The sequence below is a fragment of the Elaeis guineensis genome, chromosome 13, assembly GCF_000442705.2.
Source record: "Elaeis guineensis isolate ETL-2024a chromosome 13, EG11, whole genome shotgun sequence".
NCBI classification, from domain to species: Eukaryota; Viridiplantae; Streptophyta; class Magnoliopsida; order Arecales; family Arecaceae; genus Elaeis; species Elaeis guineensis.
Window position 1 is genome coordinate 19064123 of NC_026005.2, and position 60948 is coordinate 19125070.

Below are 60948 nucleotides of genomic sequence, written 5' to 3' on the forward strand. Positions count from 1 at the left end.
TTTATCCATATAAAAGTTAGATGATTTAGAGATACAAATAAGAGGCAATTTAAAAAAAAATTCAGAAAAGATTCAATATTCTTCACTTAATTTTTATATTGGTTAAGTACTAATACTCTGATGACAAATCTCACTCTCACTTTACTGAACATCGATGGCTTTTTTGAAAATTACCTGATGAAATTTAAAATTTTAAGCTAAACAGTTTTAGTCCTAAATCTTTTCTTTACCTGAAGATGAGTAAAGTTCAAATTGGAGGATGTGATCAATACACTAATATGATATAAAAAGTATTAAAATATTTAATATTTAATTTTTATTATTTAGTATTTGATACTTTTATACTCTTTATTAGAAATAATTAATTATGAAGACTTAATCATAAACCAATCAGTAATGATCTTTCAACATATGTAGATGAAGCTCGAGTCTAAATTTAAGCCTGTTGGCAGAAACTCAATGAATAAAAGAGAAAAAAAAAAAAAAAAAAAAAAAAAAGAAAGGCATGTGGCTGGGCTTTATAAAAGATAGGCACGTGCGTGCGTGACTTCATGGGACCCATTAAGAACAAAATGAAAAAATAAAAAAAGAAAGGAGGCATGACTCAGTATGTGGTGCGGACCCAGCAAAAGAATAAAAGTGGCCTGGTGCGTAGCTCACAGCAGGAATAGATCAGAGGGTGCCAAACGTGTGCATGGTTCAAACGTGCTAAGCCTGGGTGCGTGGGATCCAAGACAGGCACGGGAGCGTGTACGTGAGATGGGCTTGCCTAAGATGCAAATAGAGAGGTGGACACAAAAACAATGCGACAGAGGCACTGTAACCAATGCAAAAAAGAGGAAACCATGAGAGACTTAAAAGACTAAATATGTTTAGGACTTGGGGGAGCCATGAGAGCTATAAAAAGGGATACAGAGAGAAGAAAAAAAAATTATCCAAGAGAGAGGGAGCGGCATAGAGAGAGGACATAGCACATGCTTTGGATTTTAGTTTGACTTCTAAGAAAGAGGAACTTAGAAGAGAGCTTTGCTTCCTGTACCATCTCCATGCCTACACCATCTCAAAAATCAGAATCAAAGAGCAAGAAGAAGAGGAAGCCCAGCATGCTCTGAAGAGTTTGAAGGAAGGAAAAGAAAGTCATCAACCATCTTCTCAATGAGGCTGCACCAATCTACTTTAAATCTTTGTCACAATTTTCTTTGCTTTATTTACTTATTTTTTTAAATTTTTTATAATTAAATTCTGATTTTAATTAATATAAAAGTTATTTTCATACTCTTTAAATTACTGTTCTTTACTTTTATCACAAGTAGAAGCTAAGATCTAAATAGTAGATTTTAGTACCAAATTTTTTTTCATACTTTTAATTTTTATTTTTTTATTTTAATTACTTCCTCATATCTTGTTTTCTTTTAAAAAATCAAAGTTTTCAAATTAGCACTGTCTTCTATATGGAATTGAACCGACTCATTGCTTTCTAAGTATTTATAATTTTTTTAAAAAATTAAATTTAAATTGATAATCACGATGTCCTACGACAACATCACGCAATATCAAAGCACATATTGAGTCGCCAATCATTTTATTCATCAAACTTCTACATGATCTATCAGTAGAATCCTGTCGATTAAATATCCGACAAATGGATCAATCCAACTCAGTTCATGACCGACCTGGACTTGGTGAATTTCTTCTTCCACATTGATACTTGGATTGTCAATGTGTTCAATTGAAGATTCGTTCCAACCCCTGACATCCAGATGTTGCAAGCCGGGATAAAGAATTAGCTCAGAAATTCTCAGAGTGAGGGATGTGAAAAATCTCAAAATAGTCAAAGCTTGATTATAGAGATTGGAGCTTATGAAGATATCTTGCTAGAGTTGGGTCTTATGCCTCATATTCTTCTCGAATTTGTCCAACCACCAACGACGAGTTGGTGAAGATCTTCAATCACTTCACACTAAGATCTTTTGCCATTTTTAGGCCGGCTATCAAGACTTCATATTCGGCTTGATTGTTTGAGGCCTTGAAACCAACCGAAAGGCATATTCAGTGACCACTCCATCCATATTAGTCAAAATAAGACCTACTTCGTAATCTTGTGCATTAGATACTCCATCCACATGCAAGATCCATGCCGGTTTCGAAGTTTTTTCTTTGAATTGCTTCCAAATTTCTTTGTCGCTTGACATTGTGCATTCGACGATAAAGTCGGCCAATACCTAAGCTTTCATCATAGATCGAGGAAGATAAGAAAGATCGAACTCACTAAGTTCAATCGTATATTTTGTCATTCTTTCTGAAGTATCTGACCATCGTAGTAAGGTTTTTAAGGAAAGATCATTTAAGACTTTCACCAAATAGGCTTGAAAATATGGGCGTAGCCACCGTACGGTGATAATGATCATGTAGATGACTTTCTCAATTCGAGAATATCTTATCTCTGCATCATGTAGGATCTAACTTATATAATAGACGAATTTTTATACTCCATTATCTTCTCAGACAAAGACCGAGCTTACGGCTTCAGAGGATGTGGCCAAATACATGAGCAACTCATCACCTGTGTTTGGCTTCGTCAAGATAGGAGGACGGCCCAAGTACAACTTTAAATCTTCAAAGACCTTCTGGCACTCATCTGTCCAGCTGAAGTTCTTCATTTTGCTGAGTATTTTGAAGAACAGAAGGCATCATTCTACCGACTTGAAAATAAATCGACTGAGATATGCAATTCATCTAGTTAGCTTTTGAATGTCCTGCTTTGAAGTTGGAGGTTTCATGTCAAGATCACCTTAATCTTCTCAGAATTAGCCTCTATGCCCCACCTTGCCACCATGAACCTTAGAAACTTTTCTGAAGTTACCCTGAATGCATATTTAGTTGAGTTTAACTTCATTTGGTGCTTCCTCAGGGTGTCGAAGGCTTCCACTAAGTCATCGATATGTTAAGATCTTACTAGAGTCAGGTCTTATGCCTCATATTCTCCTCAGATTTGTCCAACCACCAATGGTGAGTCAGTGAAGACCTTCAGTCGCTTCACACCGAGGTCCTTTGTCATTTTTAGGCCAACTATCAGGACTTCATATTCGATTTGATTGTTTGAGGTGTTGAAACCAAATCAAAGAGCATATTCAGTGACCACTCCATCCACATTAGTCAGAATAAGACCTACTCTACAATCTTGTGCATTAGATACTCCATCCACATGTAAGATCCATACCGATTTTGAAGTTTCTTCTTTGGATTGCTTCCAGATTTCTTTATCACTTGACACTGTGCATTCAACGACAAAGTTGGCCAATACCTAAACTTTCATCATAGACTAAGGAAGATAAGAAAGATCGAACTCACTAAGCTTAATCGTCCATTTTGTCATTCTTTTCGAAGTATCTGACCGTCGTAGTAAGATTTTTAAGAGAAGATCGGTTAAGACTTTCACTGAATGGGCATGAAAATATGGGCGTAGCCACCGTACGGTGATAATGATTGTGTAGATGACTTTCTCAATCCGAGAATATCTTACCTTTGCATCATGTAGGAGGATGTGGCCAAGTACATGAGCAACTCATCACCTGTGTATGGCTTTGTCAAGATAGGAGGATGGCCCAAGTACAACTTCAGATCTTCAAAGGCCTTCTGGCACTCATCTGTCCAATTGAAGTTCTTTATTTGACTGAGTATTTTGAAGAATGGAAGGCATCGTTCTGCCGACTTGAAAATAAATTGACTGAGACATGCAATTCATCTGATTAGCTTTTGAATCTCTTGCTTTGAAGTTAGAGGTTCCATGTCAAGATCACCTTAATCTTCTCAGAATTAGCCTCTATGCCCCGTCTTGTCACCATGAACCCGAGAAACTTTTCTGAAGTTATCCCGAATGCATACTTAGTCAATTTTAACTTCATTTGGTGTTTCCTCAAGGCGTCGAAGGCTTCGACTAAGTTGTCAATATGTTGAAAGACTTCACCACTTTTCATGAATATGTCGTTCACATATACCTCCATATTATGACCGATTTGATCTTTGAAGACCTTATTAACTAATCATTGGTATGTCGCTTCGATATTTTGAGACCAAAGAGCATAACTTTGTAGCAATATAAGTCCTTCTCGACAATAAAAATCATCTTCTCCTCATCTTCGAGTGCGATCTAGATTTGATTGTAATCAAAAAATGCATCCATAAAGCTCAAGAGTTGGTGGCTTGATATAGCATCTACTAGTTGGTCGATTCGTGATAGTAAAAAACTGTCCTTTGAACATATTTTGTTTAAGTCGGTGTAGTCGACAGATATTTTCCATTATCATTGATTTTTTTGACCATCACTATATTTGCTAGCCAATCTAAATAGTTTGTTTCTCGGATAAAATTGGCAGCTAACAATTTGTCAACTTTCTCATCAATAGCCTTTTATCTTTCAAGAGCAAAATTTTTCTTCTTCTGACGTATTGGTCTATATTTGGAATCAATATTTAACTTATGAACAATCACAACAGAAGGTATACCTAGCATATCCAAAGCTGACCATGTAAAAATGTTAGTTTTTTTCTATAAGAATGTTATGAGCTTCTCCCGAAGATCTTGACGCAACAGGGATCCAACTTGGATAGTCCTTGTCAGGTCTTCTTCCTTCAAGGATATTGAGATAAGCTACTCGGCAAGTTCTCCTTGGCTTTCTTCTTCTCACTGGTCCAAGCCGTCTGTTGGGTATAAAATAACCCCAGTTGAAGTTCGTAAGAGGCCAACCCTCCCAGGACTCTTCTGGCTTCCAACCTTGTGCGGCGTCTTTCTGAACTCCCCTGATCGTCCGAGCTTCCACAGTACCATCCGGACTCCTCCAGCAGTCGATCTTCCACAGTATCCTCCAGATTCCTCCAATGGACGAACTCCTATCGTACCCTTTGAATTTCTCCAATAATGAGCTCCTTCAGTCATCATCGGACTGCTCCAAATGCTCTCTGGGCTTCACTATCAGTCAATTTTCTACAGTGATCGACTACTCTCCAAATCTCTTCCAGACTTCCTGTTGTCACGATCGACTTTACTCCATGCTTCTTCCGGACTTCGTCAATATCCAGACTTCTCCAGCAGCAGGACTTCTACAGTAACCAGACTCCATCCAAGTTTCTACAATGGTCGACCGTCTTTCGAATTTCATCCGAGCTTCTATAGTAAGCGAATTTCGTCCGAACTTCTATTGCAAGCGGACTTCAGTCGAGCTTCTACAATAAGCGATCTCCATCTGGACTTCCACGGCAACCGATCTCCATCCGAGCTTCTACAGTAAGCGGCCTCCTTCCGGACTTCTGCAAGAACCAGACTCCGTCCGAACTTCTACAGCGGATGGATTTCAGATGAACTTCTACAATGGATGGGCTCCAACAGCCGTATTTTCACAGTGACTGACTGTCTCTGATGTCTTCCGTACCTCTCCAGCCATTAACCTTCAACAGTGCCAACCGGACTTCAACAGTGCCAACCAAACCCCTCCAACAAACAAATTCTCTCCAGACCCCTCCAGCGGTCGACCTTCCACAGTATCCTCCAGACTCCTCCAGCGGACAAACTTTCACAACGCCTTCCGAACTCTTCTATCGATCAACCTTCTATAGCACCTTTCGAATTTCACTATCGGTCGACCTTCTGTCGGATTCCTCATGTAACCGGACCGCTCCAGCGGACAGTCTTCAGATAAGCTTCTACATCAGACAAATTTCAGATTGACTTCTCTAGCAATCAAACTCCAGTCGAATTTCTCCAACAGAAAGTTTCCGTCCGGGCTTCTACAGTAGATGACTTCCGTCTGCAGCATCAACGCCTAAGGCACCCGATAATAGTTAACTTGTCAGCAACCTCGAAAACATTTGAGCTTCTTTTAGATTGCTGAGACAGAGAGCTATTCTCCAGCCATTAACCTTCAACAGTGCCAACCGGACTTCAACAGTGCCAACCAAACCCCTCCAACGAACAAATTCTCTCCAGACCCCTCCAGCGGTCGACCTTCCACAGTATCCTCCAGACTCCTCCAGCGGACGAACTTCCACAACGCCTTCCGAACTCTTCTATCGGTCAACCTTCTATAGCACCTTCCGAATTTCACTATCAGTCGACCTTCTGTCGGATTCCTCATGTAACCGGACCTCTCCAGCGGACAGTCTTCAGACAAGCTTCTACATCAAACAAATTTCAGATGGACTTCTCTAGCAATCAAACTCTAGTCGAATTTCTCCAACAGAAAGTTTCCGTCCGGGCTTCTACAATAGATGACTTCCGTCTGCAGCATCAACGCTTAAGGCACCCAACAATAGTTAACCTGTCAGCAATCTCAAAAATATTTGAGCTTCTCTTAGATTGCTGAGACAGAGAGCTATTCCGCTCCACCAGACGTCCCAACCGAGCTTCAGCCATCCGGTCCAAACTCTCCGACAAGTCACGACAACGGACACCATTCCACTCTCTGTAACAAACTCCACGTGGCCCCACCACTCTCTGACAAGTCGTGACAATGGACACCACTACTCTCTGTAACAAACTCCACGTGGCCCCGAATGGCCCACTACCAGGCAGTTACAGACGTCGCTGTCAATCGGTTACGCTCTCCCATCTATAAAAGAGACCCCCCAGATACGTTCTCCTCTAAGCTCTAAGCACTATCTCTAAACTCTGCAAAAATCTCATTCGAGTGCTCCATTTCTGTTGAAGCAGAGTACTGACTTGAGCGTCGGAAGATCTTGTCGGAGCACCCCTAACTCTGGTTTAGACTTTCCTTACAGGTCCCAGTGGCAGCCGTTATCCCCTCGACTCCAGCTTCTCCGGCATCGGTGGAATTCTGTACCAACAGAATTGATGCTAGAGGAAGGGCTTTGTGTCTTCGCAAGACCCTTGTTCTTAAAAGAGTACTCAACGAAACTATCTCCGATCATCTTCTTCGACATCTTCTTCTTCTTCTCCAGCCAGATCCCAACCTAATGCCTCCCCGAAAGGCATCCACCAGGCGATCTACGACCTCCATGGCCAGATCTCAGCAAGATCTGCCAGCTCTGACCTCGTCTCCAGTTTTTCAGGCTCCTCCTCCGACAATGGCAGTCGGCATGGAGCAGTTCGACCTGCTAGTTCAGCAGGTCAGGGGCCTCACCGAAGTTATGCAGACCATGCAGCAGCAGCAGCTGCTGCTGCAGGCATTTGTGCGACTGGAAAGAGCATCGTCAGAGTTTCAGAATCCGACGATCGGATGGCCCACTTGGGCCAGTCGCCATGTATCCTTCGAAAAGGGGAAGCAGAGGGCGGAGAGCCCTCTGTCTGATCACGATTCCACCCCCGGAGGATCCCTACCTCCGTTCTGTCAGAAGATCCTCGAGATTCGTGATCGAGAGGATCTTCTGGATCAAAAGTTTCAAGAGATGAACCGGCAGATCGAAGAGCTCCGTCATGCTCTCCCTGCTTACGGTGAGGATATCTGAACTGACCCTCTTTTTTCTCAAAGGATTATGAAGGAATCGATCCCGTCGACCTTCAAGCTCCCCCAATTTGAGAGCTACGATGGGACCTCAGATCCGGTTGACTACCTGGAGGTCTTTCGGACAATGATGCTGCTCCATGGTGCGCCAGACGCCATCCTGTGCCAAGCTTTTCCATCTACCTTGAAGGGAGCAGCAAGAAATTGGTACTCGACATTGAAGTCGGGTACTATCTTCTCCTTTGATCAAATGAGCCAATAGTTTGCGGCTCATTTTGTCAGCAGCTGACATCTCCGGAGAGGTTCGGAGTTCCTCATCAACATCAAACAAAAGAAAGGAGAATCCATCCGAACTTATGTCAACCATTTTAACGCCGCCGCATTGGAGGTCCGAAACTTAGACCAATCAGTTACAAAATGACCGTCCTGAAAAGCGATCTTCAAAAGAATGACCTTCTATTTTTTCTAGAAAAGAAGTATCCTAGAGACTTCGCTGATTTACTGGCTCGGGCCGAAGGATATACCCGAGTAGAGGAAGCCTTCAAGTTGAAGGACGAGGAGGCCGCGAAGGAGCGGCAAGCGGGCGACTCCAGCAAGCCCGCGGTCGAAAAAGGGCCGAGTGAAGCTCGACCACGTTCTCGAACCCCCCCCCTCCCGAGCTTGTAGGTAGAGAAGTCCGGACCGCAGAGTTTGACGGAGCCCTCCTCCAGAAAGATTTCACAGCTACGCCCCTGTCAATGCTCTAAAAACTCAAGTGCTGATGGAGATCAGGGAGCAGCTGCCAAGGCCGAAAAGGATGCGTACACACCCCGAAAAGTACAACCCTAACAAGTTCTGCCTCTATCATCGTGACCACGACATGGAGGAGTGTATTCAGCTCCGAGATGAGATCGAGGAGCTCATCAAACGAGGTCGGCTCAACAGATTCATCTGACGTCGGCCTGAAGGTAGGAAAGATCGACCGAGGGCCCTACCACAACCAGAGCCGCCAAGAAAAGAAAAACAGCCTGAAGATCGGCCTCCAATCGGGATCATCAACACCATCTCTGGAGGACCCCGACGAAGAGCAGCCAGTGGATCGGCCGGACCGTCCAAGCGACAAAGGACTGAAGAATCTATAATCTTTACTGAAGAAGATGCCCAGAAGATTCAATTCCTCCATAATGATGCGATTGTAGTTTCTTTAAATATTGCTGACTATGATGTACGCCATATTCTTGTTGATAATGGAAGCTCGATCGATATTTTATTTTACGATGCATTCTCAAAAATATCTATTCCGAATGATCGATTAGGACCGATAAACTCCCCATTGGTAGGGTTCACTGGCAATGCTGTGCCAGTGGAAGGAGTAATAACTTTGACCGTAGTTGCAGGTCGGTGCCCGAAATAATCTAGAGCGCAAGTGGATTTTCTGGTAGTAAGGGCGCCGTCTGCCTACAATGCAATACTCGACCGACCTGGCCTCAACGCCCTCCGAGCTGTGGTATCGACCTACTATTTGAAATTGAAATTTCCTACAAGCCAAGGGGTCGGAGAGGTCAGAGGAGATCAAGTCCTGGCAAGACACTGCTATAACATAGCCTTACAAAGAAATGGTCAATCTGACCCCTGTCTAGTTGATGGATTAGACACCCGCGATGACCTTGCTGAAGAACGGGGTGAGCCAATTGAAGATCTTGTCTCAATTCCTTTGAACGATGGGAATGAAGAGCACATGGTGAAGATCGGCTCCAACCTGGGAGAAGAGGTACGAATACAGCTCATCAATTTTCTACAAAAGAATGCGGATATTTTCGCTTGGGTTCTGACAGACATGCCGGAGATTGATGTGGAAGTCATGGAACACCGTCTAGCTGTTGATCCCAAACATCGATCGATGAAGGAAAAAATCTGAGGTCATGCACCAAAAAGGCAGAAGGCAATAGCTGAGAAAGTTGATAAACTCCTGAAAGCCGAGTTCATCAGAAAAGTCAACTATCCGAACTGGGTCTCCAATATGGTTCTCGTCAAGAAGGTGAACAGCAAGTGGAGGATGTGTATAGACTTCAAAAAGCTGAACAAAGCCTGCCCGAAGGATAGTTACCCTCTGCCCATAATTGATCAATTAGTGGATGCAACCTCGGGCCACGAGCTTCTCACTTTCATGGATGTATTCTCCGACTACAATCAAATCAGGATGGCACCAGAAGATGAAGAAAAGATTGCTTTTATCACTAACCGTGGTCTTTACTGTTACAGGATCATGCCTTTTGGCCTCAAAAATACAGGGGCAACCTATCAATGACTGGTGAACAAGATCTTCAAAGAGCAGATCGACCGCAACATGAAGATCTACATGGACGACATGCTTGTAAAAAGTAAATCCTCAATGAACCACGTCACCGACCTTGAGGAGACCTTCAGTGCCCTCCGAAAATACAAGATGAAGCTGAACCCAATCAAGTGCGCTTTTGGAGTAACCTCAGAAAAATTCTTGGACTTTATGGTATCGGGGCACGGGATCGAAGCAAATCTGAAAAAGATTCATGCCATCCAGAAAATGACTGCCCCGAAGTCAATAAAAGAAGTTCAGCACCTTACTGGGAGAGTAGCAGCTCTGAATCACTTCGTCTCAAGGTCGGCCGAACGGTGCCTACCTTTCTTTCAGACTCTCAAGCAGCCGAAGAACTTCTGTTGGACCACTGAATGTCAGCAAGCGTTCAAAGAATTGAAGAACTACCTTGGCTCACCTCCGCTATTGGCAAAGCCCGAACCTGAAAAGGAGTTGTTCCTGTACCTAGTGGTCTCCCCTGTGGCTCTCGCAGCAGTTCTGGTTAAGGAAGAAGCAAAAATTCAACGACCGATCTACTACATAAGTCGAGTATTGAGAGACACCGAAATCAGGTATACTAAGTTAGAGAAACTAACTTACGCCCTATTGATTGCAGTCCGAAGGCTCCAACCTTAATTTCAAGGGCACACCATAACACTGCTCACCGACCAGCCGATTAAGGCAGTTCTGCATCGAGCGGATGCTTCCAGAAGAATAGCGAAATGGGCAGTCGAGCTCACAAAATTCGATATTAACTATTGACCTCGACCGACGATAAAAGTCCAGATATTAGCAGACTTCATAGTGGAATGCACTATCCCGGAAAAAGCCGAACTTGAACGAGGTGAAGCTAACAACCCAGGGCTCCAGCCGAACTCTCCTAAGGAAAGAACAGATCTCCCTGATGATTTTTGGGCCCTCTATGTGGATGGTTCCTCCAACATATCAGGCGCGGGTGCGGGCCTGATCTTGGTCATTCCGGAAGGAATTATCGCAGAGTACGCACTGCGCTTCAAATTTTCTGTGACAAATAACGGAGCAGAATATGAAGCTCTGATTGCAGGACTGAAAATCGCCAAAGAATTAGAAGTAGATCGGCTCCAAGTCTACAATGACTCCCAGTTGGTGGTGGGACAAGTCAGCAGAAATTATGAAGCTCGGGTGGACAGTATGGCCAAGTATCTCGAAAAGGTAAAAGAGATCATCCCTGCCTTTGGTAGCTTTGACATCAAGCAGATTTCAAGAGCAGAAAATACTAGGGTCGATCTTCTCTCCAAGTTGGCTACACTGGCTCTGGCTGAACTACCCAAGGAAGTCCTCTTCGAAGTTCTGAAATATCCAAGTACGGAAGAACCGCAGCTTGTAATAAAAATCAGCCATAAATCCAGCTGGATTGACCCACTGGTTGCATACCTTAAAGATGGGGTTCTTCCTCATGATGCAAAAGAAGCTCGAAAACTTAGAAACCAGACCTTCCGATATATCCTTTATGAAGGCAAGCTGTACAAGCGGTCGTACTCTTTACCCCTCCTGAAATATCTCCGGCCTTCTGAAGCCGACTTTGCCTTGTGAAAGGTACATGAAGGAGTCTGCGGAAGTCACCTGGGGGTCAGATCTTTATCCCACAAACTGCTCCGACAAGGTTATTACTGGCCTACAATATACCACGACTTCATTGAATATGTCAGAAAGTGTGATCGGTGTCAGAGATATGCGAATATCCAAAGACAGTCCGCCTCCGAACTTACGCCTTTGAGTGCCCCATGGCCGTTTGCACAATGAAGGATGGATATCCTTGGACCTTTTCCCATGATGTCCGGATAGCGGAAGTTCCTCCTGGTGGCAATTGACTACTTCACCAAGTGGATCGAAGCCGAACCTTTGACAAAAATCACAGAAACTAAAGTGCAGGACTTCATCTAGAAGTCGATGTTTGTAGGTTCGGCTTACCCAGAACTCTCATTACTGATAATGGGCGACAATTTGTTGGAGCAAGGTTTGCTAAATTTTGTGAGGACTTAAACATCTCCCATAACTTCAAGTCAATAGCCCATCTGCAAGCAAACGACGAAGCCGAGGTGACTAACAGAAATCTGTTGCAAGGAATCAAGGCGAGACTTAAAAAAGCAAAAGAAACTTGGATAGACGAGCTTTATCATGTGTTATGGGCATACCGAACTATCCAAAGACTGCCCACGGGGGAGACTCCCTTTGCTTTAGCCTTCGAAACAGAAGCCGTTATCTCGATTGAACTCAAGCTTCCATCGGTGCGAGTCGTGGCATTCGACAAGCAGCGCAATTCACAGGATCTCAAGGCCAACCTCGACTTATTAGAAGAAAAGCGAGAGATAGCTCAAGTTCAGATGGCAGCCTATAAGCAGAAAGCAGCCCGCTACTACAACTCTCGGGTCAAGAGCAAAGCCTTCAGAGCAGGAGACTTAGTACTTCGACGAGCCACTGTTTCACAACCTCAGAACCAAGAAAAACTTGCCCCAAACTGGGAAGGCCCGTATGAAGTCAGAGAGGTAGTCCAACCTGGAACATACTATCTAAAAGAGCTCGGAGGAGCGGACCTTCCGTGACCATGGAATTCGAAAAATTTACGAATGTATTACCGATAACTTTGCCTTAAATAAAAATTTCATATTCGCATATCTTTTCTTTTGGCATAAGCTTATAACGATAGGGAGTAGCTCCTTCAGACAATCGAAACTAAGCGTGTCAGGAACAAGAGGAGAACCTCATCCTGACACAAACGAAAGTCCGATTATTAAGAGACCGGATGGGGGGAGAGGCCCTCGCAACGGCCCTTATGCGCCCCCACAGCCATGTTAGGAACAGGAGGAGAACCTCGTCCTAACATGAGCAAAGTCGAAGATCCGGTTATTAAGAGATCGGATGGGAGGAGAGGCCCTCACAACGGCCCTTATGCTCCACCACAGCCATGTTAGGAACAGGAGGAGAACCTCATCCTAACATGAGCAAAGTCGAAGACCCAGTTATTAAGAGATCGGATGGAGAGAGAGGCCCTCACAACGGCCCTTATGCGCCCCCACAGCCATGTTAGGAACAGAAGGAAAACCTCGTTCTAACGTGAGCAAAGTCGAAGGCCTGATTATTTAAAGACCGGATGGGGGGAGAGGCCCTCGCAACGGCCCTTATGCACCTCCACAGCTATGTTAGAAATAGGAAGAGAACCTCATCCTAACATGAGCTAAGTCGAAGACCCGATTATTAAGAGACCGGATGGGGGGAGAGGCCCTCGCAACGGCCCTTATATGCCCCCACAGTCTTGTTAGGAACAGAAAGAAAATCTCGTCCTAACATGAGCTGAAATTGACTGTGTCAGGAACATGAGGAGAACCTCATCCTGACACAAATGAAGACCTGATCGTTTAAAATCGGATGAGAAAAAAAGCCTCCTCAACGGCTCCTCTACACCCCTACAACCCCGTTAGGAGCAGAGGAAAAATCCTTACCTAAACATTAAAAAAAAAGGAGGAGAGAAAAAGGGAAAGCGATGAGCTACGTCAGAGATAAGGAAAAAACAAACTACATCTAAGACACAAGGGATCTCGTCTCAATGAGGAAGAAAACTCTTGTCAAAAATTCTCAGTCTCTAAGGGGGGAAACTTTGGCTGTAAAAATTTTTCTGTACTTCATTCGAAATCCGAACTCGAAAGTAGGGGGACTAATGTTGGGTATAAAATAACCCCAGCCGAAGGTCGTAAGAGGCCAACCCTCCCAGGACTCTTTCGGCTTTCGACCTTATGCGGCATCTTTCTGAACTCCCCCGATCATCCGAGCTTCCACAGTACCATCCGGACTCCTCCAGCAGTCGACCTTCCACAATGTCCTCCAGATTTCTCCAACGGACGAACTCCTATCGTACCCTCTGGACTTCTGCAATAATGAGCTCCTTCAGTCGTCTATCGGACTGCTCCAAATGCACTCTGGGCTTCACTATCAGCCGATTTTCTACAGTGATCGACTACACTCCGAATCTCTTCCAGACTTCCTCCTGTCACGATCGACTTCACTTCGAGCTTCTTCCAAACTTTGTCAATATCTAGGCTTCTCCAGCAGCAGAGCTTCTACAGTAACCAGACTCCATTCAAGTTTCTACAGTGGTCGACCGTCTTCTGAATTTCATCCGAGCTTCTACAGTAAGCGAATTCCGTCCGAACTTCTATTGCAAGTGAACTTCAGCCGAGCTTCTACAATAAGCGATCTCCATCCGGGCTTCCAGGGCAACCGGTCTCCATCCGAGCTTCTACAGTAAGCGGCCTCCTTCTGGACTTCTGCAAGAATCGGACTCCGTCCGAACTTCTACAGCGGATGGATTTCAGATGAACTTCTACAACGGATGGGCTCCAGCAGCCGGATTTCTACAGTGACCGACTGTCTCTGGTGTCTTCCATACCTCTCCAGCCATCGAACTTCAACAGCGCCAACCAAACTTCAACAGTGCCAACCAGACCCCTCCAACAGATAAATTTCCTCCGGACCCCTCCAACAGTCGACCTTCCACAGTGTCCTCCAGACTCCTCCAACGGATGAACTTCCACAACATCTTTCGGACTCTTCTATCGGTCAACCTTCTATAGCGCCTTTCAAATTTTGCTATCGGTCGACCTTCTGTCGGATTTCTCATGCAACCGAACTTCTCCAGCAGACAGTCTTCAGACAAGCTTCTACATCAGATAAATTTCAGACGGACTTCTCTAGCAATCGGACTCCAGTCGAATTTCTCCAACAGAAAATTTTCGTCCGGGCTTCTACAGCAGATGACTTCCGTCTGCAGCATCAACGCCTAAGGCACCCAACAACAGTTAACCCGTCAGCAACCTCGAAAACATCCGAGCTTCTCTTAGATTGCTGAGATAGAGAGCTATTCCGCTCCACCAGACATCCCAATCGAGCTTCAGCCATCCGGCCCGAACTCGTCGGTAAGTCACGACAATGGACATCACTCCACTCTCTGTAACAAACTCCATGTGGCCCCACCACTCTCTGGCAAGTCGCGACAACGGACACCACTACTCTCCATAACAAACTCCATGTGGCCCCGAACGGCCCACTACCAAGTAGTTACGGATGTCACTGTCAATCGGTTACGCTCTCCCATCTATAAAAGAGACCCTCCAGATACGTTCTCCTCTAAGCTCTAAACACTATCTCTAAACTCTGTAAAAATTCCATTCAAGTGCTCCATTTCTGTTGAAGCAGAGTACTGACTTGAGCGTCGGAGGGTCTTGTCGGAGCACCCCCAACTCTGATTTAGACTTTCCTTGCAGGTCCCGACGGCGACCGTGATTCTCTCGACTCCAGCTTCTCCGACATCGACGGAATTCTGCACCAACACCGTCGATAGGAAGAGCTTCTAAGGGCTTCTATTCTTTGATCATCATCAAGTAGCATTATCGGACTAGTTGTTTATCTCCTCATATTTTGTCAATCTCATTTTTTGTCGAAAGTTAAATAAGTAGGTGGTATATCAAAACAACAGCTTCAAATTGTCCCAATATTATGTTGTATACCACGAGAAAATTAAGTCATACAATAAACTACCGTGGTTGCTGTCTGACAATATTAGAAAGTTTTATTTTTCCTTCTACTTTTATTGAGTCACCCATAAATCTGACTAAAGGCATATTAACTAGTTTTAATTGGTTAGTAGATAGTTGCATTCGAAAGAAAGCATCATAAAATAACATATCAGCTAAGTTTTCATTATCAATCAAGTAATATTTTATATTATAATTAGCTATTGTCATGGAGACGACAACAACATCATCATGAGAAGTTTGAACTCCTCGAAGATCTTCATCGAAAAAAATAATTAAGTTATCTCCTCACCGATGCTTCAAGGAGTTCTCTGGGCCTTCTGTCCTCCTAAGCACCATTCCTCTGAAAATCATATTGATCACACCCACCATAGATGGAGCATGAGTTTCTTCCTTGGGTTGTGGCCGAGGTGGTGGGTCAATGGGTAATTGGGTTGGATGGTCACACAAATATCTCCCGAGATAACCCCGATGAATCAGGGCTTCAATCTTATTTTTTAATTGAATGCACTACTTGGTGTCGTGACCATGATCACGATGAAACCAACAATATCTTTTCTTATTGCGAGATGTTGGCAGAGGTGGAGTCTTCATTGATTGAGGTCGTCAGAGGTAGCTTTTCTCTTCGATCTCTATGAGAATCTGTGCACGAGTAGTGAGGGGGGCTGTAAGAGTCACACCTGTATCTGAAGTTCTTCAGATTTGGACTCTATCAGTGAGGTGGGGCCTCTCTATTAGTTTGAAACTTACTAGGTCCTATCGAAGTTCCATTCTTCTTCATCTTCTTCGGACCTTTGCTTTGAATTGGCATCGATCGATAGCACCTTTCTCGATGCAAATGTACTTCTGTGTGCACTCGAGAAGTTTAGCATATGTTCGGAGAAGTGTCTTGTCTAGGGAATATGTGAACCTGAAACTTCATATTCCCCTTTTCATAGCCGAAATGGCTGTCGATTCATTGAGATCTTGGAACTCCAAGTTGGCAGCATGGAAACATGCCACATACTCTCTTAGCGACTCTCCCTCTTATTGCTTGATGGAGAAGAAGCTATCAGAATTTTATGACATTCTTCTACTAATGCTGAAGTAAACTACGAACAACTACTCAAACTGCTCAAAAGAGTGGATACTTCCTAGTTGAAACCCAAAATACCAGGTCCGAGTAATTTTTCAAAGAGTGATCGGGAAGGCCGCACAAAAGAGGGCATCAGAGGTCCTTTGAAGCATCATGAGAACTTTATATCTCTCCAAGTGATCGAGTGGGTTGGTGGAGCCATCATAAGGCTCCATCTGCAACATCTTGAACCGGATCGAAATTGGTTCATCCAAGATTTATCAAAAAAAGAGCGGACGAATATTAATGCGGAGAATGTTAGCAGAACCTTGATTATCCACCTGTAACTATGCAAGTCAGTGGTTGATTTCTCATAGCTTGCGATCGTAGTCATCGAACTACTGTTGCGATTCGTCAGGATGGTGGGCATATCCAGGCATGGAATCTTTCCCAAAAGAACTAGAAGAAGAACACGGACACTTCCCCTTTTTGGATGCTTGTTAAGGAGGAGGCCATCATTCCTCGAAATCGGCATGATGTGAATGTCGGGTGTGTTGAGAGTCAGCATAATGTGAATGCCGAGAAGATCATGGATCGGCATGATGCGAGTGCTGAGTGTGTTGACAATGCGGAGAAGGGGCACGTCGATTGTGTCTTAATAGCACAGCTTGCGGTGCAAGCTCCTTCGGGTGTTGGTGCTGCTATTGCCATTCCGCAGTCTACTAAAGATTGTGGATGGCCTCTGTCAAGATCTTGACCTGCTGCACGAGTGCAGCAAACTGTTGTTGGTCCACCATGACCATTGGTCGCGAAGCACTGGACTCTATGTTAGGTACCAGAGATGTTTCACACCGCGACGAGCATCTGGCAAAGTTGGTTGAAGCATTTTGGGCTCTCATTTTTGTCATAATTCATGTTGAGGAGTTTACTGCCCCTACCTGGCGCGCTAAATTATTGTCACTAAACTCCGAGAAGATAGTTGGCCTTGAACCGAGTAAGTGCGCCTGAATCTTGGAGGAAAAGGAACCTACAAAATAAAGTCCTCTTGTCTTAAATTAGCTAGAGAAAGGGAACAATTGAAAGAACCAAAAGCACGAGAGCAATGAATTATGTCTAGAAAAATCTTATCCAGATCCCTCTTTTACCTTCTTTTATATAGGGTGGGATTGCCGTGATCTTGTAACCTCCGCCTCTTAGAATATGGGAACGTGGGCATTACGGCATTCACATACGTAGTTTTTCATATAACCATCGTCGATAATGTAAGAATTGAGTAATGGGTTATTGGTGGATGGTTATCGCATCCCACGGCCTCATAATTGTGGCCAATTAATACCCACATTGTATAACCATCGTTTGGCCTCTATTTTTTTGAGGTTGAAATAGTCAACTAAATATCGAGGAAGTCCTCGGCTGAAGATCACGTGGAGGTATTGGTTGTACGTCAAACTATTAGTCAGTCATTTCATACTTAGTCGGTCAAAATCTGAATTAAATTGCTAGCTGGTATCAAAATCAATTATCACTTAGTCGATTGTTAGCTTAATCGGCTATCATCTGAGGATTCATCCCAATAATTATTTTTTATTATTGAACCATTGCTTAGGATCTATTTGATTGGGATATATTAGACTACGGGATAATCTGATAATTTTTAAAAATCATGTATCTGAAAAAATGATTACAACAAAAAAATAACTAATAAAAAAATTTATCCAGAAAATAACATAGAAAAAAGATTACAATATTTGATTAGAGACAAATCTATATAAGAATATGACTAAATTTATAAATATATCCTTCAACATAAAAATAATTTTTTAATATTAAAATAATATTATCATCTCCAATTAGTTTTTATATAATGACCATAATCACATAGTCCTTTATATAATATCATGTTCATTTTAATTTTTTTATAAGAGTTCTTTATTGAATGATTTAGAAAGACATCAGAATAAATTCAATGATTACGTATGCAGCTTTATTAAAAATATTTTTATCAAATATAGATTATCACTACTCAAAAATTTACCAATTACCAACCTCCCATGATATTCATTTTACATTCTCCCTCCGAAAAATAAATATAGAACCCATCAATTTTTTTATCATATCTCTCTTCTATTTTTCACACAAAACATGATAATTTGACATGAAATTCATTTGTTCATGCCAAATTATCTCCAACCAAATGAACCTCTAGAAAAATTATCTACGATGCATCAGAAGTGCCGTAAAACTAAATGGAAAGCACAAGTCATGAGAGTCAGATGCTCCTTTTGATCATTTTTGACCATGGTTCGTAGCCACATGCTCTAATCCTCTGAGCTACAGACCCCATCCTGTCTCCACTAGATCGGTTCCCAAAAGTATCCTTAAAAAAAAATCTTTCTTCTCCCCAACTATTTTGGGTTAAGAAGATGTGAAAGCACATTTTTCTCTATGAAAACAGTGCGTTCCAAAGTGTGAAGTGGGAGAGAAGAGATAATTGAAATTTTGAATAAGATGACATTTACAATTTAAATTTTTATCTTTTTCCTATTAACCAAATCTGCATCTAAAAATTAAGGAAAGTTAACATCAATACGCATCATATTTGCCGAGAAAGATTTGCTAAAACTTATAAAAACATTAAATTTAGCCCTTGCATAGGAACGATTGGCAAATAGACATCTATGAACCCAGCCTCAAATAATTGGAGCAATGCTTGGTGGCGTCCTAATGGCAGCATGGTTGGATTTTGCGATTGCTTAAATGAAGGGAGCTGACGATGGTTAACATCAACCGCACGCCTGGTTTTCAGAAGAACAGAACTGAAGCATTAGCTAGGGAGATCTTAGTCTTTTACTGCTTTGTGCTGTCTTCCACCCGATCAAAACAATGTTCGACCATTCCACTTACAATGCGTGATTATTCCGCTTTCCTATGGGGATCATTCCTTCCAGCTTGATCCATACTCTTATGCCCTAGCGCATCACTCCAGAACCCGTGCCTGCAAAACCTGAAATTCTCAGACAGGACTAAACCAGTTCTTTAATGATCAAGTATGGTGCAACAGATGAGATCTCTAGTTTTCATACTTCATTTCAACATAATCGGGCCACGAAAAGATACCAAACACCACCACTCTTTATTCTCTCGTGCCAGCAAACTGCTCAATCTCTTCATCAAATGTAAAACTAGAAGAATATGCATGGAATGGGAATTCTTACTGCCAAAGCACCTTGATTGACTTTCAAAGAGAAACCGATTAGAGTTGGAGGTTGGCAAAGAAATACAAGGATATATCATTTGCTCAGAAGGAGCAAATGACCAGCGAAACTGGCTGTAAGACAGAGAGTAGGGTGACTCAACTACGAGGTTTAGCAGTTTCCAGCTTCATATCGGAAACACAAATAAAGCCTGAAACGAACATGCTGTAGTCAGCGACCATATCCGCCGCACACATCACCAATATCAGGCATTTTAAGCCATCAAGCAAAGTGGAAGCGGGTCGCTCTCAATCCATGGCAATTTATACAGAACATGGAACAAAAAATGACAAACCTACAAATCAACCTCATAGAGGGATTACATTCAGAAAGAAAAGCAAAAACTTGTAATAATTAATTGACAGCCCGGGAGCTACAAAACTGCAGCTGGAACTTTGACACAATTCAAACTCCAGCTACAACACCCCTATTATTGTGCTCACTGAAAGATGGACACTACACTATCTCTAGTTTGCTATTTTCCTATTTTCATTCCCTTTCTATTTGCTGTACATGACAATAACACCACCTGTACTTAAATGGGGCCCTTCTCTTGAACCTGGGTTGCCGCTGCTATTTACAAGCTCAACCAATAGTGTTGTCTGAAGATAGGTCAAGAAGCACTTATGGAGCTGTTGAGACAACTCACTTTCCTCCGCACCCCCCTGCATGTACAGGTTTGTATGCAGCACCTTTGGAACATTGAGATCATTCAGCCATCCATGCTTTCTGCAGTATAGCCCTCAAGTACAGATACAGGTGCTATGGTGGAACAAGAGCAAAGTTGTTGCATTACTTCATTCAATGGGCCCATGCTGCTGCAATCTGAACCTAGAAGGCACACACTATCAACTCAATCAACTTCTTCAAAAAGGTAAATACGACAACCATTGAGCTGAGCAATTAAAGCAGGAAAGGCACTAGGGAGTTTACTACTTAAAAAGAGATCAATTATACTCAATCAACTTCTTAAAAAAGGTAAATACGACAACTATTGAGCTGAGCAATGAAAGCTGGAAAAGCACTAGGGAGTTTACTACTTAAAAAGAGATCAATTATACTCAATCAACTTCTTAAAAATGGTAAATACGACAACTATTGAGCTGAGCAATGAAAGCTGGAAAAGCACTAGGGAGTTTACTACTTAAAAAGAGATCAATTTTAATATGTGAATGGTAAAATTAGACCTATTCACAAGGCTCAGATGCACATTGTCTTCAGAAAATGCCTTACCCAAAGAGCATCTGAAAAAGATTTCAAGCAACAATTCCTAGTTGGCAGTTTGTGCCATGTTTCAAAGGCTATCTGCATTTTATCATACTTAGTGAACAGCAGACAAATGGCCAATCAATTGCCTATATCCATTACCACGAAGAGACGGCTGATTATATTAAGTAGAAGAACCGAGAGAATAGAAATTACCATAAACCCATGTGTTCTATCACTTGTGGCACACTTTTTGACCTCCTTGGAGGTTTGCTGGTCCGAGGAACCCCAAGCATTCGGAGCCTTGTAGCAGCCTTGAGCCATCGGCACAAAAAAAATAACCACTTCAAAATGCTTGACTGTGTATCATATGGCCTCTAGGGTTATTGATGCTTTGGTAAAAACTGACAAAACAAATGGTGCTTCTTCTCCAGGTTGGATTGTAGTGGGCACAATTGTGTATCCCTTCGGATAAGGTTCCAAGACCAATTCACATGATATTTCTCTTGAGTTGACATAATCCGTACCACCAACTGATTCATGTAGGTAAATATTGTATGCAGCTCGACGGCCACGTGTCTTGAGTATTCTCATTCCAATATAAAACATAGATGAATCATGGCTAGATTGATAGTTCCTGAAACCATTGGTCTTTCTGGAAAAACTCACACCCTAATAAAAAAATATGAAGAATAGTGAGATCAAGTTTCCAAGAAAAGTATGGATGCATGATCGATCAAGATCATACATACCTGGGTCAGGGTGATAAATACATGAATCGGGAATGATGCCTCAGGACCTAATGCTCTAAGCCTGAACTGTGGATTTTGATGCCACGAGTCATAATCTTGGCAACCACCAGCACTATAGCCACGCCACTGGCCATGCACAGAATAACGCATCTCTGGTGGGTAGACCCGGCAAACATAAATAGAGCGAAAGTGGATCTGAAAGTCTTGCCATGACATCCAGAATATCCCATCCTTTGACTGTTGAACAACAAAATTGTCAGAGAACATGCAATAGAAACTTCTTGAGATAAATTCATAGTATTTTGAGCAAAAACAAAACATAAATATCTGCAATATCATTCCATTTTTAGCACACATTAAATGAATGTTTTATAATATAAGAATGAAGGTATAAGCTACAGACAAGATACAACACATCAATAATAAAACTCCATCTCTACAAAGCAAAAATTAGTAGAATAAGAACCTGAGGAACATGTTTGAGCTTGTGCTTCATCCTGTCTGTCCATTCAGGTGATGAGTCAGACCAAGGGCCATTCCACTCAACCTCGTTGGCCCATGGATTTCGAATCTGAACAAGCTTGTGGCCATCTACTTCTCTTACCTGAATCATCAATTGAACAGGAAGGGAAAATTTCAACATGGAACAATTTAGCTTTCTGAAAATAACTGGGGGACATGTATAACAATCAACATCACAATGTACCTGCAATATTGAGTAAGCATGGCCTTGAACAATTCCACTAGATGAAATGTGTACATCCGAGCCTGATGGACTCCCAGCACCAAGCAGAAAGCCTTCTCGCTTGAAATGCAATAACTGGGACCATAACCTTCCGCTTGCCAGATCGATCTGTGCTTGAGCACTTCTCATGTCGATCTCTTCACCAGCACCCCCTGTGAGATCCACAAGTGCATCTTGCACAAGCCCACCTTCTAATGCCTCATATGAACCATGAAGCTTGGCATAAGCCTTCTCCAAGATAGAGACCCAGAGTTCATTATGTTTCTTACTAGTAGCGAATGCTGGTTTTCCAGGTGACTCGCAAGGAATCCAATCATCAACCACCACAGGGACCCATTCACCCTGCAAGAACTAAGTGAGACTTCCGACCAGCATATCTATCGCATGGATGCATCATGCAAAAAGATAGCATACTTAGTCCAAATAACATAAATATGATCTATTCATTTTGGATGCAATCATGGAGCTTTTAGATATATGCAAATTATTCACAAGTAACAATCATATTAGAAGCACTGCCTAATGTTAATGCATACATAAATAAAGCAACAATGGAAGAGGTTGAAGCTCTAGAAGAACTACATAGACACATAATTAAATAGGACTGGATGTCCCCTTTCCCCCTAGTTATCCTAGGAGTACTAGGAAGGGCACGGAGAAAAAAGATGCATGCAGTTCGCAAATATAGGTGTCAAGGCTTACGAAAAGCAAATTACTGGTCTATCCCACTTGATCTGCAGCTATTCATACAACCGAATAGAAACATTTGTGCAAACAAGTGCCACAAAAAAGGTAATTTTAATTAAAAGACATCAAGTACCAAAATCTAACATGCTTGAACATGTAGGCTAGCAGATCAATTGTCTGTCCCTTAATGCTATAAAAATGCATTTCTAAGATGCATAGAACATACCATTCTATAGACCATGATTTGCTGAGTATGATGGATAGTTAAAAAATAATAACTTTCAGGTGTGCAAGTTACAAGAATAGACAAGAAACCTGTTGAGGATTGTCAGCCAATCTCCTCCCCATCAGATTTTTTATTTAAAAAATGTGTACATGCATATAAGTAAGCAAAAACAAGAGGTACCTGATTATAGCCTACCATCTTTTAAAATAAAATGAAGAATTCGAGGGAAAAAGTAGTTGAGCTAAGCCAATCTTATAAGCCATAACAACTAAAAGTATTGCAAATAATTTTCTTCAGGAGGTTCGCATGGTGGAATATGCATTTACATGTTGGTTCCTTACAACCCAGCATTTAACTTGCTACAAGGTTGATGCCCATATATTCAAACAGTGCAATCCACAAACCACCATGATAGCCCCATGTGCAGGGCCTGCAGTCAATAGGCATCTCAATATGCCCCAAAAACCAGGAAATAAGGGCAGAAAATGGTAAGTAAATGATTCCATGTGCAGGTGCAGGCGCAGGTTTAGATAATTTAGGAAATCATAAATCATACATTCCAGCAACAAAAGAGGTGATGATTAGCAGAGAAGCCAAAAACACCTCAAAAAGGGAAGGAACAAAGGCTTCCTAAAGACTTGAGGGGCCCATATCTGAAGAAAATGCATAGGATCAAGTCAAATCAGGTTGGGCCTGGAACCACCTGAAGGATTGGTTCGTACAGAGGAGGCCATGGGATGTCCAATGACCACACAAGAGAAATGCATATACGAGCCCTTAAGTGGTTGGAGGCCCCAGTTAGCCAGAGCCAAAACATATTAATATCCTGAAACTTAAGGTTGGCATCATTGCTTGGTGCAATAGTAAAAGGCTTGGGCTGACAAGCAAAATGGTGCAGATTCGAGTCCTGGGGGAAGCCACCTTGTGCAAAAGATGTCAGAGTTTAGGTCTGTCCCAAGTTTGCCCCTCCCAAGACCTTCGATAGCTAGGACCATAATTGGCTAATGTACTTTATTTACTTTCTATCTTAAATACATTAATAAGTGTAATCAACTCAAATGTTGTTACTAGGAATGCAAAATAGAGGTTCTAGAAAGACCACACATACAAAGCTTCACGTACAATACATGCATGCAGTCAGAATACCACCTATCTTTGTAAGTACAAACCAACTGAATCCAAAATGAACAAGGAAAGAAAGTATTCTGATGCAAACTTATGTATCACATCTTCCAACACCATCTACCAAGACCATCGTCCAAGTGTCCTCCAGGACATGAATGATCTTTAAAATAACTTGTATATCCTATAACGGAACAAAAAAGGATGCTAAGAGCTTGCATACAATTTATGGAACAATTTCACACTTTTAGAGCAGGATAACACTGAGAAGACCACGCTTTGATGGTCAATTACAACCCCTAACAATACAGGCATGGCCTGAATCCCCATTAGACTATCAAAAGAATGGTTGGCAGTTGAGGACCTGATCTGCTACCGATCTATGATAAGTGGGTTCAGGTTCAGCATAAATGGGTGCAGTTCATAAACCGGCCAACCATGTCCGATTTATTAAATAGGTCAGGCTCAGATATAGGCTCCTGACCTGTCTTAACCCTTAGCAGCCAACATCTTCTACCTAGGACAATGAACCTGCTTCAAAATCTTCCCCGGATCTTGAACATGCACTCACTTGCTAAGTGTTTCCTTAGTAGAAGTGCTTATAAAATATCAGATTCTTGCACTTGCACCCAGTCCTAATTCTGGATTCTGGCAACCAAGGTCCAGCTTAGCTTGTTATCGAAAACCTGGCCCAATTCAACTTGTTTATTAAACAGATTATGAATGTCAGGTTGGGTTAGCAATTTAGTAAACAAGTTTCATTTGGTTTTGGATTTCTAATCTATTTAATGAACAAATTGGGATCAAGTTGACAAGTTTTCCCTGATAACCATGCCTCAAACTGACTCAACACATTGACACTCCTAACCAAAAGCGTGTTTCGAGAAGTTAAGACTGGCATTACGCATGTCCACTATGTATATTACTACTGAAAAGATCAAGTGCATCGATAGTTTTGACTATATAAGCAACTAAAGCAGTTCCCTAACATCATTAGATTTATTTGTTTTTAAAAAAGATTTATTTTATAGACCCCTGTTTTAGTCATATAATTTGAACAATATTTATTATGTCATGGTTTTAAATAACAATCATTATCAAGGCACTATTGCCATGTTTTTAAACAAGTACACGAACCTACAAAAAATGAACATGAAATATAAATGCCGAATACTAAAGAAGCTTATATTATAGTTATTATGAGCATTCATTGAGACAATATTAGTTTATAAAAATAATAAGAACCTTTATATTAATAAATCCAAAACCAAAAGTATCTATACTATTATTTCTCTAAATCCAAAATGCCGCATACATCTACCACACACATACCATAATATTATTACTAATGCCGCTGAACCGCACCAAATAATTCAGAAAAAAAAGGTTTTGAAACAGTTCCTCCCAAATAATAGGCTGTGACAAGCTACAACATTGTAACACTAAAATTGTCTAACAGATTACAAAAAAAAAAATTGCTTTAAACAGTTGACATAAATTTTACAAATGGTGCTTTCTCAAGAATTTAATTTTACTGGTGCTTAAAGAATTTGGTGCACTAGGCAGAATGTTGAGGATGGTGGAAAATAGCAAATAACTCAGAGAGTCAAATAGTATTCACAATAATACTTTACATAATGTTTACAATATCAATTGTCATATGCCTACTTACTCGGGCTTTTTTCAAGAATTCAATTTTACCGGTGCTTTGACAACAAGGTCCACTAGGCAGGATGGTGAGGTGGAAAAATAGCAAAAAGGCCAGTATGCTTGCTCAGGCGCTCACAAAATATTTACATTCTTTCTCCACTTCAGAGTTTATATGGAAGGGTGTATTCATTAATAAAAAGATGCCAAGATAAGATGGAAGGTGGAGACCAAATAACATATGAGAGTGAAATAAGCATGGATGGAGGCATGCAGAGACCAAACTCCAGGAGTTCATGTTATATATAAAAGACCTAGTTCATCTAGATTGTTGCACATCAGTTTTCTAGCTTGGAATATTACAAGTCTGTATTGGACAGTATGGTTGTCTATTGTTGCCTGTATACACATACGATGTTATTGTTTGACAAAATCAATTATTGATTACCTAAACAAGCAAGAAACAATTTTGGTTGATCGTCTGAAAAATCAATAAAGTTTCTATTCAAATTCAGAAGTTGTAGCATAATGTATTGTGGACTATCATCTTCTGTATTTACAGATCTAGTTGAAGCGAATATCTCAAATGAAATATTGATTTTCCTTTTTGTTATCTAGAACTTTGGTAGCGAACAACCGACATCTCTTTCGAATCACTTCATTCTACATGTGACAATATATCAAATCCATCACACATTGTTAATAGCATAAATCGATGATTGTGGATCTGAAAATACTTTTGACCTTCTTAGCCTGCACTCTTGATAATCAGGACATGAGATAGGTAGGTCATTTATAGCACCATCCTTGTCCTGTCTCCCCACTTATCTCAAGGCCTTGTTATCATAAGACCCACTAATTTCTAGAGGTCCAAACCTCCTAGATTAGAAAGAGACATGGATTTAAAGATACAAAGAAAACTCGAGTATAGCATGTAAAAACACTCATATAGTTAAAAACACTAAATCCTAAAAAAGTACATATCAAAGTTTCAGAATACAAGGTCCATACCTGAATACAAAAGCGAACAGTATAGATCCCCTCCTCATTATACTCTGGTGTGATTATAACCTCTGATATGCGAGATGCCTCAGTAAGAACAGCAACAGCACTTAGAAACCAGCAGTCACCTAACCTACCCTGTAAATAAGAAACATTGTGCAACTCAATGTAATAAGAATCATAAGAGCACCGTATATCAACTTTATAGTTCTTTTATAAAACTAGGCATATTAAACAATAATCAGATATTCAATATGGCAGTAAAAAGATGAGCTGTACCTGACAAACATCTGAGGAATTTACAGAACCAGAAAATAAACAGGGCCGATAACCAATACAGCTCTCTTGCACTATATCAGTTGGTCTCATCCACTCAGAAACAACCTGAGGTGGTGAAGATATGTTAATCATGAGCAGAAAAAACAAATTCAGCAGTTTGCTGCGAATTTCTCGTACATCTGTGGTGATAAACAAACATCAGCAATGAGTAGAATTCTTACTTGCAGTTTTGGAGGAGGGTTTCCTGGATCCATATACAAAGATCGATCATTTGGAGGAAACTCCTGATCAGTGAAAGTTGTTTCTCCTCTTGCCAAAAGAGCTTCCTTGACAGCCATTTCAACCGATAACATACGTCGATTAATTTCCTCTTGAGTTTCAAACCTAGGCCTCCTTAATCTTTTGGTAAAGGAATCAATATCGATTGCCACTCCTTCCCGTCCAGACCTTCTTTTCCTCCCGCTTGAGTATTGCCCATCCCAGTCCACATCCTCTCTATCATACTGCTCAACATCTGCTTCTTCACTTTCCCAGTCAACTACCTGGTTATACAAGGGCATATTAACAAAAAAATAAAATAAATGAATTCTAGGAACTAATGACAGATACAATCTTTTCACTAAATTTCCTAATACTCAACTGATTACAAAACTTATAGAAGACTGCATGTACTAGTGCTTCACCCTAGATCAATATTAGTTAAAAGCGAACAAGTGCCACAAATGGTGGAGCTCAAACAAAATGGGCTCTGAAAATTAACAAAAGGGAAGATGCATGGCATAAAGGCATTCTTACAAACTATAATATGTAGGTTGTCCTACTGCTGGTGGTACATAATATCCCAACAACACTAAAATCATAACCAACAGGAATATACCTCAAAAAGGTTGCGAGTTAATTGCAAAAGAATTAAGGTGGATTATCAGCACTTTGGTTTCAAGGTTTCAACCTGCAAGAGAACAACTAAGAGCTATCCTTTTTTCTCTCTTTTTTCTTTTTGCTGAACTAAAAGGCTGTCACTTGGATATGGCATAGGCACTGCTGAATGTTTAGCAATCAACACTTATCTCTTTTTAATGCAAACAATTAGGAAAATATGGAAGAGAAGATGAGGTAAGCTCATGAAAGACACGGAGCAGCATACCCTCGAAGGCGAATCACACAAGTACCAGCCATATTCAGGAAGATCAATCAAGTCATACTCAGTAGGGCTTGTGGCAGCATGAAATGCAGCAATCTCATCTTCAGTCAGGCACCTTCCCCACAGAAAAGCATCCATGATTTGCATCTTGGAGTCAGCACCTTCGCTATCTGACCTTCCAAATGCATCCAAGTCTGTTGGTGGTCGAGCGCCAACCCAAACATCTGTTCCCTGTTCCCAAATGCCACTACTCCCATGCAGTGGCAATCCAATCTGATATCCATCAAAACCTCCATCTATATAGGAAGTTGCCTCACCTATGTCAGCATCAATAGTCACCGTGACAATATGCCACCTGCAGATCAGATTAAACACGCATCATAAAATTGGCAGGTAAATCTAAGAAAGTAATATAACCATATTTCTAGAACAGACCTTAGATTAATATCAATTAATTTTAAGATTCAACTTTTTGGAGGACTAAACTAAAATATATGCAACAAAGAAAGAAAGTAATGAAAATAGTTTTGGTGACAGCCCACACCTTCCATCTGCAATGCTTGCAGCTCCTATACACCATTCTTTAGCAACTGTTGTCAACCGGTCACCTTTTGTAACCAATCTAAGACCAACCTGTCCAGCTTCAATGCCTTGTTCTGAACCAGCCACAAGGATTTCCCAGCAGGTTTTCTTTTGAGATTCAGTTCCTAAAAGACAAACTGGACCAGACTCTGGTTGAATCATCACCGCAATGGAGAAGCTAACCTTTTGAATTTGACAAAGACTTGGATCAATCTGTCCACAATGTCTGCCAACACTCCTAGGTTCATCATCAAGTATGCACACAGTGCCTGGAATGCCAGTCTGTGAAAGAGTTCATGCTAACAGCTTAAAAAGATTGTACATGAAAGTCATGATAGATAGCAAAACTTAAACACCATAAATTCTACTAAAATGGAACAATATCACCATTAGCGCCCTTAATATTCTATTACAGCACCAGGCACATATGGTTGCAGTATCTCATAAAAGCCTATTACTTGCCTAACTCACTAACAGACATATATAGCACGTTGCTTCATATAGAATACACGTGGATACAGACATGTCTACATCCATACATGCATATTTATGCACATAGACAAAGCTTTACATGCCCATGTCAATAGTACTAGCTTTTTAGCCAGAAAAGCTTTTTCCTCTAATAATAAAGATCTTAACCCTATGCTTCGCTGCCATCACCACCAGCTCCATAGCCACCATAGCTTTCTTCATGGTTCCCCGACCATCATTCCACATGTTCATTCCCTCTCTATCAAGAAATATCTAATTCATCCTCTCTACCAAGAAATATCCAATTCACACTTATGGATAATTAAGCAGCCAATTGTAATATGTACAGAAAAAAAGACAAAATTTACCTGCTCCGCACGGCGAGCCAACTGTGCTGCACGAATGCGGCGTGCTATGCCCGAAACTCGCTCCCTTGCAAAAGAGTCGTCCAAAACAGAATCCCCTCCAACAGCACGCACTGCAGCTGCCATAGCTGCAGCCTCCCTATTCCCAGCATTTGGAATAGAGGATATTAGAGATGTCTCTATCTCCTTCCATTTACGTTCTTCTTTCTCCAGAAGTGCCTTCCTCCTTTCTTTTCCCTTTCCCTCCTCTTCACGTCTTTGCATCAAGAGTTCTTCTTCCATCTCTTTTTCCCTTATGTAACTACAAATACTCATAATAATTATAATCATTACGATTATTAAACTTAATTGTTCAATTTGAACAACACATGTTTGCGATGAATCCAGTAGAAGGCCAAATGGACTAAAGACTCACCTTTCCTGAATTATTTCAAATTGTATGCGGTCCTCAGGCATCCACTTCTTGATTTCTTTGGCACTTAAATCAGACAGACCAATACTGTCAAGGAAAAGTCTAAGGCGGACTTCATCCTATCATGACACAAAGCATAATCAAGAATGCAGCAATGAAAAACAAAATTTATGGACCATGGACAAAGAATCTGCAATGAACAGTTTTTGCTGACCTGCACTTGCTCAGCTTTAGCAGTCAAACCAAGCAAAAGCAGCAAATAACCACCAAATTTATCCCACATATAAACCCACTCAGTATCAATTGCTTCTTCTAGAGCTAGTATACGTGCATGTGCACACATTTTTCTCCTGTAATCTACATCAGTAGAAGAGTCATGACGATATGTCAGGCGAGTCTTTATTCTGGAAAGGAATAAACCAGCAGCCATTTCTTCATTTCTCAGGCGATCTCTCAGCTTCATGACATCAGCTCTGGGAAGAACAAAATTTCCAGCCCTGTCCAGTGTAATCGTAGGGTCTCCAATTAACAAAGCAGCCGAACTGGCAGACCTTTGTGGAGCTGAGTAAGTTCCAGATAAGGCATTCCTGGTCTGAATTGTCAAACAAGTAGAACATGAAAATAAGAACTATTACAAATGTTGACTAGCAATGCTAAGACATAGAAATGACAAATCACAAGTTCACCACATTATCACATTGCATTAAAGATGAAAGAAATAAGGTGTAACATAGTAGGGCGCCTTTGAAATAAATAATGAAATGCATGAGCTAAAACAGTGTCACAAGCCCAAATACATCATGCTGTACATTCTGTAAAGAAAATCAGGAAGATACGCTCAAGCCAAGAATAAGACAAGGAAATGAACAGTGCATTGAACAAACATGTGATTCAACAAAACATGGCAATCGGAAATGCTGTCTCCCCCAAAAACTCCCGGAAATGGCTGCCAGGAATTCCTAGAAACCAACAAGAGCAAAGTTGGCATCGTGGTGCTGATTGATAAAAGGAACCCCTTGCTAATCGCACCAAAAAACACGTTTACAGTCATTCCAGGGATGTTCTCGAGGAAACATTGCAGCAAACTATGGTAATTAACAAAGCATTTCTAGGGCTTCTAGTTTGCGAAAGATTGCTGAGACTGGGGACTCAAAAGAGAGAGTTTACCAGAAATTGCCCCGATGTCTGGATTATGTTTTAATCATCTCCAGTATGTAATTTAGGACATGAAGGACCTACATGAACCACTCAAGTTGGTTTGGCATACTTATGCATTGTTTATTTGCTTTAAGAATGAATTAAGGAACTGCTCCCAGGTCCAAGTGTACTATCATAACCTAAACAAAATCCTGACAAAAGATTGATTGGCATTATTAGCATAAAGAAAAAATTTTAGAAGCTTAGCTATCTATGTAAGACAACGTATTGGATCTACTATATGGTCCATACCCTAATCTCTCTTTTAGATAAGCATATCAAATAAGACTCATATGCTGGCTATGTTACATGAAGTCGTGTTCATGTGTCAGGTGCGTATGTGTCTGAGCTCTGGATCAATATAATATCCAAGAATTTCTTCTTATAGATTCATGTCCAAGTGTGATATGAATATCCACGTTTAAGTGTCAAGTGACTGATATTGTAGGGTCTACATGGCATAACTATGCCGGAAATGTTTTTCTCATAAATAGTATTTCTTTCATCAATGATGGGAGGCTAGCGACTTGGTGTACACTTGCAAAATGCTGAGTAAACAGAAAAATCTTGGACATTCTGTGACCCTGCATTTCTTTACTTCAACTGGATGTGTCTGTGAGTTGGGCTAATTTTGTTTTGGATGGTCAATTTTATCCATTTGTGCACTTATGAATGATAACAGATATGAATGGGATTAGTAGTAATGCTCCCTGCACACTTTGACTGATTCAGAAGCTCCTCCAGAATCCCTTGCAGTGACCTTATAAGATAGATTCTCTATAACGCGGGGAAGCCCATTGTGTCTTTGGGACCACAAAAGGTGATTATATTGGCTATATGCAGATTTTACAGTGGCACAACAACTAATTATGCTGAGGCAGAAGGCCCTGTGGAAACTTGGAAGAGAGCTTGTGCTGATTACCTGAGCCACTTATAGCTGAAGAAATTACGTATAACCTCATGGGCCAAATGCAAAAGGTTTTTGTGAAATCATGCTTCAATAATTTATATGAGATGTGAAAAATCTAGAGAAAGTGGGATTTCTTTCTGTAATTCGTAATTGTTGGTAAACTTTTGCTGAGATTGGCATTTGGGTTTCTGCAAATCCCTTTACATCAGTCTCATCTTACATACTTACCAATGCTAAATATACATTTTAAACACTTGAAGAAACCACTTGTGGACTAGAGACTGAGATAAAATAAAATACAAAATCAAAATATCGGCATATCATCTGATTTCACTATGTCATGATTGAACAGGAAAGAATTTATTAGCCATGGCTAACCATTAACATCAAAGAACTACAAAATTATATACAAAACTCATCTATAACAATCTTTCTATAATCAGAAGCTCAACAAGCACCAATTTATGAATTAGAGGACAAGCAGGCTACATATGCAATCCAAGAGGGACAAAAATGACAGAAACAAAAGAATGATAAGCAATAGGCTGAGCGAGAAATGCTTATTTGCTTAGTTATCAAAACCACACTCTCAAGTAATCAATGGTCAAGAAAATAAGATCAGTAACAAAGACACATACATGCTGGATTTATGGGGAAAAAAATAAAAAAGACACAAAACCAACTTATTGATTTATGCACAAAATAGCATGTGAAATGCTCCAGTTATTTCATAACCATAGAGCATCAAATATGTCAAGAAATATTTGGGGATTAAAACACGTGAAAACCAACCAAAAATATTATTTTGGCCATGGCAAAAAACATATAGGAACTTGAGCTACAATTATTCCAGACTACAAGCTCACCTTGGTGGCAGATCGAGCAATTGCCTGAACAACCGTATCCTTGCCAAGAAAATGAACAGCATCTTCCATCATCTGGCCATAACATACACATATATGTATTAGCTGGATTAGACAGATTAAACAACAGAAAACATCAAAAAACAAATTAACAAGAAATTAAGCAAATATGTTCGAATCATATCATTAGTGACAAGTATCCACCAACCTTAAGCGTCAGACATGGGCGAGAAACAGCAAAACCAAATGCAACAACAAGAGTAATTGCCGACACAGCAGCACCAGCAAAAGGAGGGTATATTTTCAAACTAGCAATGACGCCCCATCCCTCGATTGCCAAAGCAATCCCGTACAGAACAAGAAAGGCATGACTGTTGAAGAATGAGTTAGATAAGCATTAGAGACTATGTACACAAGGGATAAAACAAAACCTGGCAAAAACAAACAGCACAGAATTCAGGTTTCAGACCTACCTAACATTTTTTGCACAATCTGCATGAGCATCATAAACATACACTGGTAAAACCCTTGGAGAATATACAACAATAGGGGGTGAAAGAAGGACCTGAGTAGAAGGACAGATTTTTGTCAGAGAAAGAACTGGAGAGCTTGAGGCAATTGACACCAAATAACTCAAAGCATATTTTCAAACAGAATAATGTAACCCCAAGCATTTAACTAGGATAATACTAAACAGAGCATAAGAGATTAATCGTAGCTTTTCAATAATTAGAATAGCTTACAGTCAACGCCCTTCCTGCAAGAAGAAATAGAAATGCAAAGTATCCAACTGATGCACCAACAAATGGATTTTCTGCAACCAAAATTTATTTAAATTTTTATTAGAAATTAGAGAAGTATATTTTAAAAGTTAAGGAAATGGATCAAGTAAATAAGCAGGGCATCCTTTTACTCACCTTCAAACAACCCAACTAGAAATGCAGCCAAAGCCAGAAGAAAAGCTAGAAAGCAAACTAAGAACATTTGAGTTCTTGTCAAATAGAAATTGTTTGAAGCCCAATAGTGAGTAACACCAATTGCAAGTACAACAAGAAGGATAACCAACAGGAACGCAACCCCAACCTGTCAAGTTCCAACGAATAAGCACAGATTAGCCTGAGAAGACTTGAACTGTAATGCGAGAGAGAGAGAGAGAGAGAGAGAGAGAGAGAGAGAGAGAGAGCATTCATATACTAAAGCACAAATTTCAAGCACTCACTGTCCAAGGCCTAATTATAACTATGATGGCTGATATTGCACCAAAAAATAGCAAAATCCCAATGCCAATGAAGACATAGACTCCACGAGAAAGTCTCCAATCATCATCTTTCCTGCAAATATTTTTTTCATGACAACATTAAGATACCAGTCATACACCAGGCACATAATCAAATGCAGCTTGTGCTAATCCAAGCTAGACTGGTCCATATGCTTACCATTTATATAAGCCAGTAAAGAGTGAAAAGACTGCAGGAATGCAAACCAAGGGAAGCAAAGCAGCAAGAAAGTCAGCCTTCATCGGGATTACGTCCTCTCGAGAATTCACTACCCCCCAATATGATGCACCACAAAATGTAACAAGAACAACTGCAGCAAAAGAGAGCAGCATGTGTGAGGAAGTTACTTTATTATGATATTTCATGAACAAGTTAGCTACCTTGTGCAAACTGTGCGAGAACCACAACCATAAACAAACCTTATAGCAATGCCATGTTAGTGCAAGTACAACTTACTAGCAAAAAGGCCAACGCAGATAGCAGACGATAACGAGAACCGGTATGTTGCAAACCATGCCACAATAGGCAATACAGCAGTAAATAGTAAAGCAATTGCAGAAGTTAGCGCCCAGCCAATATACATAGATGTTGCATAAGGAGAGTAGGAGCTTCTCTGATCTCCACTCCATCCCTTGTAGCCTAAGTCATCTAAAGGCTTTGCAGATACTATGGCACCAAGAGCCAAAACTGATCCAGCGAACATCGATATGCTGACCACAAGAAGAATCCGCTGAAAAAAAGGATACCAATAATGATGCATCACACAGATATCATGGATAGGTGAAGTATGCAGTGATTTGGTAAATCATTTAAAAGGCAAAAATCTGAACTTAATTCGTCTGCATAATCAACTAATGGGCCAGAAAAATTCATCTACTTACAATGTTGAAAGAACAAAGAAAAGTGTCCCATAATCTGAAATCCAAATGATAAATATGGCCTCACATCTATACATCTTTAACAACAAACTACCAATAATAGATGTTGCTTTAGGCCTAAGAGTACAAGAGATAGTTCATTGTACAACCATAGTCAACAAGCATCATCCATCTTGCTGGAATTCAATGATCTTCCATTTCTTCTTTAACAAGCATGATCAGACTCACAAACTCCAACTAGTTCTGCACTGGGTTCCCTGTCATCTACTGCAACTTCTAATCTTCATTGGTGAGCATACCATCTCAATTAAAGTATATCGCATGATCCTTGTCCAGTTAGCTTAAACCTCCTACAGCCTTGCCTTTTCTGCCCATTTTTCCTATCATGCAACCCACTTAATTAATTCACCTCTCCCATATTCATCAACTCCAACCAACCGACCAACTTTCATCAATGAAAATTTCCTTTACATTTAACCAGCACTGAAAGAATTTAGGGGTGGCAATTTATAATAAAGCCTGCTGATATGACCTGCAACCGACTCAAGATAAGCAGGTTCAGGTTCAGCATCAAAGGGTCACCCCTGTTTGATCCAATTATAAAATGGGTCAGGTTTAAGTTTAGAATCTTGATCTATCTAACCTGTTTCAGCACAATTTAATAATTGGGTCATGTTGACACACTTACAACCTAACATATTTAAGACCCGTTAATCCATTTTAAGACTGTATAGTCCATTCAAAACCCCATAACCTGTTATCACAGAACTGACCCAATCTGACCTGTTCATCAAACAGTTTACATGCCTCTGTTCTACCTGTTTAATAAACAGGTTGGGTTTGTTTTAGACTTCCATCCCATTTTATAAAATGAACCAGTTCAGGTTCACAGGTTCTCTCTAAGACCTATGTCTCAACCAGACCTGATGCAACCCATTGCCGCCCCTGCGAAAGATTACTTCACCCACTAGAATCACATGTTAGCTGCCAAAACAGTAGCTTGATCCCATAGATGAATATAAAGCCTATGATTACCGAAATATAATGTATATTAACATACAAGTAACCCCCCCCCCCTTCCCGCTTCTCTTTTTCCTGCAGCTTTTCCTCAAGCTCATACTGGTCCACACTCCGAATGCAGAAGACTAGATATGGCAATAAAACATTCAAGTAGTGAAACAATAACAGAAAAGTAGTAGTCAATTTCGATGAACTTGCTCTTCTTGTGAAACATTAAAAAGAATTCCAGCAACTACAAAAGAATGAGGTCGATGGAAGGGTGTGAACTGAAGAGTCATATTTCACCAAGGAGGCATTGAATGCAAGCAACTTAAACACTCATTAGCAGCAGGATACTTTCTTCGTGTCTTAGTTTCAACCATGAGACAATTTGCAACATATTGTTTCGTCAACATATTTGCCCATCAAAAGATGCGGGAATCAACAAGACAGGGTAGGTCAAGAAAGAATAATGCATAATCTCAACAACCATATTAGCACTAAAACAACATCTAAAGCTGAAGCAAGGACAAGGAAGGAAGAAAAATAGCAAGTTTTGGAGTGCCCTAAAAATTGCAAAGGGTCTGGAACAACTTCTGCATAATAAGCCATACAATTTTAATGACGATTTGACCAACCACATATACTGCAAAGGTATTGTTGGGCTATGAGAAAAGCAGGTGGAGATGACCATCAACAAGCTACTGATGACACTTATTTGACATTGCTGAACAATTCACTATCACTCGGCCAAAGCCATCAGTACCCAACTCAACACTGGAACATTACATTTATCATTTTGCTTACCGTTTAGAAACACGAAGGTGTCTAGAAAGATATACTGGTAATATACCAAGAAATCACTAGTGCAAGCATCATTAAATTAAGGGTAGCAATCAGGTTTGGTTGGGTTGAATATGGGCGGAGTTTGAACATGGGTCAGGCCAACAATTGGCAACTCCCCTGACAAATTTATTAGACAGGTCAAAAGTCCAAATCTGAGCCTAAACTATTCATTAAACAGCTAACACAACCTAACTGCATAACCTACTAAACGTGTTGAATCAGGTTAAATGGGTTGAGTGGATTTTTAACGGGTTAAATGGGCTGAAACAGGTAAAGCAAGTCATGCTAACCATGACAAAAATGTGTTAAATAGGTTTTAAACAGGTCGAACAAGTTTTAAATGGGCTAACCAAGTTGAATCATAACCCGGTACAATTATTAAACAGGTCAACATGAGTTAAATGGGTCAAAAGTTTAAAACAAAGCCTGTTCTGTTCAATAAATGGGTCTAGGCAGGTTGATCTATTTATGACCCGAATCCATTTATGCCAAACTCGAATTTGTTTAAAGCTAGTTGGTTGCAGGTTGGATTGATGGGTTGGGTCATAAATTGCCAACCCTACATTGTATAAGTACTGAGTCCAATAGAAAAGATGAAAAAATGAGTCATGGTGCTTAAAAGGACAACATGATGCATAGATTATTTGCATAATGGATAAAATGCAAAGTGCCATCAAAATAAGCACAAAATATGAAGAAACATAATAATATCCAACACAAAGATGGTCAAGTTAATCAACCTTCATTTGATGAGATAAGGTAAATGCTAGCCTACTAGTAGGGGGTTAGGGGCAGAACAATAGTGAGGCAAAGTATCTGATGTAGCTCAACTGGATATTAGAGGTCTGACTATCAAAGAGGCACACAATATATACAACTAATAAGTCAAAGATGTTCGTTATGAAAAGCACCCTTCACCAGAGAAGCAAACATTGTTGATATCCACTGTTCCTTAATTCCTTGATGAGAAAGAAACCAAGCAGCCTTTTGCACCAACTCGGGCCAGGAGATTACAGAATGTCTAATATGGATGCTGTATTGGTTGGGCACGATTTTTCATTTCTCAAACTTAATGCCCCACTTTCTACTCCTCACAATTGAACATGAACAAACTTTTGTTTCATGATCTATTCTCCCATCTATTTTACCTAATGTGTCTTTAGAAAGTAAAGAAACAGGCTAACTGTACATTGGTTGGGCATTCCATGGTTTTCTTTGCATGATAATCATCAGAGAAAAGAAGCATGATCTCTTCTAATGTAATCTCTTTCTTATCCCAACACTACATAATCTCCTGCTTAGAGTCCCAATACAAAAGTCTAATAGAAATTACTAGAAATGGTTGCTATGTAACTCCTGCAAATCTCCTGCCCCTAGATTTCTCTCTTAGCTTCATAGTTACTGCTTAATTTCAGAATAAACAAAAAAAAAAAAAAGAAAAATCCCAAACACAGCTCCGCATATGCATTACATGTGTCAACAGGGGCAGAACCAAGATTTCCTTCTCACAGGGGCCGACAAAACACTGCTGTACTTTGATTTTATAGCTTTAAGCGTGAAGAGACTATGGATACAACATATCATATTTACAATAGCAATTCTAATTGAATCCCGCAATTTATATCCAAATGTTCTGCCACCAATAAAAGGTTTGTTGATGATCATTAGTTGACCAAAAGAAACCTATATTTTCATTAACTAAAACAACAAACAATTAAAGTAACAAATTATCATGTATTTTTTCCTTAAAGGTAGCAAAGGAGATTTCTTATACACTCATGTACATATTTGCACAAGAATAAAAATTGTCACTGTAACATGGTTAAAAAAAAAAAAAAGTAAGAAAAAAATAGACGTTGAGACTTTGGGTAAGAAGAGTTGCTTGCTTTCTAAGTGCTATTGTGCAAAACTTCACATGGGCTCCAAAGAAGTTTTACCACACTAATGAGCACAAAAAGCATTTTCATATGTTTCAAAGGCTGAACGATGGGCATCCATGGGCAATAAATATCATGAAGAAAATAACTGATGGAGGTGATACTCTATTAAAATGAGAACAAAAGTAGGAAGGAATAAAGGAGGATGGTTGTTATCAAAGAAAGTGGATGGATTTTGAGAGGCTTTAGAGACCCAATTTGTGTAGATAGAACATGATTTTTTTTAATTTTTCAATGAGATGGTCTACATAAATAGAGATGTGGGTTTTAATGGGAAAAGAGAGGGAAAAAGGGAGAGAGTTGTGGACTTAATTTCAGTTAAGTACACGATCTCATCTTCATCCCATATAGTAAAGTTAAATAAATAAAAATCAGATCTAATTTCTTGAGATGTGGAAGTAATTTAAATTTCCTTCTATAATAAATGAGATGGAGGTAGTTTTAGCATGAAGGGCCCAGAATTCAATGGAGTTATTGAGTCCCAAAATTCAAGGAGCGGCCAAGTTTATTTGGCTCTTTTTTGTTTGGGCAGGTGGTTCACAGATGCCTAAAGTTTAGGAAGATAGATGAAATATAAATAAAAGGAATTTGCCTTTTTTTTTGGGCGGGAGGGGGGGGCTATGGCCCCTGCCAGCCCCTGGGACTACCCACTGTGTGCCAAGATGCAGTACCCTGTAATGGGCTCTTGAACCTCATCAACTTATATTACGTTCACCACAAGCACTAAAGCACCTGACCTGCAAGTTGAATTTAAAACACAAAAAACAATAAACTTTTGACTGAAGATCTTTTTATGGACACCAGCCAAAGAATAAGTCGTGGACAACACCGGGTACAGTATTCTGTAATTTAACAAAGGGTACAGCAAGGGCACTAACTCTTTCTTTCCATTCAGAATGATAAAGAGAAGATTTTATTATAACTTTATTGAAGGGGAAAAAACTGTAACATTCAAAAGGAAATTTATGTTACCAAGAATCAAGCACCCCCACTCCAAGAAGTTCAAGAATACTAATTGTGTACACAAGAAACTGTCAACAACCAAAGGAAAGGAGACAATTACGGACAGACAGGAAAGATCATGAATGAAACACACTGTACATCCATAATTCCACATCATAGACTCAAGTAAGAATATCGTTTTACATATATATCTTTGCATGCATGGCCATAAAGGAAATACATTCCTTGGACAGGTTAACAATGCTTTTGTAAAAACTGAGATTCAGCTACAACCAAGAATAGAGAGAGAATTTTAATTATAATAAGAAGAAAAAATGATAAAACCATATAGCTCAAATTGAACAAATGCACATACTGCAGGATAGCAGCTGAAGCATGCAAAAATGTTGACAGAATGACAACTAACAACTTTCATTACATCGCCAGTAAAGTTTGTGTCCTAGTAGTCAATCTCAAAAGCAATTTCAGTATGGCACATAGTTCTTGGCGACAAATGACAGAAGAAGCAGGAGTGAACAGTTCACAGCAGTGCCAGGCACATGATTCTGTAAGGAAGTTTGATGCCCATAAGGCTAGACAGGCATCTCTGAACTCTGATGCCTACTTCTGCATGTACATGACTTTGCTTGAGAAAAAACGCTGCTTTATGTGACAATAAATATGAATGTTGACGCAATCATGCCCGCATATCATTACTGGGTGATGAGGAATAAATAGTAGTATGTAGGATATCAAGTTGAAAAAGGTTACCTCCTTCCTTCCCAGAGTTTGTTGAGCATTTCCACGACTCTCAAACCCTCTTTGTGAAATCCAGAAACGATAGCCATTTTGAATCCATATCGGAATGGCAACAGAAAGGGATGCCACCATTAGCGGGACAGTCAAAGCCAGGCCCAGTATAACAGATGACTTGCTGCACAATCATATGCAGAAATAAATGACATACCAAAAGTGCAAAATAAGTAAAACAAGTATGAAATCGAAAGGCAAATGAAAAGCTGACAGAAAAACCATAATCCACATAACGTACATTCAAACATAATTTCTACATGAGTGGTGGAAAGGCAAATTTGAACAAACAAATTCATCAAACGAAGAAAAACCATAAAAGAAGATTTCAATAATTGCCTTTGCTTCATGTAAAACAGCAGCACAAGGTTTACAACCTCTGCCTTGCGAGCTTAATGAACAGAATCGAATGCAAGCAAACATTCCATACAAAACCAAGAATTTACATTAAACACCCAACCGATTATTACTAAATTAATGAGATGCCACTAAATCCAACTGACCAACTAAATCACAATTAACTTCTTCAAGTCACTAATTTGTATGCAAAGCTCAAAACAAAGTCCCAAACACAGAAAGAACCCTGAGGTAAATAGAATAGAGGGGGGAAAGAGCACAAATATTCAAGAAAATATGAACAAATGGCTATAAATATCATTCCCCACCCCACACACAAAAGACAAATAAATAACAAAAACAAACTGCAGCTCCAACTGCAGACATATTCCCGACATCAGCATGAGAATCAACTATTAATCGGGACAGACAACTAATAACACAACCTTGCATCAGTAGTTTTAACTTTTAAATTCTATGTTGGTTAACACTTCCATACTATGTGCACTGGCATATAAATATGGAACAGATATTATTAGAACTGGTTTTATAAAAATGTGATGATAAATAGAGATGATGTTTGTTTCACATTAAATGCTACATGCAGCATTATGTTGGTGCAAACTCATTATGTTTCTATGTGATTCGCTCCTTTTTATTCATCATTCATGTACACTACACATTCTTTACTTGATGATGTCACAAGATAAAAGGAGATGGTGATGCTATGGCATACTGGGTAAGCAGAATCACCCTTAGAAATGACATTTCCAGTATTAGAGGTCAAATAACTACTAGATCAGTTCATGTCAAACTAAAAGTATAAACTTGGTAACCTCATGATATATCAAGAACACGCAAGCAACAAGCCATGCAAAACAGTGTAAGGCAAACCAAACACTGATGAATGATCATAAAGATTATATTATGTACTTAATCTTAGTCCAATAGTGTTAAGGACTGCATTTCACTTATTTTTAAAATAAGACAGGTGAATCTATCAGAGAAGATGGGGGGAGCTATCCTGAGGAACCTGCACTAAGAACTAAGGTTTGTTAAGACTAAGGAAACCTAAAATCACTCCTATAATGGCGAATATGTAACTATTTGAGGATCATCTTTGTAAACATAGAGAAGATACATAGGACTAGGAGCATTTACAAATACCACAGCTATTCCCTCTTGAGTATGGAGGAGAGATTTTACTTTCACCAATTCACCAAAAAATAGCAGAGCTTCAGAAAAACAAAAGTATCATGTATAATTTAATTCAAAGAATATTATCATTGATGGAGTTTTCCATCGATAATTTGGTTTTTGGTGAATAACAGGTTAAAAGTTCAGGCTCTATCCCAACCTTTCAAACTTTACGTTCTTGTTTCAAATTATAGGACCATTTTCTCACTAATATATACACATATATAAGGCCAGCCTAGTGCATGAGGCTCTGGCAATTGCGAGATCTAGGGAAAGTCAAATGTAGCCTTACTCCTATGTGCAAAGAAGCTATTTCTATGTTTCAAAACCGTGACCTCCAAGTCACAATGGAGCAACCTTACTGTTGCGCAAGGCAATATGTATATATATGTCTGTGTGTGTCTGCATGGGTGCATGTGTGTGTGGGTGGGCATATTTATGCTGTTATTCACATTTTCCAGGCCAGGTCAGGGAACTTTGAACATTATGTAGAAAAAGGGAAATATGAAGTCAAACAGACTTGCCTCCGAAAGAAGTCTAGGACCTGTCCATTTTTTCCTAATTGAGTTCACCAAGTTTATATACAAACTTTGGCATAATGTCGCTTGCTGATCTGGGGCTTGATTTTTAGCTTGGAGCAAAAACTCAAGCTGACCTGCTGAGTGCAGAAAGTTCCAACACATGCAGCAGAAAGCTTGGATAGAAAGAAATACCATGATGTTCGAGAAAGGGAATAGATCACATAGATCCTAAGGGTGGTGAGACTTATCAATATTGGTTCTGGATCCCAGTTTGGAGAAAAGGTTGACTCCATTGGGCCATTTTTCCTTGTGTTTTATCATTCTGCCTTTTTGTTCTTCTTCCTCTTTTTGTAAATCATATCTTCCTAACTGATTCTTAAATGAGTGGATAATCATAATATTTCCAAGCACAAGTAGGCCATAGTTCACAAAGTTAAAAAAAGCATAATTGAAACAATGCTGAATCTATTCAAACAGAACACAATCATGAGATAGCATTGAAAGATCCTATGCCAACCATATATCACAAAATGCATTCGGGTTACATTTAAAACGGTGCATTTAATGCATAATGAGATTAACTAGCAGGCTTGTGGGAAAATTAAAGGATCAATAGAGAACTGTGATTAGAAGAAATTAAAAAAAAAAAAAGAAAAACATACCTTAAGAAGGAGAGAAGAAGACCAACACATGTACTCAAAAGCCAAGCAATAAAACCATACTGAAGATATAAAACCAAGTCAGAAACAACAATAACAAAATAATAGACTACACAGAAAAAACAGACAACTGTAAAAGAAATATGCTTTTATTTGATTCCACAAAGTCAAAGCAGGAATAGAAGAAGCACACATTCAGTAGCAGGGTTAGGACATGAAACATTGTAAAAGGATTTATGACTAAAGAGAGTCATGCAGAACATAATTAATCTAGTTCTATTCTTGCAACATTATGGCACTTGTGATCATTCTTGTTTGAACTTGTAACAGTTAACACAAAGTTCAGCAAGCTGACTCAACGGTCCCAACCAATGTTTGCCATACAATCCCAAACCGGCTCGTACTGGGCCAAAACTGGCATGAAAATACCCTTCGGGTCGATTTAGGACCCGAATTAGCCCACACCGATGTGTGCCAACCCAAACTGAGCTAAAACATAACGTATCACCCAGTACGTCCAAGACTAGGGTGCGTACTGGTGATACCCTAATAAAAAGTGGGAAAAAAGGATTGGGAGCTATCTCGATACAGAATGTATGTACCATACTGGCCGTATTGTACCAACCTGGTAACATAACTATATCGTACAAAGTACCAAGACTGCAGACCTTGGTCCCCAGTCAACTATGTTGGCAAAAATAAAATGAACTTCATGTATGGCTACCTAAGAAAATATATATATATACACACACAGTGCTGGTTACATTCAGCTAAATGTTCCATGTGGGGCATCTCATCGAAAGCAATAACATATAATTAAGAGGATACCAAGTGTACAATGTCTTCATACATACATTGAAGTGCAAACACATTTATTCATCAATATAGAGCTATCCAAAATGAATTATACTAAGAAAACAAGATACTTTAGGTTTTGTGTAGCTCTGAAGCAATTGCATACAGTTTTGCCAAGTCTTCAAATGATAGAAGACTGACACCGTACATAATTATTGGCTGTCCCAGCTCTCAGCTATGCTAGTTTGTTCTCAACTCTATGTACTTGGTAGAAGAAGTAGGAAGTGGGAAATTTGATTTGGCTTATTGGTGGTAATTCTGGCAGTTAATGCACTAGAACTATCCATGACAACTGAGGTCTATTTCTGCATTTATCCTTGTCCCCTCTTACACAATATAGAAAGGGATTCCATAAATGATGCTAGGATCATCATTGTAGTTGATATTTTATCTTCTTATTGACTTCAACCTACAAGATTTAAATATTCCCATTACTAACATGCCTGTAAAATCCTATATATCTTTGATTCTTTTGTTAAACTAGAATTGGATCACATGAAGGCATACAGCAGAAACTTCTGTTCTCTTATAATTATAATAAAATGAAGAATAACACCAATTAAGGCATCCCCTTTGGCTTAAGAGGGAGGCCAACAATATAGCATTCTCCCGTGCTTAGGCAGGTAAGGGAGGGTTACAGTAAAAGCTAGTAAAAGACTTTCCCATAATCCAATTATATCGCAATGTCAGTTTTCTGATGGAAGGTATTATACTCCATACTTGATTCGTTCTCTCAGACAAAATGTTCTTATGTGCACCGGTCAACACAACTGAAATGCATACTAATATCAACTTAGCAAGAAACAGCAATCTCACTAATGCTGGAGTCCTGACACCTAAAATTGAAATTGTTTAAATTTCTCATTTTCAAGGAAAAGGAAAATGCAGTGTCAAAGGATAATGAAGCATGTAGCTGAAGTCTATATGCAATTTCAGAATAGTTCTCGGGCTCCTTTTCCATCATTAGTCATTATAGCGTATCACAAACAGATGTTGACATACAGAACATTTCAAACAAACCAAAGCTGAAAATTAGAAGTCAGAAACCAAATGAACCCCACATTTCTCTACATTAATGAAAATAAAAGAATGCAGACACAAATTGCATGTCGAAATTGCTTGGAAAAATAGAATGATTAAATGATCATGGCTGCATTTGGAAGTACAAAGCAACTGGAATGTAATATATTATTTATATGAAGAGATAAATACTTGCCAATTTAGTATATAAATAATTTTAAGAAGGCTAAAGAATATAACTTATGAGTTAAAACGTATGCATAGAATGTAACAAAATGACAAGATTACATCACATAAAATGTCATAAACTTCACTGTCAATGACAAAAGGTAGAATATCACATTTCCCACAAAACACTAAAATGTAATTACCATCTGAAACCTTCAAGTTAATATTAGTTTACTATAAGATGTTTGCCTTCAGAAATAAGTTCATATTTTGCTTTTTTTCTTTTCCTTTTTCTCATAACAAGTTAGCAATTTCAGGTCAATGACCATAAGGTTCATGTATCCATATCAACCAGTGAAGTTAGCTTATTATATCCAAACAAAAGTACCAGTTAGAAAATAGAAACAAATTACACTCCAGTAGGAATTGAACTCAAAATACAAACAAAAAAAAAAATGCCAAATCCAGCATGAAAAGGTTAATCTGTCTGCTAATTCCAGCTTATCATGTTATCAGGGAAAAGGGAAAAAAAATGACATCTCCGATATCAAATGGACCACTTGCCACATGAAATTGCATCCGAAATAGCAATATAAAAAGTCAATCAATTTACCTTGCGAGTACTGGAAGTCATCACCATTTCTTCTGCGCGAAGGGACCAGAGAAATGCCATGATAGAACAGACAACAGGGGACAGAAGCAGAATAGAGAAACCAAATTCAAACTGCAATCAAAATAATGATCAATATTTATGCACAACTTCTAGTCCACAATAATGTGAAAAGTCTGACAAAAAAATCCTCATATCTTTTGTTCTAAGGATCAGAGGATCTGTTTACCTGCTCATGCGTGGCATTTATAACTTTAACAGGCTTGGGGCGCCAAACTACCATAATTACTGTTTCTATGATGAAGATAAAAGTAAAAAGGATCCAGGCACGCTCTGGGGTACCAGCAATTTGGTGCAATATAAGCCTAGAAAGATCGAGCCATTTTTCCAAGCCCTGGCGCCTCAGTTCTTCTGATAAAGATATCTGATTCAGGACAGTAGTATCCATTCTATCTGAATCAGTGACAGCAACATCTGTAGCCTCTTGATGATCTCTATCTGCATCTAAACTACTTCTCTGCAACAATGCTAAAATTCTAGGATCCAAGCCCTTCTCCTTCAACATGAAAGCAAAATTTGGATCCAACCCTTTATCTTGTAGCAGACTAATCAACTCATGATCTCCTTGGCCTACTTTCCTTTTCAACATAGATGTGATCCTCGGATCATTTAGTCTGTCCTGAAAAACTAGAGCTAAATTCAAATCCAATGCTTGCTGGTTTGTTGAAGTAGCACCTGATCTGCTTGATTCACAGCCTTGGCTCTCCAATCCACTGCCAGAGCAAACAACAAGTGAACTGTTGGGATCAAAATGTCTATCAGCAGATGTTGTAGTCACTTCAGAATCCTGAACAACGGAACGGCATGAATTGCTACGTAACGCTAAACTTGCCCTGCTGCTGTCTACATTCTTGTCACAACTTACACCTTCTTGGCAGCTATAGGAGCGACCAAAAAGCAAATTATTCCAATTACTACCATCACTAACACAATGTGAGTTACTTCTGCAGATAGCCTCAATGGAATTACCATGTTGACCTGCTTCAACACTACTGCTACTACGTTTCACACTGGATCCACAACCTTCAGAAGAGCTTGAAGAACTACTTTGTCCTTTCCTCCTGAATCCTTCTCGCAGACGTATTACAGTGCTTCTTAAAGCATCTCTTCTTGCAACCAGGGGGTTTGAGACAGATAGACGACGAGAAACAGCAGCAGCCAATAACACCGATGCTACAAAAGCATAACTTATGCAATGTCCCAAGTACCTAAAAGATGATAGCAGCATACAAAAATTATTATGTACAGCCAAAGATGTTAAATATAAGTGAACAGATAAATGAATACCAGTAATAGACTCCAAAGCAGATAAGAAAAATCCTGGACATTCCTGCAACGAACAATGCCACAACCCGACTTTTGAGTAGTTCAAATCCAAACAAGCATGCTCCTACATTCCAGTCTGTGACAAGTGAAACATATAAGCAGCTTCAAAAAGAAATTCATGGGTAGTAATATTTTTATATATAATGGTGACGAAAAAACCTACCTAGAACAATAACAGCAACTGAAGTTATTGCCCCCAACCAATGTGCTTCTTGAGCAGTAAAACCATATAAGATGGAGTACGCAAGAAGTACGAGCAGTGAACCAACATAGAGGAGTCCTAGATGTAAAGCTCTATGGTAGAAATACAAGATCAGAATGGCAAAAAATATAATAGAATACAAAAGAATAAGATGGTAAGCCATCATGTATCATGAAACAGCCAACATGGTGGAATACAATGAAAAGTTCAATGATAAAACTAGAGTTCCACACTGATTTATATTATCTTCACCCCTTCATAAACAAAACATCATGAATGAGTAGAGGAATGTAAAGCTTGGACTTGCCTACTGGATTTCCGCATGTACAACTCATTTGGATCTGGTGGATCAGGTAATCGAGCAACAGGACCCACTTCAATACAATCAGAATATGCAAATTTGTATGACCTTCGCACATATTCATCCATATCAAATCCAGTTCCTAATACATAAGTATTTATAAAACATTAGGCAATACCTGTTTATTGGTATTTTTGTATACAAAAAAAAGAAGAAAGTTAGGGATCTCACAGAACAACAGAAAGATAAATTATAATTACCATTGAAGACCATTCTGCAAATGAATAACATGTTGATTGCTAGTGCTATAGCAGACACGCCAAAGAAAAATCCAGATGGTGAATATCGCTCAGAGGCGCTTGCGCCAGCTGTGACGTAAACAGCACAAAGTTCGTATGCGCAGAGTAGAGCTACAGCTAGCAGAAGAAGATAAGCAACTGCTCCTGCAAGAAGAAAACCCATAACTAGTGATACTCTGTACCTCTGGTCGTTTATACTGATTATTAAATGAGTTATCACTTAAGCTGTAGTTAATAGCACTGTGATGATTGGAAGAAGTATACCAAAAAGTTTGACAGATATTTAGATAATATGTGCTAATCTAAAATGCTTTTTCTTGTCTAGAAGTCATGCATACCTTTTGATCGAGCAAACTCACTAATGAATAAAATGCAACAATAGCATGATGACTTACTTGTGAAAAGTCAACTAATTTTCATGTTATGCACCCGCACAGCAAAAGGCCAATCAACAAAGTGTGTTGTTCAGGAGAATCTTCATAACTAAAAGAGGTCTCAAGCCTCAACAACAAGCTCAACATATATGCCATCATCAATATATTTATAATCCTTTATTAAATATCTCTAAAAAGGATCTTAACCAAAACCCAAAACCTGATATCTTAGAGACAATGTTGTGGCATACATTCATCAAAATAATAAGCTTTAAAAAATTCATCTCATAGGTTCTACTATTAGTTTTTAGCAGAAAGAAAGCAATACCTTGCAAGGTTTAAAATCCCATAAGACAAGAGTGTCCAAGTTTTCCCATGGGATGAGATGTGCCACTGTCCCGCTCCGTCCCGACACTTGGGACAAGGGATGTCCCAAAACATCCCGATCGAGATGCTAGGATGCTGGAAAAACGGTCCTGTCCCAACACATGGGATAGTACCCCATCCCGGTGTCCTACAGGATGTCCCACTGGGACCTAAATCCTTGGTGCCTTGCTAATGAACATTAAGTTCTTGCATACAATCTTGCATGTTAGTGTATTTAGGGACATATATTGTGCACAAGCAGTACATAAAACATAGCTGATTATACAACCATGGGCATAATCAGAACATTTACTAGCAAATATGCTTCTCTAATCTGCTTGTCATTACTTCATACAAATATTATCGTTCAAATTTTATGATTTAAATCCCATATTGTAAAGATATTAATTTTCATCTATTTACACTTTTTCCTATTTCCATTATCATGAATAATTATAGACCATTGGTATGGGGTATAGATGATGTTGTGGCAATCACGTGCGCACTCTAAAATTAAGCATGTCATTTCATGTCTTGGCATTGTCTTATATAAACAGACACCCATCCATAGTCATTCAGTTGCCCAATAGTAATTATGATGGAACCCATAGAAGGTTAAAAGCTAGTGCTCAATTCAAACCAAGGAAGCATAATGCAATGAGACGAGAAAATAACATTGCAGAACTGCAGATTATAGAAACAATCAAGCAAACAGATTATGCACCATTGAATGAATTAAAATAACAACAACAACAACAATAATAATAATAAATGCATGAAAAGAAATCACATGACTGAAGAAGCAGACAGCAAGAATATTTATCCTCAGCAATTTTTTTGTTAAACTAGAAGAAAATTGTACAACAGAAAATTTTACAATGCTTGAACTGGAGTAGCATGTCAAATTCTAAGACATTCTATAGGTGCAAAAGAAGAAAGCAATCCCAATTACTACATAGTCAGTACTATTAAAGTACTAGAAACTTAAATGCAGCATCTAAAGAGAACATAGAGAATCTAGAGATATACGTACTTGAGCTTTGCCATTGTGTCCTCCACCAAAGCATGATAGAATAGAAGGCCAACAAAAGAGCTGTGCCGGCCATTATTACAGCCAATCCAATTATATTCCGACTCAAAAGTGCAATAAGTATACTTCCCCATACCATCACCACTGCGATGGGAGAGAGAACAGTCACCCATGCAAACAGAGATAGAGAACTGCATAGTGCACTTAATTGCCGCCCCTGGATAATTTCCGGCCATTTTCTTGCATATATCCAACTGAGGATTAAAGAAGTTTAATTAAAAAAACATATAAATGAACAAAATCCAAATGTGACCAGCAATAGCTGAATACTGTCTATTATGTAATCACCATGTAGATAAATACATGTCACAAGGGCTAAAAACTGATAAGAACCACCCTAAAGTCTGAGTTGATTTTTGCCTAAAAGATGAAGCAAAACATTAATTTCAATGTCACAGATTTCACAGACACAGATTTCAAATTAAGTCAATAATTTAAAAATGATATAATTATCAAGGCATGACATATGGAAGCATAGGAATGATAACAGTAACAATGCAAATTTAACTTAGCCTAGAGTATCACTTTGGCATTCTCTTTATGAATCAATATATAATTCAACGACTTTTCATAACATTGTATAACCACCAATATATTTGGCGTTCACTTTAAGAATCAATATATAATTCAGCGAATTTCAGTACATTGCATAAATTCCTAATCAAGGTGCTTACAAGCAAAAAGCAATGCCCTCAAATAACTTGGATAACCAATCAGCGAGTAGGGAATCTACCAAACTTGTTTTAGACTAATTTGGCGAATACAGCTTGGAAGAAACCCTCTAAGACCATTTGGACATGGAGTCTAGGAAAAAGGATAGGTTATATCCATTGATACAGCCACTTCCAGAAACCGATAAATGCAAGGATCTCATTTTAACTTAAATATAAATTATGTTTAAGAAACACCAAAAAGATATTTGATAGTGATATTATATGCATAAAATAATCAGTTAACCTTGACTATCTGATAGTATATTCCATATACCAATAAATTACAGGCTTCTATTCATCATATTCCAGATCAAGAATATTGAAAAAAATAGATATAATTCAACAATTTACAAAAGCAACTAATCTAGATACAAAAACAAGGACCTTAAATAGAAGAAATTAGATTCTAAATTGATAATATTTACATCCCAATGTCAACCCAATAATTATTGGAAAAAGTCATCATGATCATCATATTATGATTCAAACATAGAAAACCTACTCTAAAAAACTATAAGCCTAAAAGACAAAAGCATTTTTTCTAGTACATGGGATAAGAATTATGAAATCTATTTGCCCGTTTTACTTGAACTGGACAAGGTGTCTCTTTCGTGCATTAAAAAACACTGGAATAGGGGTTTACCCATTGTCAAAAAAATATATATTTTCAAGATAGAATTTTGGGGGTAAAAAAAAATACCATAAATACAACCCTCAATTTTCTTTCATAAAACATACTTCTATCATTGTATAAATAACATACCTTGTTTATAGAGCCATGGGCACATGTGGATAATCATGACAAGAGTGGCAATATGAGATTTCCCAATAGGTAATGCCAAAAATTTTTCATTATCAAATTTCTCTTACTGCTTCCCATTACTATTTTTAAATGCGTTAAGTGAACAATAAATTCTCACTGACTCTTTCAAAAATTTCTCTCATGCCCACCCTTGTTTTTAACAAATAAAAGAACAAATCTCCAAAGAGCAATAGTATGGTTATAGATGAGACAGCTGGATTCTAGTTCAAAATGCGTATCAATGTGATGCTCTCATGCTCAAAAAGATTAGAAGCGCTGTAATTTCAACATTTGTAAACATTATGCAAAGGCAGGTATCATCCTGTTTCTAGTTCGGTCATCTCTTCTTTAGCAAGGTGATAAATTCCTTTTACAATATCCATTGGCAAGTCAACTAGGTATTCACACTAGTTACTTGCTAGTATTCTAGCCATAAATCAAGCAAGGGCTTGCCAAAAAAGAAGCAAGAACCTTCTCAACTTCCATAACATACTCTGTGGTTTGCTATTCTAAAGATGTTAATGTTTCTATCGATGAAGTGGATGTGACTTCTTGTTTAGTCATGAAACTTCATACTTCATTCTTTGAATTTACATCATAGCCAATTATCTTATTCTTTATTTTACATATACACCTAAGCCAATGTCTGAACTTATTCCCAAAAAACCTGGAACAAAACAGCAAAAGGGAATGGAGAGCATTCAGGAGAATGACATGCAGAAACTTGTATCTCTTGTCAAAAGGTAAAATACGAAGGGGACCTAGAAGAAATACGCATTTTAGAGCAGACAACAGCCAAACAAGATTGTGTAAGATTTGAAACCAAACTAGCTGCTAAAGATAATACACAGGATTAAAAGTTTGGATACTTAGTACCTTATATTTAATGTCTCTCAATTCAAGATGTGAGATCATTGTCATGATCAAAGTCCGCAGAACCAGAACTGGGAATCAATACAGATCCATACCGGAGCAGACCGGCACGAAACGACACAGAAGAGAATGGAACCGAGGAGGAAAAGAGAGAGAGGGAAGGGGGAGGAAGAAGGGGCGAGGGAGGGAGAGGGTGGTCGGAGAAGACGCCGATGATAGCCACAAGTGGGCCACGAGTGCGTTCGAAGGACCGCCACGGCCTCCACTTCCTCTGCCAAATCTCAGCTAAGAGAGAGAGGGGAGGAAAGAAAAGGAGGGAGGAAAAGCCAGCGGAGAGGCCACCAGAGGACCTCCGACTGGCCACCGTGGCCATCGAACGGCGAAACCATGGCCCGTAGCTCCACGAATGTGAAACAGAAGCCATTAGCTCTATTTCACAGGATTTTTTTTAAAAAATCCCAATCACAGTGAAGCCGATAATAAAGCCGGCAAAGGGGCTTGCCGACTTCACTATTCATCATCATTTTTAAAAAAAATGATGAACAGAGATGATCGCCTCTGTTTCACGGCCACGACTCCACTCACATCTTTTCTGCCACTCGGTGCCCTCCAACGGCCATCCGACGCCCTCTAACAATCTCTCCGCCACCTGTGCCTCCCTCTGGTACCATCGCTCCCCCCTCTCTATATCTCTCGATTAAACACCATATTGGATGGCGCCGAGCTGCGAAGGCCTCTGCGGCCTTCCAACGGCCTCGACGGCCCACTACCGACCCTTCGACGGTGTCATCCCCTTTTTCTGTCCCCTCTCTCTCTTTCCCTCTCCGTTGTCCGGTGTTCCAATTTCACCAGCCGAACCATTCCGGTTTGCAGCCAATACGGCTCGAAATACCCTGAATGCTCCGATTCGGGATGGTTCAACGAACGCTGGCCATGACAGCTATAGATAAGCAAAATGATCACATTGGCTGGATGTGAAGAATGCACTTACCCGAACGAAAGCCTAAAAAAGCATACATAGGTTAAGAAAGAAATCCATTGCGTAAATTAGGTGGAAAAGAAATCAACACATGGTATTAAACAATCTCCTTGACCATCAATTCATACATTCAAATCAGAGGGCCCTATCTCAGGAGTTCCATGAATGATGTGTTGATTTTGTTGGATACGATCCTCATGTTGGATGACGCAAAAAGTATTTAAATACAAAGGACATTAAATGATATACTTTTTATATCAAAATATACAGACATTTGTACACAAAGGATGGTAAAATAAGATTGTCAAACCTGTCAGAATACATAAGAAGATGGTTGTTTGTTGTTTTTAAGGTAAGTTTGATAAGTTTTTCCTGCATTTGTTAATCATGTATTCTTGACACTATATTGGTATGCAATAAATAAGCGAAGCTGGCAGACAGGGAATTCAGCTAATAAAAAAAATGGATAATAACGTATATCAAATGCCCTCCTCTAATAGAGGGAATGCTTATGGATAATTACAAGTAACATAAACACCCAATCATTGCTGTTAATATCTTACGGTTTACCGTCTAGATCTTACAATCTAAATCAAAATAGTCCTAAACAACCAAATCTCATCTTGGATCAGTTTAGGGTCACAAGATTTAGATCCATAAGATGAATTATACATTTCTTTGGATTGAATGATCTAATGATTATGTTATTTACATATTAAATCTTGTGTATGTCCATTTTTTGCAATTTCTGACCATGTGGTTCTTAAATTACTTGTTACTAAGAGGGGCAGATCTTTTTTTGGGGTTCTTTTTGTGGGGGGGGGGGGGAGAAGGGGGCTAATCCCTTCCTATATGAGACTTACTAGTAAGTTGGGCCCCCATCTGTGCCTGGCTTGCTTCACATTCGGCGCCTCTGATTCAAGCACTCTTGCCCTTTGTTCATGGACTTACTTTCCCGAATTATAAGGATGCCATACAAACAATCTCACCATGTACTTCCCAAATTACAAGAATCCCACTCCATGTGACTAATTTTTAGTAATTAAGAAGCCAAGAACTCTAATCTCTCTCAGATGATGTTCAATATCACTATTTTTGTTTCTACAACAACTTGTAAACTACAAATAAAGCCCCCAGCTTTTGAAAAATAAGTTTATTTCCAATTCTCTCTTCAAACTTTAAAGTAACAATTAAAGATTAAAAACCTTATGTTGTTAAGAAGGGTCTTATGGCTTATCAGCTATTATGATATATTTTCATTTCTTTCTGTGCTGGACTTCCACATGGATAAAGCAAGTCTTCTCCATATCTCTTTTTCTCTTCACAGCCACATCAAGGTTCAAATCTATTCTCAAAAGTTCTGTTAACTTTCATATGCTTTTTTTTTTTTAAAAAAAAAAATTGGTAAGATGGTTCATGTGTCAACATTTACATCTTCTCTATACTCATTTGATTTGTTGACACCTCTTTGCTTTAATAGTTATCCATGATGATTGATGGCCTTGTAGAAAATTAAATTTTTTTTGTTACATGGTAACTATTTTTAAATATCAGCCAGTTTTATTTGTAGCAGTGACTATAATGACTTTCAAGGTCTCTTCATGGTACATATGATGGACTTCTACATAATGACTTACCTTGTAGCCGTTCTGTTGACGAGAATTACATAATGAGAATAACATGGGTTTAACCTTTTTCATAACATTTAATTGCATATAGACTAAAAAAATAATACAGACATCTACACATATAAGTATGTAGATATATTAATTTGTAAGAACTGATCTGTGCTCATTATTTTATTCTTACAATTATGATAGCTAATGACGAAATTTAATAGCCACCCAAGAAAATTTCTGTCAGAGAATGCATTGGAATCACCACTAGTAATATTATTATAACAGAAGTACACAAACTTATAACAGGCCCACCATGGTAAAATCCTAGCTCTGCCCTTGATTGGTAATAATTCTCAAAGTAGCAGAATATGGAAGTATTGGAGTCCATAGAGTTGAAAATAAGATGCAACTCTTTGTATTTTTACAGTGATATGGTAAAGTCTTATCCTTCATTCTAAAGCATTCTATAGATAGCATGTAAACATCTTGAATAATAGAAAAGAATGTTTGTTTCGTTAGAAATAGTAATATAGGCCAAAATCGATGCAAACTACAATTGTTGTATGTATGCTTTTATTATCCATTCATCTGCTTCATAGCTAACTCATATTTCAATTTCACATTTCCTTTATATTTAGGAATTTCTGGAAGAAGTTAGATAAAAAAAAACTTATGATGTATGATCCAAATCATGATCTAATGTGATCTAGCCCCCTCAATAATTTACGTCTCAATCCCAATAAATCATTATTAAATTGAACACCTGCCAGATGTAATTGTTATAATAATGCAAAAAAAACAGTGGCTAGAGGCCTCTTTAAAAATGATCTGCAATAGACATGCAGCATCTAGGAAAAAACATCTGGCAACATTGAAGACATAGGGAATCATTGAGTAGGGGTAATGCTAAAATCACATTAACATGTGCAAGGAACAATTCTGAGAGCTAGCAGAATGACAACTCCTCGAAAAGACCATGAGGAGATATGCAAAGATACTAGAGTTGGATACAGACATGGGCCTTAATTGGAGTAACGAATAGGAAGTCATGGAGATGACTTCTAAAATTTGGAATATGGCTATAAATTCAGCCAGTGTCATGGCAAATGGACAGCATGAAAAATTTATAGAAGTAAATATCAAAAAAAAAAAAAAAAGTTTGCCCGCTGGGTTATAAATTAAGGTAACAAGCATGATGGTACTTATAATTATGAGTCTAGTTATTCATTTAATTCTTGACTAGAGTTGTAAATGATCTATAACCCCAACCGATTATAATAACAGTGCAGAACAAAAATAGCACGAGAAGGTACAACTAACATATACAAATAATACCTATATATTCTCCAAGGCCGCCAATTCACAGCCCAGAGGATCCGAACACTCAGAGGACTTAGGATGGAGAAAAGAGCCCCGCAGACAGTGCACGCCAGAACAAGCTGATGATGCTCGTCCCCTTCCATGCCCCCTTCCCCCCGCCCGTTTTCAGATCAAACCATGGAAATAACAATAAAAGTCTGCAAGAAAGCAAGACAAACAGGAAAAGGATTCGATTTTTACAGAAATATCAAGCAAATTAAACCACCTAAAACCCTATAGTACCCACATCAACCACCCTAACTCTACTAGGCACCGATTTGCTCCAGACGCACAGAAATCCAGAGCTAGAAAGGACCAAAATCTGTTATTTATTCCATTCAGAGCTCCCAAGAACCAGCATTTCCTCGACAAAACTATGCCGAAGAATGGAAGAGACGAGATCAAGAAATTTGAAGAAATCGCCCTCCAGAAGCCCTAAGAGAGGAGAGACAGAGGAAAAAGAAGCTCGGATGGCAAAAGGGGCAGCAGAAATCTTGATCGATCCTCGAAACCCTAGAATGGGGCTCGGAGCTAGAGATGAGGGAGAGAAGGGAGGTGAGAAGGCCGTACCTTTTTTGCTCTTGGGGCGCGATTCCTCTCCTCGGAAACCCTAGAAATCGAGAAAGAAAAACGAGAGGAGTTTCTCGCGGTGAGAAAACCCTCGGAATTGAGAGAGAGAAAGAGAGGGGAGGGAGGGGGGTCAGTGGGAAGACAAGGTGACGTTTGTCAACTTCTATGCTTGAGGCAGTGATGGGAAAAAGAAACAAAAGAAGGTTGTCCGAACTTGGTAACTGCTTATTAGTTTAAGACCCCCGAAAATTCCATGTTATGGTGCTCCTCCCTTAGCTTTTAGCTTAATCTTCCCATACCTACCAACCTACCTGCTAGCATGATACATGCACGCATATACACGTAGTTAACTAGATTTGGTTGAAAATATAAATAGTTATTTTGTAAGAGCTTTTGTGAAAATATATATTACAATAATAAATAACTATATTAGTGAAATACAGATAATATCATGTAGATAAGTTGGTAAGAGCTCCTATGTCCATCAATGGGAGAGATTACAAGTTCAATATTGAGATATTGTGTTCCTAAGATATGATGATATGCTACGTAAAATATAACACATGGATTAGATGTAAATAGAAAGCATGAAAGTAATGTAGTAGCAACAAACTAATCATTTTGTACAAGTCCCATCTGGACAACCTCAAATACCTAATTTATAATTTAATGTGGATCGAGAAGTCAATATCTTGTCAAATTGCTTTTTGTCGGATATTGAATGATTGGTAATTAAGCTTTAGCCATGTAATCATGAATATAGAATGTGATTCCATGATTGTGATTTTTGCATGTGTCTCGAAATTTTTATTAGTTATTACTTGCATTTTAAGATATTTTGAGACATCAAAATAAAAGAAATAAAGAATCAAATGGCTACACATAGTCATTTAGTGGAAATTAACTAAACTCATGAAAAATGATGAATAAAAAATCTTTGCCAAGTATTTGACCCAAATAACAACGATCCTATCCCCTTGAGCCTCTGAATTTCAAGTGCGTTAACTGACTTTTTTTCATCTCAAACATAATCACCATTTTTGCTAAATCACACCCCTGTGGTCCTGAAAGAAAAGTATCTCGAGCTTTTTTTCTTATATTCACACTATCAACACCCCCTCTCGTCCATAACATCTTTGCTAAGGGCAGCACTAATCTGTAACTCTAAGAGGACGAGGACAATGCCAAAGACTCAGCTTTTCAAGGTCAAATGAGGCATTCTCATGATATTCTCATGACTAGACCAATAAACATAATGGGTTGGACCATGAGAAATTTCAACAAAGATATTGTTATAAATCCCTAGTCTCTATGAAGACGAAAAGGGTTTTTCTTAGGGCCAGGTGTGAGATATGGGTAGTGATTGAGAGGGAGGAGTTTTGAATTCTAAAGGTTCAAAAGAATGGTATCCTCGTGAATGCAAATACATGGAGAAGAGGTTGAGATGCCATTCTTTTTTTAATTGGGCGTGAGATCTTGATCCAGTGAAGAATGGTCATGTTCGAAAGATATAAGGTTGGAACTCTTCAATTCTAAGGCCTAAAGGTGATGAGATCATTCTTAATAAGTTTAAACTCATGTTTCTCTCTGTCCTATGGCCTTCATCTCAAAGACCATGCAATATCTCAATAAGAACTTGAGTTTCCATTACTCAAAAGACCTAAATCTCTCCCTCTTATGCTTGATTGCATATAGATTTCAATACTAGAAATGGAGGATTATAAATATCATGATATATAGCAAAATGCTCGGTATATCTTAGCTGAGACTTAGGTACTTGAATCTAAATCTGCCTCCTAAGCAAGAGTAAAGAGATGGGCCGAAAAATATGAGAGAGATAGATTGGATCGGATTATTTTTATTAAACATCATTATATGTTAATTAGACAAAGGATATTGGGCTAGCATGCTTAAGAGCATAATTTAAAAAAAAACCAATTCCATGCCAATATACTTTATCATGTTTGTGCAAGATTTTATCCATAATTAGATGATTCCAGGTTCTGTGAAAATAATTAAATTGGCAATACACTAAAAGAGTTCTAATCATCCAGTCACTTTTGATATGGAAGAAAATGATGATGTGATATTGCTTTAGAAAAATAAATAGCATGAAGATTGTATCTCATATCGAGAGAAAAGAAAATATATAATACTATCAATATCTTATAGCTCTCAAAAAGTTAAGAAAGCTCCGAGATTAAGAAGATAATGTAATTGAATGCCAACTTAAGCATAGCTAGCCATCGAATAGAGCTAAATTACTCATCAAGATAAATATAGGCAAGAGAGTAAACTATTATAAAATATCAATACTATAATATCCTTGCAAGAAAAAAAAGAAAGAAAAGAGAAAAATCACTGAAAGGCATCACTTTTCAATGGCATAGATTACATGCTATCTATAGCATGATTTATACTACTCATGCAAATGCTGCCAACTAGACATAAAATAGCTTTGATTGTTGACATATGTCTATCAAAATTTTAGAAAAATTAATACCTTCGACCGATATTTTGAGGATGTACGTCATTTATTGAAATCATCTTAGTTAAAAATGAGAGCTGAACATGGTGAGTAGCATCATCATGAAAAAGATAGTATTTAAACTTTACCCCAATTTTTATATCTATGACTAAAGAAGGTAACATGAAAAAGGTTCTAAAGACATATAGAAATTGGAGAGAATATTATTTAAACCATTGCTTTATAGAAGTTTGGTATAACCCATTTGAGATTCAAGCCAACCTGTGTATTTTTATTTTTATTATAAACGTTGTTCGTGGAGGATGATTTTTATGATACATAATAGATCAAAAATATATATTAAAGAAAGAAAACATCGCATTGTTAGGTTTTTTCAATGCATAAAAAGAAAGATAAAATGATGTTTGAACCATATTCACTATATTATATGACGATACCTAAATTTAAAATCACATGAACATTTGATGCTGAATTTTTCTAATGCCGCTTTTATTAAATTTAGCGATCTAGATACACACAAAGTTTGTTTAAGAAAAATAACTATAAAATAAAGATAGATTACAAATAGTTCATCTACATTAGATCTATGCTATATATAAAAATAATATTTTTAAATCAAAAATATTCTTTCCTGATTCTGTCTATCATCTTTTTTTACTAATTTTTGAGACTTTTAAGTTTAGAATCGGTGAAAGGATGGTTAAGATATGAGATAAGAGTACTTTTTTTGGAGGAAAACTTGTCAAAATCAGGTAAGTGTTAGATTTGGACTCAAACTATTGGCACCAAACATCTAATGGTTTTACCAACTATAGTGGTTGATACCCTCAAGTCTTCTCAATTTGCTTAATTTTGAAATTGGTAGGGATTTGATTGAGTAGAAGAGAATGCAATCGATAGTGTTGATATGAAAAGGTAGCAATATTTTGGTCAATAAATTTAATAGATGGCGACGAATTGATATTCTCCCTTCGCTTTTTAATTATAGTATAGATTAATGGTTATCATATAAAATCATCTAAATATTTCCATATCAAGTTTTTTGGAAAGATGTATCAATTAGTGAGCCACCAATTTAGCCAATCTTGGACATTGCATTCATCCCATTTTTCGACAACAAAGCTGATTTCCATGAAACATTAAATGCGAAATTCACTTGAAATTCTGATTCAAAACCACACAATATGTTCTCTTTCTTATTTTAGCTTATCTTGTTTAAT

The 60948-nt window shown here is 38.8% G+C and overlaps 1 protein-coding gene across 2 annotated transcripts; it reads right to left on the bottom strand.

The window, feature by feature from the left end:
• Positions 1 to 19887: 19887 nt before the first annotated feature.
• LOC105056325 (calpain-type cysteine protease ADL1) lies at positions 19888 to 57415 on the bottom strand. 2 transcript variants are annotated; one of them, XM_019854501.3, is made up of 32 exons: positions 57241 to 57415; positions 56647 to 56828; positions 50269 to 50519; positions 48457 to 48639; positions 48203 to 48338; positions 47857 to 47987; positions 47655 to 47769; positions 46537 to 47575; positions 46311 to 46421; positions 43658 to 43716; positions 40903 to 41065; positions 34986 to 35259; positions 34689 to 34839; positions 34472 to 34583; positions 34170 to 34335; positions 33996 to 34066; positions 33726 to 33817; positions 33461 to 33623; positions 33256 to 33327; positions 30497 to 30874; positions 30286 to 30401; positions 29874 to 30171; positions 28997 to 29316; positions 28456 to 28807; positions 27533 to 27853; positions 27312 to 27416; positions 27042 to 27170; positions 22310 to 22690; positions 22070 to 22207; positions 21604 to 21840; positions 21068 to 21523; positions 19888 to 20470 (listed from the first exon to the last, which is right to left on the bottom strand). In XM_019854501.3, the coding sequence occupies exons 2-31, from the start codon at positions 56772 to 56774 to the stop codon at positions 21218 to 21220; spliced, it is 6498 nt and encodes a 2165-aa protein (XP_019710060.1). In that variant the 5' UTR covers positions 56775 to 56828; positions 57241 to 57415; the 3' UTR covers positions 19888 to 20470; positions 21068 to 21217. The 2 variants fall into 2 exon arrangements, with proteins under 2 accessions (XP_019710060.1, XP_010936786.1); XM_010938484.4 differs by having other exon boundaries at positions 19888 to 20476.
• Positions 57416 to 60948: the final 3533 nt, after the last annotated feature.

What these genes read in the sequence shown, in the direction of transcription:
- LOC105056325 (XM_019854501.3), bottom strand. Translation starts at nt 56,774, where the DNA reads ATGGAAGGGGACGAGCATCATCAGCTTGTTCTGGCGTGCACTGTCTGC. An exon ending in TGCTTTGGAGTCTATTACTG is followed by an intron (nt 47,576 to 47,654) that starts GTATTCATTTAT and finishes ATCATCTTTTAG; the next exon opens with GTACTTGGGACATTGCATAA. An exon ending in TTGCAGGAAGGGCGTTGACT is followed by an intron (nt 33,818 to 33,995) that starts GTAAGCTATTCT and finishes CCTTCTACTCAG; the next exon opens with GTCCTTCTTTCACCCCCTAT.